General features: G+C 40.4%; 2 protein-coding genes and 1 long non-coding RNA gene across 3 annotated transcripts; 1 reads left to right on the forward strand and 2 right to left on the reverse strand.

The window, feature by feature from the left end:
- Positions 1-34,020: 34,020 nt before the first annotated feature.
- Twist1 (twist family bHLH transcription factor 1) lies at positions 34,021-36,001 on the reverse strand. The gene is given in 4 exon segments (XM_027419774.2): positions 34,021-34,687; positions 35,195-35,618; positions 35,621-35,713; positions 35,716-36,001. Coding segments are annotated over 3 exon segments (612 nt in total). The 5' UTR covers positions 35,852-36,001; the 3' UTR covers positions 34,021-34,687; positions 35,195-35,235.
- A 5,892-nt stretch (positions 36,002-41,893) lies between these two features.
- Positions 41,894-46,505, forward strand: LOC118238885. Its single transcript, XR_004770277.1, has 3 exons — positions 41,894-42,833; positions 42,912-44,660; positions 45,635-46,505. It is a non-coding gene; the product is annotated as an uncharacterized LOC118238885 (long non-coding RNA).
- A 22,042-nt stretch (positions 46,506-68,547) lies between these two features.
- On the reverse strand, positions 68,548-69,402 carry Ferd3l (Fer3 like bHLH transcription factor). The gene has a single exon (XM_027419717.2). The coding sequence runs from the start codon at positions 69,305-69,307 to the stop codon at positions 68,801-68,803; it is 507 nt and encodes a 168-aa protein (XP_027275518.1). The 5' UTR covers positions 69,308-69,402; the 3' UTR covers positions 68,548-68,800.
- Positions 69,403-72,089: the final 2,687 nt, after the last annotated feature.

The raw sequence follows: 72,089 nt of genomic DNA on the forward strand, positions 1-72,089 counted from the left end.
GTAGACAAACCTCTATCCAAACTACCAAAAGGCAGAGAGAGAACATGTTAATTAACAAAATCAGAAACAAAAAAAAGGGATATAACAACAGACACTGAAGAAATCCAGAGAATCATCAGGTCATACTTTGAAAACCTTTATCTACAAAAATTTGAAAATCTAAAGGAAATGGACATTTTCCTGAATAAATATCACTTACCAAAATTAAACCAAGAACAGATAAGCAGTTTAAATTGACCTATAACCCCTAATGAAATAGAAGAGTTCATCAAAAGCCTTCCCACCAAAAAAAGTCCAGGGCCACATGGCTTCACTGCAGAATTCTACCAGAAATTCAAACAAGAGATAATACCAGTACTCCTGAAATTGTTCCACACAATAGAAGCAGAAGGGGCATTGCCAAACTCATTTTACAAAGGTACAATCACTTTGATACCCAAGCCACACAAAGATACAACTAAAAAAAAGAGAACTACAGACCAATATCTCTCATGAATATCAATGCAAAAATACTCAACAAAATATTGGTGAATCCAATCCAAGAACACATGAGAAAAATCATCCACTGTGATTAAGTAGGCTTTATCCTAGGGATGCAAAGATGGTTCAACATATGAAAATCCGTCAATGTAATTCACCATATAAACAAACTGAAAAAGAAAAACCACATGTTCATCTCACTAGATGCTGAAAATCCTTTGAAAAATTCCAACATCCCTTCATAATAAAGACCTTGGAGAGAACAGGAATAATAGGAACATATCTAAACATGATAAAAGCAATATCCACCAAACCAACAGCCACCATCAACCTAAATGGAGAGAAACTCAAAGTGTTTCCTCTAAAATCAGGAACAAGACAAGGCTGTCCACTCTCTCCATACCTCTTCAATATTATAATTGAATTTTTAGCTAGTGCAATAAGGCAAATAAAGGAGATCAAGGGAATACAAATCAGACTCTCACAAAATCAAACCAGCCAATTTTCCAGGTAGATGAAGAAGGATCCCACAAGACCCCATCCTTAGCTAAGGACTACTGCCAGATTATAGATATCTGGGGCAGGACAGTCTTCCTCGGGGATGTGGACACTGGTAGGCTGCCCATGCTACTTGGGATGATCCTACTACACACATGCACATGCAAGCAGCACTAATTGAACTTAGTGGTTCATTTAAAACGTTAATTTAAAAGTTGACTTGAAGTTGGGAGAGCAGTGTGGTCTGGTGGTCTGGGAAGAGTTGCAGAAAGAGAGTAGGGTAAATATGATCTAAGTGTATATATGCACGTATGACATTCTCAAAGAATAAAATAGAAAAAAAACTCAAATTCTGTGATTTTAATCAATAAGTGAAGCGTTTGTTTGGAGTTTTAATTTGTATTTTATTGGTAACTAATGAATTTCATTATCCTTTCATTTATTTCAAAATTTGTAAATCTTTTGTAAAATGTGCTCAATTTCTTCCCAACCTGCATTGGCTTTTAATTACCAAGTATACAAATTATTTACATGCTAAATACAAATGCTCTAGCTATATGTGCTTGGGATTTTTTCTTTCAGCCTGTGACCTATTTATTCAGTGATAATCTTTTATTCTAATTTATGTATCCTGCTTCATTCTCCTGTTTTTTTCTTCTTCCAGTTTTTAAGACATTGACTATAACATTGAATAGCATTGATGAATACAGAAAACCTTGCTTGCTTCCTGTGGTGATTTGAATGAGACATCTCCCAAAACCTGGACATTTGCATGCTTGGTTTCAAATTAGTGGTGCTGTTTATGGAGGCTTCTGAGGAGAGGTCTTGCTGTAGGAGATATGTCAATGAATGTGGGCTTTGAGAGACAAAAGATTCAAGCTACTCCCAATGTTTTCTTTCTGTTTTCTGCTTGTGGTTCAAGATACAAGCCCTGAGCATATGCTGCCACTGCCATGTATGCTGCTTGCTGCCCTTACAGATGGTTATCCCTCTGGACAGTAAGTCAAATATACCCTTCCTTCTGGAAGTGGCTTTGGTCATGGTTCTTACCACAACAATGGAAAAGTAACCAGTACATTAGCTACTATTTTTGAACACAAAACTATAAGATTGAATTGGAATGTAAAAAGTTAATTAATGAATTAAAAAAAGTTCCTGTAGCCAGTTTGTCAAAGATATTTTTTACATTGAACAACATTTAATTTTGTCAAACAGACTTTTGGGGGTATAGTCTGAGAAGATAGTATTGACCCTTGGAGTTGTCTCCTTATAACACAAAGTGTACTTATTAATTTTTCAAATATAAAATTAATTTTACATTTCTTAGTGATGGTGTACTTCCATACACCAATTTACTAATACTTTATAAAGGATTTTTGGATCTATCCACATGGATAATAGGAGTATAATTTTCCCATAATAACTTTTTGAACTTCTTTTCTTGTGGTTTTATTGAGATCGCAAGTAAGTTTGCAGGTTTTTTTAACTTTCCTTTTTTTATTCTTTGTGCTTTCCACATCATGCGTCTTGATCCCATTCATTTCCTCTCCCTGTGTCTCTGCCCTCTGGCTTGTAGCCCCTCCCCCAGAAAAAACATAAGAGAAAAAATAAAAGGAAAAAAATCTCATCATGGAAGCTGTAGTGAGAAACAGCGAGCCACACAGTAAACCCTTTTGTCTATATATCTTTACTTGGAAGTCTTCATTGAAGAGTCATTGGTCTGGTTTGAGGATTTTGATTTCTCTACGCTATAGATTCTGGGCCCTCACTAGAATATCATGCTGTTGCCCTGTGTTGTGAATATTTGGGTCTTTGGGTAAGATTCCTTCACATGTTGCAGCAGATCACAGATGGGGTATATGTTGGGATGGGTCAACCATAACCCTGGTTCTGGACATGGAGAGTTGCATAGTTGGTCAGCCTGCCAGCTCTCCCTTGTCCTCACTACCAGGGTGAACTCTCCTGTATTGCCCTAGTGAGTTCACCCCTTGCAGCAATGAGCAAGGGGAAGGGGCCAATTCTTCTGCTTTCATGTCCTCAGGGTCAGATCAAGTTAGCAACTCTTGTTTGGTGGCAAATTAAATAATTTAAAAGCCTGAGTACATATGAGAAAGGCAATCCAATTAGTGATATAAGGAGTCAAGCAATGCCAGGGTCATTATAGCTGAGATCTATTGAGGGCCTTCTATCTCTGTGGTTAATGTCAATAGAAAGCAAAGGAAATCCTGATTTCCATTTGCATTTGGTAGTGATGATGAGGTTCCTCCTTTTCCTAAAAGAGCTACAATAGAGGAGGCTCACTGTCCCGCAAGATATGGGCTGTAGAGATGGCTCAGTAGTTAAGATCACTGGCTGCTCTTCCAGAAGACCCAACTTTGAGTCACAGTGGTCTGTAACTCCACTTTTAGGGACTCTGACGCCCTCTTCCGGTCTCCATAGCTACTGCATGCACATGGGGTACAAATATACAAACAGGCAATTAAGGGATTGGTGCCGGGTATGGATGATGGGAGGGAGAGGGAACTGAAAATATGTGAAATAAGATTGTTTCTAAATTAAACAAAAATATAGAATAAAAACACACAAGATTAAATAGAATTCTGAATTTTGTAACATAATGGAACCAAAATATTTAGGTTTCAGTCACATCTCAAATGTCATGCAAAGAATCAGGAAATTCTCAAGAAAAATGAACCCAAAAGTTAGAGGAGTTGGAAGACAATGTTTTTAGCTACACAACACAAAAATAATTGCAAAGACCTTTGAAACAAATGGTAAGTAAGAAATATATGCAATGAAAGATGAAACAAATAGTAATTTTAGAACTAAAGATTATAATAACTGCAAAAAATAAGGAATCCAAGTGTTGGGTCACTAGTTTTATGTATAACATATAAAGAGACTGTAAATCATCATTCCTGCCTTTAAAACAAAGAAAAATAAAGTGAACACATTAAAAATCAGTGAATTTTCTTGGACTCACTACAGAACTATAGTCTAAGCACAAAGAATACTACTAAATCTGTTAACACCCAGAAACCAGAAGTCGAAGGGAAGATGAACATATCGGAAGCAGAAGCTATTGGAGCACAAACTTCTGGTTAGACTTCAGTGACCAGCTGGATGGATTCCTGGGGTAGGAAGGTTGTGGATCTGGAGGGTGGGAAACCATGGAGGCAGAATCTTAGGAGACTGTCTCCTTTCATGGGTTTACTCCCAAGAGCCTTACCATGTTCTCATGGTGGAAAGCTGAGAAAGATCTCCCATGTCTCCTGTGACACTGGCAGAGAAGGTGACAAGCTACCTTTGTGAAACATATTCTGACTATCTGAATACTGAAAAACCCTACTCTCCTGCTGCTGCAGGTAAAGACTGGGAACAGTGTTTCACTGCTTTATCCTCCGTGTTTGGCCTAAGGAGATGGAAGATGCCACTGACAGATTCCCGTGAAGTCATAGCTCAGTGAACATATAACCATAAGGCAATAGAACACTTTATTTCCTCCATTATACCCTACACCATACTAGATGGTGGTAACAGATACATTAGCTCCAAGACACAGACTCTCTGAGCAGGAGTCCCTAAGAAAGCCCAAGGTTGACCATGGAGATGAGAATAAAGAGACACTAGAGGAATTAAGCCCCTGACATCTATATGAACAGTTAACATAAAAGTCCACTATGAAGGCCCATTTACCACAACTCGTACTACGTTTCAACAAATTTCAAAACTGAAGTGCAAATGGCTAATAAACATATCAAGAAGAGTTGGACATCCTTAGCCATCATGGAATGTAAACTAAAACTCTATTAAGATTCCTTCTCACCTCAGCTAGAACAGCTATCATTAAGAAAACAAACAACAGTTCCTGGGAAGGATGTGAAATAAAGGTTACCCTTTCCACACAGGTGGGGATGGAAATTCCAGCCAATCTAGAAATTAGTATGGTGTTTCCTCAAAAAAGATCTAAAGTTGTAACTAATATATAACTCACATAAACCACGGCCAGATACATACAAGAAGAGTGGTAAAGTAACATACCCATGTGAATACCCGCATGTCCGTGTTTATTGCAGCTCTATTCACCAAAACCAAGGAATGGAATCACCCTAGATATCCACCAACAGGTAAATGGGTAAAGAGAACATGGCATGCACACAGAGTGGATGGAGACTTACTCTGCCGTAAGGAAGAAATACACTATGTTCTTTGCCAGGAAATAGACACATCACACTAAGCCAAGTAAATCAGATGCGGGAAGACAAATACTGTAGATTGTCTCTCAGTTGCGAGATCCATTGATACATAAAAGTGTGGTGTGTGTGTGTGTGTGTGTGTGTGTGTGTGTGTGTGTGTGTGTGTGTGTGTGTAAGAGAGAGGGGAAAGAGAATGAGAGAGAGGAAAAGGGAGATGAAGGTAAGTGAAGTGAATAAAAAGGGAAGAGGAAATTGGGAAGATTAAGAGGAGGTAATGGTTGGGGTGAATGTGCTATACTTCAAAGAAATTATATGACACCTAACACTATGCACAACAAATGCACACTAAATAAAGATTAGAAGGAGATGGCATTCTATTGATTTCCAAAAACTCATTTGAAAAATTTATTAATCAACTTAAATGGCATTTTAATACTAATTTATGCATATATTGTAAATAAAATTGTGTATTAGATAAGAAGATTAAAATGAAAGCTGAAAGACTAAATGTTAAAAGCGAAGACCCTCATCTATGTAAGCAAAACAATCATAGTAGCTTCATGCATTCCTGGAAATTTCTTAGAGTGTGCACACAGTTGGCTCTGTGTATTTAGTTGAAGCTCACAGTCTAGTTGTTTGTTGTGGGAATATTTCTAGTGAATACGACTGTCTATACAGTGAGACTGGCATCCATCAACTCCTGTTTTTATCTTTGATTCATTAATTTTTATTTCCTAATTTGTTTTAAATTATCTTTCAGCTTTAAAAAATAATTTGTATGTTTGGCTCATTAGCAATACTTATTTGTTTTTGTTTGTTTCGATTTTTAAACAGTTGCTCAAAAGTTTACAACAGATATTGTGAACACATTGTCATCTGTCTTCAAGGAGCATTGTAATGCAGCACATGGAGATTAAGCTATTTACAGCTGTACGCTTCTACTTTGCTTTCCTATTGCAAATGCTGTTTCATTGATGAACATATTCTTCCTTTATTTAGTGTCAAACTATAATTTTGTTGACAACTGGATGACCTTCACATCAGCTTTAAACATTAGTATTAAATTATATCAGTAAGATTCTGCTATAGTTTTATTTGACATCTAGTTTATCTTCCTTCTTCTTCTTCTTCTTCTTCTTCTTCTTCTTCTTCTTCTTCTTCTTCTTCTTCTTCTTCTTCTTCTTCTTCTTCTTCCTCTCTCTCTCTCTCTCTCTCTCTCTCTCTCTCTCTCTCTCTCAGTTTTTTTGAGACAGGGTTTCTCTGTGTAACAATCCTGGCTGTCCTGGAACTCACTTTGTAGACCAGGCTGTCCTCAAACTCACTGAGATCTGTTTGTCTCTGCCTCCCAAGTGCTGGGATTAAAAGGCATGAAACATTGCCTAGCTGTTTTCTTCCTTCCTTCCTTCCTTCCTTCCTTCCTTCCTTCCTTCCTTCCTTCCTTCCTTCCTTTCTTTCTCTTGTTGTTGTTCTCCTCCTCTTCCTCCTCCTCCTCCTCCTCCTCCTCCTTCTCCTCCTCCTCCTCCCCTCCTCCTCCTCCTCCTCCTCCTCCTCCTCCTCCTCCTCCTCCTCCTTTTCTTCTATTTATTACAGGATACACAGATGCTCAATAAGTCTTTCCTCCCTGGTTAGATGGAACTCAAATATTCTTTCTCCTCTGCTACCTCTAGGAATTATGGCTTAGACTAACTTCATGAACTGTCATGTCATATGCTTAGCTTCCTAATCACCTACAGAGGACAGACATCCCAGAGCTCTCATCTCTTCCCTGTATTCAGCAAGACTAATGTGGGTACCACTTCCCTGTCTTAATCTCCACGAAATCCTTAAGTCAGAATGCTGTGACTGCCATAAGGATCCTTTTGTTTATTTAGCTTCCTGAAGGCCATGGTCTTGCCCTGACTCTGGGAAGTAGCTGACAATGATTACTTCCTGTGCTTTCTAAGGTTCTCTGCCTGTTCCTAGCAGCAAGGCAGGAACCTGTCAGCTCTTTCCTGAGAGAAACTAAAACCTTTGAACTTCCCATTGTGTCATCTGCCACCAAAGAAAGTGGATTAAAATAACTAACCATATTTTGGAATACACCACTTTATTCAGATTTGTAAAATTTTGTTTTCATCATCTTGAACATGGGCTTAAAATATAGACAACAGAACTATTGTGCTGGTTACTGAGTTGTCACTAGGAGTAAGATACTCATTTCCTGCTCCCTCCAAGAATAGGTAGTTATATCAAAATATAAAAAAGAACAATTACATTAATTCTATAGTTTACATTGTTCCCTTAGGCTCCTGCTGCTGCTGTCAAACACATTAGGAATTTAAGAAAACTGAGTCCCAAGTTCATACTTACCTGGCCTTCTCATATACTATACAATGAATGTCCAAGTGGTCACTCCAGCCTAATTCATAAACTGACATTTTTCTGTTCTATTGTTCTTAGTTGTAGATTTCTCCAATTGCTACCTGCATACATCATGGTGGGATCACCTCACTGTTTGCAAAGCTTATTATTAACCAGTCTGTTTGACTGTCTTCCCTACTACAGAATACCCAATGCCTATTTTCCTATCTAGTAAGTCACTTATAATATTATTTCTACCTAAATTAAAGGCTGAGCAAATGATTTGTGTTTCTTGTGATATATGTACACCAAAAAGTAAGCACCATTCATTTCATGGGAATTTTTTTTTACTTCTTTGTGGAAATGAAAGATAACTAGAAGCTATAAAAGAAGAAGCATCATTTGAATAAAACTCAGGGATTCATAACACCTGTTAATTCAGAAGGATTTACATGGTTAATAATCAACATTGAATGTCTTTGTAATATTCCACACAATTTCTGCTCACGTGTAATTTATTATGGTTCTATAAAAATAAATCTTTCAAAGATACAATACTTCAAGATGAAATGGTATCAAAATAATTGTATTCCATAGATGCTAGAAATTATATAACTATTTAAGAGGTAGAATAGATAAAGTCAAAGAACACTAAATATTTTCTCTGCTACTCAATGAAGCCAAAAGGTAAATTTCATAATTTTTCTTATCTAATTCAAAACAAAAGCCTGAAAAGAAATAAACCCAAGATTTTCTAGAACATTTCAATTTAACTACAGTTTCTTCCACAAAAGATATCATGCTTGGCAACCAGAGTTTGTACATTATGTAACTCAGAGCTAGTATTAGCAGGATGCTGTCAATCACCTCAAATTCATATATATATATATATATATATATATATATATATATAATATATATGTGTGTGTGTGTGTGTGTGTGTGTGTGTGTGTGTGTGTGTGTGTATAATTAGAAGCCATAGAAGCCACATTATATCAAACAATAAAGTTTGTTTTGTTTATTGTGCTCCTGAAAATTTCCATAGATACTTTATTAAGCACACTTTAATTTCTTTCAGCAATGTTTGTCAAGAAGCATGAATAGACAAAACAATCTTGAAAATGAGATCAAAGGAGGAAGACTCAAAGCAGGATTAATCAAGACAATGTTGTGTTGGTTAAAGTGTAGACATATTGGTCAAATGAGTGTAACTGAGATGGAGAATGATGTTGATTGCAGTCAACTGGTTTTCAAGAGTTTCAAGGTCATTTGATAGGAAAATAATAATTATCAGACAATGTCCTAGCACAGCCTGATAGCTGCATGTGAACTGTAGGTCTACTCCATGTCATATGTAAAACTTCATTCAAAATGGAGGAAATATCTAAATTCAGTATCAGAATGGTATGCACTCACTCATATATGGATTTTACACATCAAGCAAAGGATTACCAGCTACAATCCACACCACTAGAGAAGTTAGGCAACAAGGAGGACTCTAAGAGAGATATACATGGTCCCCCGGTGAAGGGGAAAGGGACAAGATCTCCTGAGCTAATTGGGATAGGTAGGATGTCAGTGGAAGGCAGGGGAGGAGGGGAGGGAGAAGGAACTGGGATTGACATGTAAGACAATCTTGTTTCTAATTTAAATTAAAAATGGAGAAAAAGATTTAAAGAAAGTTTATAAGTAAATTTTCCTTGAATTTGTAATTATTGTAATATGTAATGTCAAAAGTGTGAACAACAAAAGAGAGACAGGTTAGATTTGCTCAAAACTTTGGTATTTTAAAAGACATTATAAAGAAATGAGAAAGAAACACAGAGAACTAGAAATGTGCAAACACCTGCTCCTGTTTTTGGACATATGTCCTAAGAGATTTACATCTAGAATATTTATGGAGACATGCAGCCCAATAATAGGTTAAATGACAAAAATGAAAAATTTCCTGGAGGATTTTAACACACATTCCCTCCAATGACACAAAGTCAGTAAATATTGGAAATCTTGCTTTATATCATAAGCCACCAATTGAAAATCCAACTACTTCATAACTACTAGAATTAATATTAAAAAGTCACATAAAAGTTAGTGAGGATATGAAGGGCAATATCCTCAATATACCACTTTGGGGAATGTAACATGGGGCAGCCACTTTGGGGAGCATTCTATCAGATTCCCACATTGTTAAACATAGGGAGATATATGGCTCAGTAATCTCACTCATAAGTATCCACCCACGAGAAATAAAAACACAGATCATAGAGCAGCACTGCTGAGATGGCTGAGTAGCACTGGATGAATGAATGCATCAGACAAACAGTGCAGTACCACTCTTCTGTGGCAATGATGGAACTTGAAACATGCATAAGGGAAAACTGTCAAAAGAACGCATAGTCTCTCTGTCTCTGTCTCTCTCCGATTCTATTTGTTTGCAATGGTCAAAACAGACAATTCAATAGAAACTGTTGTTGCTTATTGTTGGGCAGATCAGAGACATGAGTGTGTATTACGGTGCTATGTCAAATGGCAGCAAACAGCATGTAGATAAACAGGTGGTTAGGCAGACAGAAAGAGGTGATTTACTAGAGGGAGTTTCAAGATAGGCCTTGCACAAACTGAAAAGCATGAAGTCAGTAATGTGGCTCAGTCTGAGTGAAGAGGTCCGCAAACCAGGAGAGCCTATGGTGTAACTTGCCCAAGAGGCCGCAGGGGGAGCCTGGTGTAAGAGGAAAGGTCCAGAGGGCAGGGAATTTCATTTCTGACTTGTCAGGAATATCACAGGGTATTCAGACTGAGGTGGGGCATATTTTATATGTCTGCATGTTTGTTCTGGCAGGGTCCCCAGCCTTTGGGATGGTAACACTCTTGAGGAAGACTTTTTTCCTCACTTGGGTCACAAATGCATGTGTGGGTCTCCTCTGGAACCCTCATAGACATACCAGAAGTAATGCTTTCCTTACTATTGAGGTAATCCAGTAGGCTGTCACCTGTAGTTGACATTACAGAAATTAATAGTTAAATGGTATAAGATTTGCCTTTGAGGCAATGAAGCTCTTGAGACTGACTGAGATAAGACACTACAAATCATTGATTTGTACATTTTTAATGGAGTTTAGTTTAAGGCATGTAAACTCTTTCTCCTTAAAAGTGCAAAAGGAGAAAAACCCTATTTTTCAACGTATCACTATAGACTCTAACAATATCTACAAAACATGAATGACTAAACAGTCAAATGTGTTTCCCTTTAAAACTCAGGTTAGTTATCCCTGTTTCTGATTCACTGACATGTGATTCAACAATGTGGTTCCCAAGGAGGCATTTGGTTGACGAAGGGACTGATAAATCTTTTCTTTGCTGAATGTTGGTCAGATGTTTTTCTCTTTTCCCTCTGAATCATGATGCTGTGCTTGACAACATTAGTTTTAACTTAGTTATGGAAAGGTTCATTTCCAGTTCCAAACTCAGATCTCGGGAATAGCAGGGGAGTCCTGCATTTTGTAGAAATGCGGAACATATTGTTTCCTGTGATTTGAGTGATGAATCAGATTACATGTGACACTGATGAGTGAGATAGCAAGTTCAAATGCCTAGACTCTTGGCCATATGTAAAGCAATCATAGCACCCAAAGTATGCTCTGCACTAATCTGCAGTGGCTGGGGCACTTGCAGGGAGTAAAGAGGAGCCACATGAGCATTGCCTACACAGGACAGAAGGACAGTCACTTCAAGGGTTTCTGCTGACTGGGTCTACAGTGTGGATTCAATGCACAAAAGTACCAGGAATATTGCCAGCCAACAGAAGTGTCCCAGCTTGAAATTAGTGACACACCATGTATTCCAATGCCTTCTATTTTTCTCTTCTTCTATGTTTTTCCTTCATGTTTACAATTACAAAACATTTGTTAAAACTTGCCAAGATTCTTAAGTCAAATCAGAGATTGATTTGCCCCTAAGTATGAACATTTATATTTTATAAGTCTAAAAATCCAGGAGTATTCAGTAACTTAAAACACATACTCACCACCACCTGAAGCAGGGACAACAGCAGCAGACAGGTTCTTTCCAGTCCCTAAATATGAAGGAGGTGGCCCAGGCAAGCTCCCCTCTGACCTAATTCAAACGTTCTAACTATTATTACATCAGAATAGGCTCCATTCTTTCTCATTTGAGGAGTACCAACCCTTAGTCCCTGTGTGTTTGCAATGAATCATAGCAAAGGAAGTCAGAAGTAGCAAGTGAAAGGGTAGACCTAAAAAGGAAAATCATTCATCCCAGTGTACAAACATTATTTATGGTTCCAACCATGTAACACTTACCACATACACACACACACACACACACACACACACACACACACACACACACCCCTATCACACACATACACCTATCACACACATACACACACATCTATTACACACACAGCTATCACACACACACACACCTATCACCCTATCACACACACACACACACACACACACACACACACACACACACACAGACACACACACACACACACACTCAATTTGCACCTGTGAATGCACCTGGGAAAGAACTTGATGAAATAAATGCTTTCAGTGAAAGCAATGGGCGGTTTTCCGAGGAGACAATAAGGAACACAGTAAGACTGGTTAGTAAAACAACAGGATTCATCCCAGAGCCAGATTATCTCTTTATGTGAGCACCTTCTATTAAAAATGTCCTTAGTGTTTACTGAGCAAGTGTCAAAGTGCAGAAAGATTGATTCCTTCCATAATACCATGTGGCTTGGCTGTCACAAGGAACCCAAAATGTCAGTGACTGGGGTCTGGACAACGAAACAATGCCCACAGCCTGCACATGAAGTCAACTCCCCAACGTTTTACAGCCTTCTCTGTACAGTAAGAATCATAAACTCCAATATTAAATTCAATCACTAAAACTGACTATAAAGAGAAAAGAACAGTGATTAGTTTGTTTTTCAGATTTATTTTGTTGCAGCTAAAAAGAAAAGCTCTCGGTGATGTACAAATTGTTTAATTCACGAGGCATTTTAAGTCTCGTGTGAGACCAGGACTGTGAATTGATTAACATTATCTGAACATGACTAACATCCTACAGAAAGTACTATAAAGCTCAAAGAGAACAAGTCCTTCTGCTAATAAGTTACAACTGAGTTGCTCCCTAAAAATAGATCAATCAAATGATTTAAACAATTTCTCTAGAGAATAGAGAAGGAACATGAGGAAAAACGAATATTTAAAATATTAAAAACTCCTTCTAGAGACTTGAGAACAAACACAGTTTTAACAATGTCAGCACCGAGCCAAAAACTGCCCAGCGGCCTCTGGGAATAAAGATTTTAACTGTTCCTGAAGGCATAACAAAGCAGGCAGTCTTTCTTCCTTCTACCTCCCTGGAAATAAATAGTCAACGAACTATGCAACTATGTGTCTTGTGGACTAACTACTGTGACTGTGCTTCGAGCCTGTTTGCTGACACAGAGAATCTGGAAGGGTGGGCTGACTCATGCGCCTTGTGAAGCTTTCCCCATTGTCCTGATTATTAAGGTCAGTTGAATTCAGGTTATGAGAAAAACAGTTGAGCAAAAATGGTAACTTTTCTTTCCTTTTAGTAAATAACACCCAGTTTCTCATTACACACACTGTATTTAGAACAAATACTTACTGTTTTGTTCCACTTTAAGAAGAGTGGGATTTTGATAATTTTTCTAGAGGGATGTATACAAATGCCATCAGCATGTAGTTTACTCCGTTTACTTGGTTTCCCCAACTGTATTATAGGGGCCATTTTGACTATTGGCTTTGGATAGGAATGAGATCATATTGCTCTCAACTGGACAGACTTGGACAGAACATTTAGATTTTCCAACTAATGATGAGAAATTCTCAGTAAATGAGTTAAACCTCTCTAACCTTCATGATCTTATTTGTAAAATGGAGGTTACATATTTCACACTGTTTAAGAGATGGAGATACCAGCACAATATTCTATTCATAGTAAGAAGGCATAGATAAACACTATTTACCATTCATGAAAGAACTTCAGGCACCACTCTCAGCAAAAGACTAAAGATGTTCTTTCTGTGCCGAGGATCTTTGGTTCTTTGTCATTTTGACAGACTGTCAAGGATTTTGCCTAGAACTTGCTTTCCACATCTCCTCTCCATGCAAGAGCAGTGTTCTAAGTTGAACCTTTCTGGAGGAAATGGCATTTCCACAAACTGATGGAAGTAGAGAATGAAAAGAAATCTTCATTAGTTGCTTTCTCCACTGTTAAATTTTTCTTTCACTTTCTTGCACTATCAAAAATGGGTGGCAGGGCCTAGGCAGGGTAAGAGGTCATCAAGGTGTCTGCCAGCAGGAAATGATTCAGGATTCCATCAGTTAGCTGTCTCATTCATATTTCAGATTGGAACAGAAAGTCGGAATGCTGGACTGTATGGCAGGAAATTCTTCACTAGCCCCCTTTCCACATCTGTTGCTTCTCTCTGAACCCATCTGCTGGAGCTCAAGTGTCCCCACGCTTCCTCAGTTAATTTTCAGCAGGCAAGTCCCCACTAGCAACCCTGTATTTCTGATAAATGAAAAATACTGAAGCATTTTTTTCCAGCAAGACTTATACCACAAAAACCATTGCAAAGAGACAATGAGGCAGACTCCTGCTCATAATTCATATAGAATGTGTGCCACACGTGCCCACACAGTTGGCAAGAATGATTCATTATAAGGTGCTTTCAAAGTTTTGTTTTCAAGGGTCTTCTTAGCTATTGTCTCCAATGGTCCTCAAGAAAATTGTTTCAGTAAGTAGTGATGAGTATGGGAGACCAGTGGTGAAGATGGTAACTGCTATCAATCAGCAAAGAGGCAGAGCCAGAGCTTATGGCTCATGTACATTTAGAGCATTCCCTTCAAAAAGTACAATGATGTGTGTCTACGGATGTTTCTCTTTGTTTTCAACAAGAGTACCTGCATTTTAAAAATTGAATAGTTGTTATGAAATTACTGATCAATCAACTGAAAAGAATTTCTTTGGTGATATATGTAACCATTGCCTTAGGGGCTAGACTATATGGGACACAGGTGTGCTTTGTTATGTCAATAGGATTCAGGGCAATTAATGCCCTCTCTCCTGTCGCCTATTTAGCACACAGCAAGGCTGGCCTGTTAGAGAATCCTCATGTGATCCTTGATTGCATTACCAAATATGATCAAAAGACTCTACCTCAATGGGCATGATTGTACTGCTTGCTAAACTCAATGGCAATTTATTTAAATATGATACTCTGCAGGAGAACGCCTTCAAAGAAAAGGCACAACAGGCAGTTTATCATTTCCATGCGAGGTATTTGAAGTTATTGCCTCTTGAAAGCACTGGGAGAAATAAGGATAGTACAGGAGGAAGAGCTAATGTGATATGATCACGAGCTTCGTCCTCCACACATAATGCTAGTTATGTCCTAGAGTTAATGGCTTGGTGGTCCCTTCTTAACACAAATAACCCTTCCAAAGAGAGGGAAGGGATGGGTGTGGGTGGTAAGGAAATTTGGATCATGGATTGAGGCAATAATGTATCTGAGATAATCGGGTGATGCAAGCACATTACTATCCAGTGTGTGGCAGAGTGCCTCTAATTCACTGAAAAGCTAACTCAGGCAAATGTAAATTAAAGCATGTGCAGGATTGGACTGTGCAAAATAAGAGCAATTAGCTCTGCAGTGTGTGCACATCTGCAGTGATCCTGCATGATGCATCTTCTATTAATTTACTTTATTTGAAGAAAAGAATCAGGTCAACAGAAGGAAATGCACAGCTTTTGGCCACTACAAAGCATTTCCAAACATTGACTAAGTTTGCTATGTAAATGTGTCAAATGTTCTTTCAGCTCAGAATTGAAAAGCAGAGACCTCATTGGAAAGGAGGCCTTTTTAAGTATCTATAGTTAAAGTACTAGAAGTGTGTTAATGACGTCTTTGTGTCCTCTACTCTTCTGTCCTTGGTAATGTGATTTCCATGTTGTGGGGCAAAGGGGAGGGCATTATAGGCTTAATAACTATATCACACATATAACTTCAATCCTATCAATCTGGGATTTGGAAAATGTGATGTGGGAAATTATAAATTAGCTCCAGAATCTGGAAATACTTCATTGTATAATATTTATGCACCAACATTTTAAACATTTCTATATTAAAGCATAGAAAACTAGATTTAAGTTGCTAAGACATAAAGATTCAGATGAAAAATATTTCTATGATACAAAACCTAATCCTTTCCTAGCTATAACAATCTCGACTGCTAGCAAATAGATTATTAAATGTTTCTTATCTTATTAGTGATTTCTGAAATAATTAGTGTATACAAGGAAATTTTCAGTTTTCAATAAGTATAACTTTATGTTTAAAATGAATATTTCTTAAGTACAACAGTCTAACATGCTTCATTTTTATGATCAGTTTGCTTTTGAAACAGAAACAAATATACTTCATGTATATGTGAAGGAAAGTGATCCAAAACAAAAGTTATTTTTGTGCGTTTATTTATTTTTATTTGCAAACAATCATTTTACATATCAATCCCACCCCTGCATTTTTCTTTTACCTAAATTAAAAGCAGTCTATTTGTGACTCCCTAAATTTATCTTTAGTCTTCTTGTTACATGTGTAACTGGTACATAAGAAAATTACACCTTTCTGTTTCTTCACACAAAAGAAACAATGGCCTCTAAATAACGTGATATAGTATCCATCAACTAAAATTCGCTTCATAAAACTCCAGTTGAAAGCAATTATTTGAATGTTGCATTTTACCTTGCTGTGGTGACACAGTTCAGTATGCTCAAAGATATGTGTATGATTCAAAACTTTCAATACTTTTAGTTTTATAAATTAAGGAAATATAAAGAATTAAATTCAAACCATGAAGATATTCTGATATGATTTTAGATCAATTATAATAATAGCATATATACTGAATATTTTTAAAGTGACTTTAATATAAATATTCTTATTAAAATTCAATATATATTTTCTATACTATATATTAACAATTAGACCAGAAACAACTATGTAAAGGTCTTAAAACATACATGATTTTACATGTGTGGGGTTTTGCATATGTAAACTTAGATTCAATTTGATTAAAGATGTCAAACTAGACATTTCAGATTTCTAGAATGGAATAGCACCATCTGAGAACTGACAGGGTGCTATAAGCAAACACTGACATATCCCAAATCTTCACAAACCACATTTTCATTACATAACAAGGTGAAATAGCTCCCTCTTTACTTTGGCAGCAGCTTTTAAAAGAAGACATATTTTTAAGTAAATTCAATACAAGATAATAGTAATTCTGACTAAATGATTTTATTAGCAGATATTTCTTTTTTGACGACTTTCTGAATTGTGGTTTCTATAAGATAATGTTTGAAAAGCAGCATTTAAAACATGCACCCTCTCCTGGCAATAAAAGTTTGTCTCTGTGTTAGGAACACATGTGGGTTTTAGTTTTTGAGCGCTCTTCTGGCTTTTTGAGTATGACTAGTTACGTAAATGAAGGAAAAGCATTGTTTCTTCCATATGCCAGGAGCATAAATTTTGCAAATGACTATCACTAAAACTTCATTTGAGAATCTTATTTTTGTCAAATCTGACCATTAACTACATCTATGCCACAAAGAAAATGAGACTTTGTTGTGTTAATCAACTTCAAACTTGCAGATGTTATCTATGTGATGAAGCTGGGCAAGACGAGATGCTAATATGTCATTTTATATAAGGAAATAAAACGTGAATGCAAGTGGCTCAGATGAACTGTAAGCACAGGTGCCTCTACCACATCATTCTGCAACACAACGCTGACTTTTAAGTTTCCATACCTGTGGGGCTAGGCACAAGCTGCTGTTCTTCAGGGGCTGTTAACTCCCTGAGACACAGTTAGATCAGAGCCTCTGTGTTAATTTTCAATTTCCTGGCTTTCTGAGGTCTTCGGCAGACCCGCAATGTTTCTCAAACCTTTTTTATTTCCTTGCGGTTTAATATTTCTAAAACCAGTAAATTATTTCCAGTGTTCATAAAAAGGACAAATTTCTTCGTGGTTAGTGACCACAAAACAAAACAAGAAGTAGAAACACTGCAGAACATGAGTCCTAAGAAAAGTTTAACTTTAGACCCTTACTTTGATAGCAGGTGTGAAAATAAGTAATTATGATGAGGATCTGGACTAACATAGTCAAGATGCATTCTGGTACCTACCATTTGATTATCAAGGATGAGGATGCTAATTGTTATGTAAATTAACATGCCTATATGCTCTCAGAGCTTATAAAGTGAAGCTCATTGAAGGAGATTAAAACCCCCTGGCTCAGGGTCCTGACAAGGAGGCAAGAAACATTCTTACTTTACTGGTTCAAGTTATTAATAACTTTCTCTTCAAGAAAAACAGAAGAGTGAAACTGTCAGTGAAGTGACTTTTAATATCAAGGAGACAGTGCTGATTTATACTTATTTTTATATTTACTCTTATCTCAAGTTTTCAACCCCTAATTTTAACTACAGTGACCATAGGTTCAGAGTTTGGGAGTTTTTAATAATCCTTCAATTTACAACTTCTAAGCTATCATTTGAGAAAAATGAACATTTTAATTGAGCTTATAAATTTAAAGTTTGTTAAGTCATAGAGAAAAATATCTCCAAAATAATATTTTACAGTACATTTTATTGAAAGATCCCCAAAGATATTAGATCATGGAATGACACATTCTATTCCTCAATTACTGATAACCTGATACCTGATAAATTCAGTCACATGGCTAAATAACACAGTAACATGGGTTAGAGCTCAGAGACTTCTCTTTTCAATACCCTAAACCAACTCAGCTACACAGCAAAAAGGGAATTTTTGTTTATGGGAAAATGAATAACGTAAGAATATCTTATAAGTTCACAACAGGAACTTCTAAGTTCCTTCCAATCCAACAGGCAGCAGGAATGGTCTGACTGCTGCCTAGAAGAAATACGAAAGCAAACCCCAGGCTTAGATGACCCAATAAAAAGACATTCTTGAGCATCTTTCCTTGGTTCATGTCGCTAACTGAACTGTTTATTCTTTTCTCATAAGCAGAGGAAGCACAAAGCAAGGAAAGCTTTGAGCATGAGAAGGACTAGTGGCAGCAAAAGCAGGGCAGACTGTAGACTTTCAAGTTCAGACAGAGTGAGATGATCAAGATCTTAAGTTGTTTTCATCATTACTCTTGCCTGTTTATGCACACTTCTTCTGGAGCTGATCAAAATCGAGCTTGGGACTCAGATGGTATGCACAGATAAAGAACATGGCATATCATGCTGAGATTTCTATTTCAGACATGGTGAAATTAATGTGCTACGTGGAGGGCTTTCTCTAACCTAAATCACATCTCTTAGCCCCAAGAAGTGCTGATCTTAGAAAACTAGAAGACGCACATCTAGGGTGACTCCTTTTGAAAAACATCTGTAAGAATGATGGAATGCAGTGTCGGTATGTATGATATTAATATTGTTCAAGAGTTTTGTTTCTGGCTGCATGTAACAATTATTTACTATGAAAGATGAATTAAAATATAAAACTAAACAAATACAAAATGAAGGAAAGTGAAAGAAAAACAAATATTTTGTTTAATGTACTTTCTTTCAAATATATAATTATTCTCAGATGAAATCTAGTCTTCTGAATGAAGCCCTCTTAATGAAAAGTTTACATATTCCTTCTATTAGTTATCCTCACTGGAATAAAGTACTGGAACCATCTTACATTTAAAAGGAGAGATCCTTGACCCAAACTTCACCATGAATTTTAAAATTAAATGTAGATCATGATGTGTTGTCCCAAGAGCATATTATGCCATAAATGTTAAGTGAAATAATCCAGAATTATGAAACACTAGTTACCAGTTAATCGCATAATGATAATGATCCCAAGAAGAAACAGTCCAGACTTCAGAATTCTTCATCCTGACAACCATGATCCTGAATCAAATGAGTAAGTTTGAATATATGAGGCAAAACAAAATGCAGCAAAGAGTAAGATAATTATTGTGCATAAATTAAAATTATTAACATAAACATATAAATTAAATTTAAATTCAGCTGTATATGTATGGCATACAATAGAACACCATGCCTTTGCTTCCGGCTTTATGGCACTAAATATTTTCACTTGGGTGCTGTTGGAGCATACCTATAATCCCAGCATTCAGAAGGCAGAATCAGAGACTCACCCCCAAATTTGAGTTCAGCCAGATTTACATGAGATCCACACCTGCCAGGGCTGTAGAGCAAGACTGTCTCCAAAAACCAAAGCAATCAAAAGAGAACAACAAAACCCTAACATCCTCAAAGAAATACTCCCTTACTGGGCAGGAATGGAACCACACTACCTCTTTTAGATTCACACTATATCCTTTTAATTTTAATGTGTGCTCATTTAAATATGTATATTAATCTTTCACATTTCCTAAAATTTTGCCTTTTTCTCCCTTGCACTGAAACCTTTAACTCATATGCCCACTCCACCTCTTCTCTGAGTGATGGGCCAGAAAGAAGACACAGGTAGGTAGGTGTCAAGATAATGCAGCCGGGCTGAGGCTAAGGGTCTTCTTCATGGATTCCTGTTTGCAGCAGAAACATGTGCCCTCAGGTGAGTCACTTAACCCTGCTGGATCACAACTGTTCCACCTGCAAATTCAATATTCACCTCTGCCTCCCATCTTCCTCTAAGCATTGTTTTGAAAATGTCATAACTGGTCATTTGTTTGATCAATTCAAGAAACACTCAATGCCCTTGGACCTCTGGATATTCAGGGTCCTGTGCAGCTCTGCTGAGAAACTGCATTCAATAGCAAGGTGGTCTTACTGAAAAGTCTGGGGCAGCCAGCTGAAGAATGCCAGACCCAAACGACACCTCGAAGGCCTTCAAGAGTCTCAGATGAAAGGCTTTATACAAAAATAAAGTGTTGTTATTACCTAGGCAAAGAAAAATGCATGCATTTTCTGTCAGCATTCAAGATCCAAAAATAGAGGTGCCTTCTGCTCCCCTTTGATATTTCGTTTGCATTTAGTTTGATGACAATACAGATAAATCTTCTGTTTGGTCTTACTGGAACAGGGTTACATTTCGGTGTGTGGAAAATGACGAAATGAAAGAGAAAAGCCTTTGAAAGAAAGTGAAAATAAATGTTATAGCCAAAAGCCAAATAATAGTCAGAGTCTATTTAAAGTCTATTAAAGAGCAGCCGTCAGGGTATCAAATGCACACTCTCTCATCCTCTGTGGTCAGCCCACTATGTGGACCACCTGCCTTAAATTATGCACGTTCACCGCATCTCAGAGTCAAGAGGGAGAGTAGAAGTCGGGGTGGAGAAGCAGCATTCCCCATTCATACCAGTCAAACCAAACTGAAACTCCTCAGAAAGCTTCTTTTCAATTCACAATCAATCCTATTGCATTCTCTAAACCACTACTCTCGGCTTTGCAACAACATGTGCATATATTCAATAAATAACTGAAGTTTGGTTTGTTCACAGCTATTGCTTGACATGGACTGTTTAGTTACGGGTAATTAAGCTACTCTGGGAGGTGACAAAGCCATGCTAGATGTTTACAGCACAGGAATAGAAAACACGAATCTCTAAATGGTTGGTCCAGAGGAGGGAGGGCTCCGCTAGGCAGGTTGCTCAGGGTTGGTGTCAAAGCACATGTGTGGAGTTTATTTAGAGCTAAAAATAAAACAAAACAAAAACCAATCAAATGGAATCATTTTGACAGACATTATAATAAACTAAACATTTTTAAAAAATACTTAACTGTAACTGCTTTTAGGGTACGAAGACTCCAACTATGATTGCAAGAGATGCTTACTGGACTGAGGACAGTTTTTTCCAAGGGCTGGAAATTAATGCTGTACTTCAGGTTAAGCCACGAGTTCTTCATGCCTATCCCTTCACTTATTTGAACTAAGATAACTTGTAGGCAAATGACATCTATAGGTTTCATAGCTATTTTAAACATAAAATGTTTAAGGGAAAATGCATGTTGGAGTCATGGTGTTTTAATAAATATCTTTTGAAAGGTCACTTGTGCTTACTTAGGTATTCATTATAAACATAAATTTTGGACTGACACAAGAATGTAGCATGTTGGACACAGAGGTATGGGAATTTCAAGATGTGATTTTCCGTTCCTTTAGATGTGGATTATGACCTCTCTGCCTTGAGATCTTCTACTAGAATAAAGATAATTCTTGTTCAAATGTCCAAAAGCACCAGGTACTGGCACTGAGATTGTCTCAGAGAGCTGGGCGTGCATCTATCAGAAGGGCCTATGGCTTATTGGTGGGTGTCAATCTATGGGATGCTGGCACAGACTGAAGACCAGAAACAACTTAGGCAATGCAGAAGAGCTTTGGGCTTCCATTCACAGACTGAGTACATATGTTCAGCATGCTGAGGTGAGACTGTCTTTATTTCCCCTCTGTGGTTCTAGGGATAACAGGTCCCCCAGTTTTCTGCATGATTCCTAAATATCACAAAAAAGCATGCAAAGTGGCCATGACAGGAAGCTTCTGTTCACATGCTTAGGTGGCATGGGGTTTGCAGCGAGAGGCTTCTCCTTTTGCTGTCCCACAGTCACTTCTGCACAGCCCCCAGGCCTCTAGTATCTCAATGGCCACCGGTGCAGCCTGATGCTTGGAGAACCCTGCTTAGGAATGAGCAAACATTTTGAAAATGCTTCTGTTGATCTAAAAAATTGAAAATTCTATCTGGACCATGAAGGAAGTGAGGTCATTGTGCAGGAGTAAAGGAGAGTCATCTATGACCGCATATTTAAGCCACTGCATCCCCTTCTCACCCAGGGTGCTAATTTTCGGTGCTATTTACTCAAAAGCTACCAGAGGAGCTTTTGTTGAGTTAAGAATTGTACTTCAGGACACAGACAGAAAAGGTCTCTGGGCTCATTTGCATGGGGTGGGAAAACCCACTTCAGATCATTCTTCTTGGGTTCTGGCCCAGTCTTTAAACGCTCCATAGGACAAACTGAATGCCCAGACGTTCTGTCCAATACTCTGTGCACATATTAGTTAAGTCATCCTTTTTCCATCACTCTTGATATGTCAGAACATTCTTAGTGGCAACCATATCTATTAATGCAAAAGTAATGGTCTCATGGCACCTTTATACAAGTAAAGCTTGGGTGTCAAAAATTGTCAAAAGTCAAAATAAGCTTTATTATATTGTCATGTGTTCATGGTGTTCAAGACAAATTTTTTCTTTTCTTTTTCCTTTTTTATTTAAATTAGAAAGCTTGTTTTACATGTCAATCCCAGTTCCCTCTCCATCCCCTCCTCTCCTGCCCCCAGACCAACCCCCTATCCCATCCCCTTTCTGCTCCCCAGGGAGGGTGAGGCCTTCTATGGGAGATCTTCACAAGACAAATTTTAAGCTCAGTAAAGACACTTGTTTTTATTCTGTATGAATGAAAAGATGTCATTTCTATATTCTGTTTACCATTTACCAGTTGTTGAGTAGATTTGAGGAATATTTTCCAGTTTCATTTGTTAGAAGACAGTTACGGTCCTGTTATCTGCTCTTTTTACCTAAAACTTAATAGTAAAAGAGAAAGCATGAGCCTTGGGGAATAGCTTCTCTGGTTTTCCTAGTACATAGGTGATATCTAGAATTTATTGTCTCTCTTAAAATCTGAAGACTGCACATCCAAGCAGAGGAAAGAGCAGCATTCTAGAGAAAACTGCCTCTAACATGTGTGTTTCGAGTCCTCCCTGTAAATTAAATGGTTGAATTAAATGGATCTAAACACTGGGGAAACAGGAACTTTATTCTGATGGTGGAGAGTCTATTTATAACAAGCGAAAAAGGTGTGCAAACTCCACCACCACAGCAATATTGCTTCCAGGACCTGCCTGCTCTGGGTGAAAATAACCAGGACTCAAGCAATTTTGGAGAACTCCAGGGACAGCTGGAAACAGCAACAAGGAAGTCAAAGCAACTCAGGATGGTCCCAGAGCAGTGGCCAACTGGAAGAAACCCTGCACTCTAGGAGCTGAGGTTCTGATATTCTGCTTTGAGTCTCAAAGGTCTCCGGAAGCAATACATGGAGAAGAAACTGCAGCCTTTCATGGGAGTAGCTTATCAAAGGACTACTTATATTATAAAGTCACACATCAGTCTTGTTCATTACAACCAGATAAAGACCACCTGTTAATGTCCTTTCATCTTGCAGCCTGACAAAATTATAGATTAGGGAGAATATTTAGATGCACCATATTGGATGGCAATTTGTGTTAGCTGGTCACAAAAATGACTACAGCAATGAACAGTGTACCTTCTTGTACACTGAAATGTTCTTTGCTGTTATGGACACTGTAGAGAGGTTTCTATAGAAAACAGATAGCAAATACATAAGAATGGCACTGTGGTTTCTTTTTACAGAGAACAGAGATGACCCTGTTAGTCCCCAACCTGCCTTTCATGTGTTTTAGGAGACCTTGTCAGGAAGAATAAATATGTCTGTGGCTTGTAGAACCTTTCAGGGATATAAGGTCTTGACCAGACAATATGAAAGTATATCGCACGGCTTCCTCTTAATATCAATACTTGGTATCACATTTTTGGGTCTTGTAAGTACTCCCATATGTTTCAGAAATAATTAAATTTTTATTGAAATTTTGGCAAGCCTCTGAAAGACGAATATCCTTCAGCTGTTAAACATTTGATAGGTTTGAAGTATGAAAGTTGTTTTTTTTTGCGTCTGTGCTCTTGAATATACATATATATATGTATATTCACACACATATATATCTGACAAGATGTGAGCTAGAAATTTTGAAGTACAAATAAAAATCTAAGAATAGAGGCAATGGTTTTCTACAATTCTCCCGTTGCCCTTGGAGGGATAGAATGATATAGTCAACATGAGACTTTGGCCTATAATTAAGCTTCTCCAATCAGCACAGATTCTGTATAAGCCAGGATCTAGTTCTTCATTTTGTAATGTTAGGGAGAATGAGGAAAATTTACACACTGTGTGTTCAGATAATGAATGTATTCTGTCACTCAGAATACCATTTTTTTTCACTTTAGATTACAACCCACAAACCTTCAAATCACTAATATTGAAGGGAGAAATGAAGACCACACCCAAAGTGACCAAATAGGTATTGTTCCCCAAACAATGCAGACTGCTTCAAATAGTACAGATTCCCACAAATCGTGCAGTTTGCCCCAAATAGTGAGGTTCTCCCCAAAGGGTGCAGACTCTCCCCCCAGGACAGAGTCTCCCAAAGAGTGCAGACTCGCATTTGAAAGACTCAGGCACATAGCACCTCTCCTGGAAAACCTCTCCATCAGCAGATATTCCTGGAATGAAGGAATAAGACCCTCTCCTCACCTCGAATAGAATAAATCAGTGGGAAACATCTCCGTAGAGAAAGGCGTCCACTGGAGGCTACTAAGGCCCACCTTTGGCTTCGAGTTGACAAATGCCTTCAGCACATACTCAGCTCGGCTGGCCCTAGGGGTCCCCTAAAATCACGGAACAGTCTGCTCTGTCTGACCTGCCCCCCCTGCCGCGGTGCGCATTCCTGCTTTCCATCCTCACGGTGCAGTTTGCAGTAAATGAGTCGCTAGGGTTATTTTTCCTGGCCCTGCTTCGCTGTCCTGAGCCTGCAGGGAGCTTTCCGAAAGACATCGCCTCCCCCCTCACCCCAAGCTGAGCAGCTTCTGAACGCTGCCGGTTCCCCCGCCCCGCGGGAACCAGGACCTCGAACCACTCTGCCTCGGCCCTGGGCCGAGGCTGGAGGCTGAAACTTCCAGGGGTCCCAGCGGAGGGCTTATTTTTGCCCTACTTCATTCGCATGGGGGGGGGTCAAATCGCATTAACGCCAAGCCACCAACTGGGCGGGGAGCTAGTGGCTAATTGCACAAAACAGACTTACTGCAGAAGCCTAACAGGCGGGTGCTTCGTTTTTCAGGCCACAGTTTAGCCATCTCAGATCACGCCCCACTCCTAGAAGGCAGAAAAGGCTATCGCCCTCTCTAGGTGACCAGAGAGCACATTCAGTTTGGGGTGACAGGCAAGAAGGAGTCTTAAGTGTCTAGGTACCTCTGAGAGTGGCATTGGAAGCGGGTTTCCTAGCTCTTTCTGGCATCTGGAAGTGTCAGAAATGAGCCTTTTGCCATAAATCATCCTGAAAAGCATTCAAATCAGACAAGCGTCTAGAGACCCTTCAGACACTCCACCCCTCAAATCCCAGATCAAAGAGCAGTTTCCAGAACCATAAACACCTATTATATGCAAAATCTCGCTTATCTACAGAACACCGAAGCTAGGAAAAAAGCAAGGGGCTGGGGGCATATGTTGCTGTAAACCCTGCGAACAGACTCACGAAGTCCGTTAGCTGGCACGGCCAACTATCCTGAGCACTGTGACAGTGGCTGCTCAGCCCTCCCCTCACGCGTTCCCGGGGTCCTCCTCGGGCGCTCAGCGCAGGAACTGGACCTTCGCCTTCTGCTTTGTGTCAACTAGAGGAAGCAGGTGCTGGACAGACAGTCCCGGGCTTGGGAAGTGGCAAGGAAAGAGAATCGACTTGTCTTTAGTGTCGAAGACGGCGAGTACTCCTAGTGCACCAGGGCGGCGGAGCTGCGAGCTAAACACTGAAGCTCCAAACCCAAATATTCCGGAAGGCGGCACAAGCCCGGCCCGTTTCAGCTCCCACTGAACTCTCCCCTCCGCGCATCCTTTGCCCAGAATACTTTTCAGATTTGCGTTCTCTGGGAACAAAGATCAGTGGGGTTGGGGTAGAGGTGGGGTAACCATGGAAAGGGTAGAAAGAAGAAGAATCTAAGGACAGGATCAGGAAACGAGATATCTTCGATTTTGAGAGACCAACTTTGGTTTCTTCAGAGTTAAAGAAAGACTCCATCCATCGGCTTTGCCCGGATGTTTGCGTGGTCAGTCCAGAGTCAAGATCATATGGAAATCTCAAAGCCTGAACCTGGCTCTTCCAGGAGAATTTGTGAGGCGGAGGCAGGGGGCGGCGGGGTTGGGGGTGGGGAGATCCAGGAGGGAGAGCGCCCCTCTTCCCAGCTGGGAGGCAAGGCACCGGGAAACCACGGGAAGGCCGCAGGAACCGCGTGGCGGGGAGCTTATTCCGGGGTCGAGTTTATTCGACACGTGTCATTTACTCCTCACAATCCATTTCTTATGACTGATTTACGAACGGACCTCTTTGATCAGCGATGGTTTTATCTGTCCACTGCTACAAATGACAGATGCAAGTGCCAAAATGCCTAGTCCTTGCTGCCTAGTAGGTTATCTTCCCCCGCCACCCCCAATGGTGTTGCATTTTTCTTTAGTGAGGTCCACCCTGGATTTCCTTCCCTACCCCCAACTCCGTTTGCTGTCTTAGTAGCAATTCCTCCCGAAGGTTTAAATCAACAAAAACCGTTGGGCCAGGTCAGTGGGGAGCCATGGCAGGCGGATTTGGGGAACACCATCTGCCTGGTGGTACATTTGTTGTATTCTTTAGAATTGCCCCTGCTAGATCCCAGGAAAGTTGGCTTCCAGGTGAAGGTGTCTGAAACCCTGGAGGCTCAGCCCTACTAGGCCTGGCTTTGCAGAGATGGCAAGCACCACAGTAAGCTTTGGGAGGTGGAAAGCAGCCTCAGTGTGCCCGCTGGCCAGGGCTCCTTAGAAGGACCTTTTTTTTTTTTTATTTCTTAATTGGGGAAAGAAGGGGGCGGCAGGAAGAGAGACAGGATCACATTACGGACCCTCCTAGTCCCTAATAGGTAAAGGAAAAGTGGCGTCTCTGAAGCTCTCTCTCTCTCTCTCTCTCTCTCTCTCTCTCTCTCTCTCTCTCTCTCTCTCTCTGTGTGTGTGTGTGTGTGTGTGTGTGTGTGTGTGTGTGTGTGTGTGTGTGTGTGTGTGTTGTAGTAGTTCATTAAAACCATATCCTGGAACAAAGAGTTTTTCTTTCATGTTTCTTAGATTTGTTATTATTCTGACAGGAGTTCTAAAAACGGGATTTTTCAAGTCAAAGATATTCCTGGGGTTGTCTGCCCCTAATTTGCCCCTCCCCACCCTCCCCCTCCCCCAACTGGTTTTGGTATCATTATCCTGGTAAGGATTCTTTCTTGTGTTCCTGATTTAGCCTGAGGACATTTAATAGCTGGCTGGATTAAATATTGCAGACTCCTGCCTGGCTATTTGAAAATCCGGGTCGTGGACTGTGCCTAACATCAGAGGAGGAAAACTGATCTGTGAGATGTGTTTTAAATTTCACTCAGTCTGCAAAGAAAGAAGGAAGAGGAAGGATTCTTCTCGTCCCGGGTCTCTTTTCTGTGCTACAAAACTCAGAAGTTTTAAAAGGTGTGTGTTGATGGGGAGTGGCAAGAGAAGTCAAGGGTGGAATGAAGCAGGAAGGCTAACAGAAATGTCCTTCAAAGTGCAGATAGAATTTACAAGAACATTTAAAAGAATACTGCTCGGGAAGGCAGGACTTCTCCCAAGAGTGGAACGGAGCACAGCCTCCGGCTGCACCCACAGAACTCCAAAGAAGAGTGGAGCACCGCAGGGGTGCTCCCACAGAACTCCTAAGGATCTCATCTCACTGCTAAATCTGCAGTGGAGAAATGGTCTCTGCTCTCAACAGTAGCCCCCGACCTTTTGTGTTAAGGTGAAGAGGGAAAAAAAAAGAAAGAAGAAAGAAAGAAAGAAAGAAAGAAAGAAAGAAAGAAAGGGTGAAGGGAGAGAGGAAATGCAGACAGAGATGTACGGTATTTTAGAAAATGGAGACCTAGAAGCCCTCCCCGAAAGGAATCTTTACACCTGAGGTAGAGGGTCCAATCTAAGGACTCCTTGAAGGCCAGGCAAATCTGAAAGGGCAGGATCCGGCTACAGGGTTAGCATCCAGTTATGTTTGGGGCCTATAGCTAGATATTATGATATGCACCTAAAAGCAATAAATCAGCTTAGATAAGGCTGGAACTGTATAGAGACTAAATGCTACAGAGGGAAGGACCTGCCAGTTTATCTGGTTCTGGGTATTTAAATTTTTGGTTACTTTTTAATGTTAAAGGCATCACTTTGAAGGTGTTCTCTCTCTCTCTCTCTCTCTCTCTCTCTCTCTCTCTCTCTCTCTCTCTCTCTCTCCCTCCCTCCCTCCCCCTCTCCTTCTCTCCCTTTCTGACTCCCAGGAAACTCTAAGAATAAGATAAACCCTGGAAGTAAAATTGAATATTGTAGAAGAAAATACTCTAACTCCTTGCGTTTCTTTTAAAGCACAGAGCCTGGTGGAAGGCTATATAATATGTAAGCCAGATGAAGTATGGATACAACAGAGATTTAGGAACAGTGTTGCATTTACAACAAGAGCCATATTACAGTCACTTTACTACACACTCTTACTGTATAGGCAGCAAACTTTTAAACTCTTATTGTATGTGGAGATCCTGGCCTGCCTGCATGCTAGCATTAACAAGGACCTCCATGAACCTTCCTTTTAAACACAGAAAAGGGAATCATGTTCATTTCCCAAACTGGGTAACTTATTTCATTTTAGTTTTGTTTATAGGCCAAGCTTCCCTCTCACATGGGGAAAAAAAAGTGTCTTATGTGCACAAATTTTGTGGGGGAAAAAATCCCCTTTCAATCAAAGCAGGCTCTTATCTTGGTGAAAGCTCTTCCCCATGGACTCAAGGCTCCTCAGAGCAGTGGTTCTCAGCCCCAGGAGGGAGGTACCCCACCCCCCCACCCCCTGCTCATCTTTCAGCCAGTGCAAGCATCTTGGAGGTTTAGGGTCTGTCAAGCCTGGCATTCCTGCTCTCTTCTTATCGCTCTCTACCCCTTCAAATAGGCAATTGATTAGTTTCAGCTTTTCAAACCGAGACCTGATCCTTTCCTCAGGATCAAATGCAAAGGAGCAGGGAGAGAAACATGGGAGGCGGGATGTTAGGAAGGAAAACGGGACAGTTGAGGAGAGACAAAGGCCTTGCTGGGCAGGGATGAAACGGGGACTCAGAATGATGCAGTTAGGATGGGCCTTGGGTCTCTGTGAGTACTTAAGAGAGAAAAAGGAGGCTGTTGATTTATGCCTGGGTTTCTCTGCAAGTCTTCCTTGTGTTTAAGGGCGTGGCTCCTCTTGCAACTTGGACATCTGTTCCTTTCACGTGACATTTCATAAAAGCCTTAACATCTGGGCAAGATAAACTTCCTCAGGTACCTGCTCAACTTTTCACTTGTCACACTCACTTCCCCAGCAAGTCCCCTTGCCCTCTGCCTTAGAATAGCCACTTTCTAGCCACTCTTTGTTCTAGCCCCAGCCCCACCTCCTGCTCCAGCCCCAGTGAAAATCTCCCCCCAAGTGCACCCTCCTCCCAGTGCCAGCCTTTGCCAAAGCCCATTTCTTCAGCACATCCAGAAGTTTCTTGCCTGGGGCTCCACTCCGCAGGTAGATGAGGGCAACGCCTTGAACCCAGGGGAAAATGTCTTATTTCGATTCGGGATACAGACCAAAAACAAAACAACAAAACAAAACCTGCCTTGTAAGCACTATTCACACTCAGCTTCCTCAGCCCGATCCTAGTCCTCTTCACATTCCTCCGGACAACCAGAAAGAGGGTGGCTGATGGTAGTGTGCTTTCCTGGAGCGCTTCCCTCTATCTGGTAGACCTTTAGGCCGCATATTTTACAGAAATGTTATTTTTCTGGTTCCGCTCCCAATCTCCCCTCCCCCAGGAAGGCTGCCTTCTGGGAGGAATGCTTTAAGCACTGTTTTTGCCTTTTCTAATCTGAAGTTTTGTTCCTTGCCTTCAGTCTAAATCACATGTAGCAAAACGACGACATAGTCGCCAGTTTGGGTTTGAGGGAAAAGAAGGAACAGAAAATAGTCCACGTAAACAATAAAGAAGCCACTGAAGGCCCTCGATGCAGCAAACCCCAAATGATGTCTTTGCAGGGCGCCCCCAAAATCCCTACTATAATTGACTGGTTTGTTTGAGGTTTTGTGACCATGTGCTTTTTGCCATGTTGTATGGCTTTGACACAAGAAGATGCGGACATACGATGATCACATCCCGACCTTTCCCGATGCTTAGCTCACTGGACTTTTTCAAGGCAGAGAAAATAAAGCAACTACTCTCCTCTTGTCTCAGTGATTGTAATTCGCCCCACCTTCCAGCGACCTGCCACAGAGTCCTTCTTACGCTATAGACATCTGGGAATTCCAAACGTGCCTCAAACTCCAATTACACACCTTCTTCAAAGGATGCGTGCTTTGATTGCAAAGAACATTAAGTGGGCCTTGAAACAAAAGAGAATGTAGAAATGCATACGTTACCCGGTTTTTACAAGGTCTGTCTTGCTGCCCACTAAACACAGAAAATGAATCCTTCTGTTTGTATTTTCCATGTTCAGTTTCCAAAGATGAGTCGGAGAAATAGTGCAGTTGTCACTACTAAGAATAAGGAAGAAGTTCTTCCATTGTGCAGGAGCGCTTTCCTTCCACTTTCACTGGAGCTGGGGGTGGGGCACTCCTTATGACACATTAGCAGAGATTTCTGGAAAAGTGGCCCCTGGGGATTCCCTTCCCGACCCCCAGTTTGTCACTAATGCGGGCCTGTCTTTGGAAATTTGAGGTTGGGCCGTTGCCTGTGTCTGTAGCTGCTTCGCGGTGCTACCGCTGACACTTGGCTCAGCAGACCCCTAGCAGCGGCCAGAGGCCCAGATCAGTGGGTCTGTGCCATCCACAGAGAGCAGCGAGGTTGACACTCTCTCCACAGTACGGGTCCGGACTGCCACCCACGCAGGGAAACCTCGGTCGGTGCTCCTCTGGTGCACCCTACGAAGGTGAGACCCTGCTCCCTACGGAGTTCTGTTTGGGTTTCCGTGGCGTTTGTTCCCCCAGCAGGTTTGTTTGTTTTTCTTCAAATTACAGATGCAGGGAAAACCGCCTGACATCATGAGAGCGGGACAAACGCTCACTTTGAAGGATTCCTGGGCAGGACTTCAAGTGAAATCATATGCCTGAGAAGAACTTGATACTGGTCTAGAGAAAATAACTAGTTCTGACTTTGCCAAACCGTGGAATGTGCAAAATGCTCTACTTTTTTGTGAGAGGCCAAGTGTCCCTTAAAAAGCTCCCTTATGAATATAAGCTCAAAGACCCCAGGGGCAGGAAGTTTGCTCCAATCTTGACTGTGGGAAGAAAGGACACAGGTTGTGTGAGTTTCTATTTGAGGTTATTTTATTAATGTGTCGCACATTGGGTAAGGGCTCTGCAATGGTGCCTGGATTATCTGTGCGCTGCTGAAGGAGCACATAGATGCACGGAACCCAGAAATGTGTGCATGAGCACACTTACTGCTATTATCAAAGGCTTATCAATTAGAGGAAGTTAAAAACAAGACAAATCAACTATCTTCACAGTAAAAACAAATCCAATTCTTCAGATGGAAGACCATTTAACACAATTCTTCCTAGCCAAAGCATTGTGGTTGGGGGACAAAGACAGGAGTCCAGAGACATTGCATGATAAGATTTAGCGCCTCCTCAATAAAGGGTAATCTATTCAAATTGTACTTTCAACAAAGGTAACTAAAATAAAATGCTAGAATAAGATGAGAATAGTGAACAAACAGGTCCTTTCTACCATGAAGAGTGGAGCATTTTATATTGCATTGGTGGACGTGTGATTGTAGACATAACCTGCAAGCTGGACATTACATTCTAGGTAACAATTCCCAGCACAAAGTCGCCTCACTTAAATAAAACTATGAGCTCTTTAAAAAGTTTTTCTATGAAAATCTAGGGGAAAATATTATTTCATTTTCCTATTACTGGGTGTCAATATGGTGACTGCCTTCCCCCAGTTTCCTTTCATAAAAAAACAAAACAAAACAAAAAACAAAAACAAAACAAAAGTGGAGAGAAAGAAGCAAATGCAAAGCCACTCTTTTCGGAAGCGTCTCCCCTATATACCCAGAGTTAGGATAGCATTTACCTTCTCTGCCATGATGTGACTTCCATCCTGGTGTACTTCAAACATCTGAAACATCAACCGTCAGACCAGGCTAGTGAACATGGAAGTTCCCCCCAAAACATCTGGAAAATGGACATGATGGGATGACCTATGCAAGAGAGTCGCCATCTTGGTCTTCTCCCTCCTGCTTTTGGGGCACTGTCTTTACATTCTATCTTATACACTTGCAGTCCATAATCACCACATAGATACACCACACAGAATCACCTTTTCTTTTCACTATAAGGTAAATGATAACCAAAATTTAAAAAACAGAAGAGAAAAAAATAAAAACCAGTTACTCCCCATGCTTTCACTAATATTTTAATCTAAATCAACACTACAGGCTCCTTATTATAAAATGTGTCTAAAATATTCACAATACTTAATTCATAATGTTGTCATGTCCGCTTTTGGTACTGTTTTGTGAAGAGGGAAGTAAATGCAATTTATTTGGAGATATTAGCTTATTTGAATTATTGTGTGAATGAGGAACCACAATAATTTCCAGCTTGAAAACACCATTATTTAAATATGACTATTAAACTGATGAAAATTTAAAGACTAAACTTTGAAAATCACTATTTTAGTCATAAAAAATGCTTTTGTCCCAGAAATATCCCGAATGAAATAAAAATCAAGTGCCATCTGCCCAGGTTTTACAGAGCTTCAGGAGTGTGTGTGTGTGTGTGTGTGTGTGTGTGTGTGTGTGTGTGTGTGTGCGTGCGCACATAGTACTGACTGAAGACTGAAACTCTGTGGCATTTAACAATTGTAATTGTTCCAGCACTTACCAAGGGCACCTACAATTTAGGTATTTATTTTTATTGCACAGCTGTGTATTAGGTGTGTATCAAGAGCATGTTTCCCTTTCCCTTGGGGATAACATTAATATAGCAAACCCTTTTCCTTTTTAATCAGCAAAGCACTGGGCATCATTCATTCACTAAAGAGGTAAACAAATCACACAGCAATCTTCCTCTCAATTAGGTTTTTTCTACACATTTCAAGTACAATGCATATAATGTATGTATTGTTTGCATTAACACACTAGCCTTTCAGTGAAATACAACTTTTTAGGAATCTTCATGGAAATAAAGGGAAGGGCAAAAATGCATAGTAACTGTTTCATATTGCTCATTTGAATAATTTAGTTCCCACTCTAAGTAAGAGGTAAGCAACAGTAAATCTGCTCAATCCAGCCTAAGAGGTGGAGAGGCAGCAAGCCCCGCTGAACACCAAGCTGTAATAATAATAGAGCTGTCCTTTAAATAGCATGGCTGTCTCTGTCAGTAGCTGGTTTATTTGAGGTTTCCCTTCTTTGTTTATATTAGTGCCCCCACTCCCTCCCTGATATCCCTAGAGTTAAACAAACAAGTATTTACCACCAGAAACCTAATTCTGAGTTTTAAAGTATAGACCAAACTTTAAAGTTCTTAAAATTTTTCAATCATATTTATTTATTGCAGAAAAATAATATACAAAAGATATTTACAAAACAGTCATAAAAATATGAATGCATTTAGACACCGGATCTATTTGCATTTTACCATGGGTCATCAATAAATAAATAGAATGTTGTCTTTTGTATTTTATGTTTTCTTTTCCTTCAGAGGAAGTTCTGTGTGTTTTTTTTTTTTTAAAGGAATTCACTGACTATGGTTTTGTAGGCCAGTTTGATCCCACTGTTTTTATTTCTACAGGTGTTGTTAAAATTCCTCTGATTGTTACCATTTTAAAATGGAGAAAGTCCACAATGATGCCTTTCCCCTCAGTGGCTGATTGGCACGACCTCTTGAGAATGCATACATGTATGAAAAAAAATAAAACATTCTTCGTCGGGGGGGGGGCACAAACAATGGTTCGGACTTCTATCAGAATGCAGAGGTATGAGGGTAGTGCCGCTGCCTCTCTGGGAATCTCGGTCCACCGGCCTGTCTGGCTTTCTCTTTTAAAAGTGTGCCCCACGCCCCGATTCTTTTGAATTTGGGCTCTGCTCTTCTAATTTCCAAGAAAATCTTTGTCATATAGATTTATTTTTAGTTATCCAGCTCCAGAGTTCTCTAGACTGTCCATTTTCTCCTTCTCTGGAAACAATGACATCTGCAAAAACCCAGAAGGGGAAAGTTGGTTATTGTGTACGTCTGTGGCTGTTTCCTCAGACCACTAAGCCCTGTTATCACTACCAGCGAGAATTTTCGCTGAACAACCTGGAAGGATTTCAGCCCAAGGGCAAGAGGAAGTGGGTGGGCGGAAAGGAGGGGGTGGAATTTGGAAACATTTGTTTTAAGAAGAAGGGAATTTTAAAGACGAAAGAAAGGGGGAGGGCTAGCTCTGGGCACAAGGCCCTTACTCTTGACTTTCTCGGTCTTGTGTCACGCACACTCCCGCACACGCTCACCCCTCTCAAGGGCACGCTCGGTCTCCCGACGCGGACCTGTTCCCGGGGTGGGGACCGAACCCTGCCAGAGACACGCGCGGGACCAGGTGGCGATCGATGCCTGGCTAGGTGGAGGGCAGCGAGGAGAGTGGGGACAACCCAGCGCGGCGGCGGGCGAGGTGGCCAGGGAGCTCAGGCCTGGCCCGAGCGACCCTGGAGTCGGTCCTTACCTAGGTCTCCGGCCTGCCGAGGGGGTGGGGAGCTCCGCCTGCTAGTGGGACGCAGACATGGACCAGGCCCCCTCCATCCTCCAGACCGAGAAGGCATAGCTGAGTCGCTCGTGGGCTACATAGCTGCAGCTTGCCATCTTGGAGTCCAGCTCGTCGCTCTGCAGGACCTGGTACAGGAAGTCGATGTACCTGGCCGCCAGTTTGAGGGTCTGAATCTTGCTCAGCTTGTCCGAGGGCAGCGTGGGGATGATCTTGCGCAGCGCGGCGAACGCCTCGTTCAGCGACTGCGTGCGCTGGCGCTCCCGCACGTTGGCCATGACCCGCTGCGTCTGCAGCTCCTCGTACGACTGCGGGCTCCCGCCCCCGCTGCTGCTGCCGCCGCCGCCCGCACCGCCGCCTCCTCCTCCTCCTCCGCCGCCGCCGCAGACTTCTTGCCGCGCTTGCCCTGGGCCGGGCTGCCCGGCTCGTCGCCGCCTCCGACGCCACCGCCAGGAGCCCCCGCCGGGCCCCGCGCCGCCGCGCGCTGCGTCGACTGCTGCGCCGCTTGCGAGCCCCGCGTTTGCCGCTCGCCGGCTGCTGCCGGTCCGGCTCCTCCTCGCTGTTGCTCAGGCTGTCGTCGGCCGGCGAGACTGGCGAGCTGGACACGTCCTGCATCATCGCGCGGGCGGCGCCGTGCGGCCTCGCGGAGCCGGGAGCGGGGAAGAGCAGAGGAGAGGGGCGCCTTAGCCCGCCAGCTTCCCCGCGCTCGGCGCCGGCCCGGGCGGTGCGGCCCGGAGGACGCAGGGAGGAGGGATGGGGGGGACCTCCGCGGGGAGGGCGCTGGAGGCGGGGAGGGAGGCGGACGGGGGAGGGGACGGTGTGGAGGGCCCCGAGGTCCAAAAAGAAGGCGCCCGACGGCCGCACGCGCGCCCTGCTCGGCCTGGCGCAGCCGGTGCCGGCGCTGGCGAGCCCGCGAGGTGTCTGGGAGTTGGGCGCGGGCTGCGGGCTTGGCGGCTCTTATACCTCCGTGCGGGCGGAAAGTTTGGGGGCAGCGGTGTCATTGGCCTGACGTGGGGAGGAGGGACTTTTCCAAGTTTTATAGGAATGTTTCCGCTTTCCAGCCCCCCTCCCCCGGCCCGCCTCCCCTTCCTCGGGGTCTAACAATTCGTCCTCCTAACCATTCAAAACCGACCTGGCCCGGGCGGCCGGCCCCTGTGCCCGCCCCCCCCCTCATGCTTTCCCCCCACGCTCTCCCCCCTCCGCTCTGAGGCGGACGCGGGGCAATTTCCTTCCGCGCCCTAGCGCGGGCCTAGCGCCCCCACCCCCGCACCCGAGCGCAGCACTGAGAACCGAGTGCTGCCCCCACCCCACCCCACCCCACCCCACCCCTGCCCTAAGCGGGGAAGTGGCTGTGACAGCAGCAGCGGCAGGCGGCTTCGAGGCTGTGAGTGATGTCTCATCCCTCCCGGGAGTCCTCGGGACCCTTTGGGGATGTCTGGGGCCCAGGCTGAGTGACAAGAAAAGTGTCAACCACCGAGCCCATCCAATGGTCAGGTAGAGGAAAGCCCTACTCCCAAGGGATTCACCGCGGCTGCCAGGCCCTGAGGTCGAGGGAGGTTCTGAAGACGTGGCCACACCGCGGGGGCTGTGGATCTGTGCCCTGGCCTGCCTTCTCACCCCTCCCGGAGAAACAGCTGGGCTCCCCTTTCCTGCTAAGGCGGCGACCCAATCTAAAGTTTCCCTGCTCTCAAAAGACTGCGCCTCCGAAGGTGCTGGAAGGAGGCTGAAGTTCATTCTTCCACAGAGGCAAGCCTCATTCTTAGGAAGGGAATAAGGCAAGGGAAGGGCGTAGCAGCCTTCTTGTTGGCCCCAACCCCCTACATTGGAGCCCAAGGTGGAAGACCCCGTGACCCTTGCATCGCCTTTATTCCCTAATTAGGCCCTGAGTTGTAACCTGGGGTAGTCGGTGTAGATAATTTTAAGGTGTGTGTGTGGGGGGGTGCAGATGGGCGAGGTAACTCAGTATGATTTCCAGGGCCGCCTGGTCCGAGTGCCCCATCTCAGGTTGTCTTCCTAGCAGGTTGCATGAATGGTTATGCTCTCAGTGCCTCAGATGCATTCTTATCATTCAGCCAGGTTTGGTGATGCAAGTATTTCTACCTAATGCCGATAAAACCTAAGAGCTCCGAAGAGGATTCTCGCAAACTGGAAGCTGAGAGGTTGATGAGCAAGAAGGGGAGCTCTATTGGAGAGAAGCCTGTAGGGCTTTAAGGACTAGGGCTTAGGAGGTCGGTTCAATGTGACCTCTTACTCAAAAATGCCATTCTGGGTCCTAAGGCGGTAAGTAGCTAGAGTTCAGAGGCAGAGTTTACAAGCACAGAGATGAGAGCCTCGAGCTGCTGCTGCTGACTATCTGAGGTCCTAGCCCAGGCTCCCAGTCCCCACTCCCCGGGTCAATCCCCTGGGGGAAATGCTAGCTCAGCAAGTGCCCCTTTTGGCTTAGGACCAAAGGTCGCGGCCACCAACTTCCTGAGAAGCTGGAGGCTGAAGCCCCTTCGCTTCAGGGCAGGCCACGTGGCTGCGTCCTGCTGAAGCTGAGCTTCACTCTCAGCTGGGTCGCGGAAACAGTGCAGTGTGGAATGCCTGGGGCTGGTCCTGGGGCTCAGCCTTTGTGGGGAGATCATCCCCCATCGGAGACCAGTAAACATGGCAATGCTTTCGTCATTGTAGAGAGCTCCTGGGTTTGCCTTTCCCCGCTTTTACAGATGTCCGGAGACAATGACCACATCGTGCCAACTGGACTGCCCCGCCCGCTGCTGCCGTATTTTAAAATGACAGCCTGGCTGAAAACCAGATTCTACTTGACCTCCACTTAATTTTAATAGCTCGTAGCCAATTCTTCTCAAAATAAAGCCACTCCTGCACTCTTGTATTTGCATCTTCCACCGTCAAGAATTTATCTCTTGGAAACCAAACATGGGAGAAACTTTACCAAGCGTCCTGTTTTCTAAATATTCGAATTGCAGAGTATCCCGCAATTATCTTTTAGAAGGTGACTGTGGAAATCTCTAGACATATCCATTTTTAGCTGACTTGAGTTCCCCCTTTCAACCTCAAAAAATTATTTTTCCTTTAGCTGAGAATTAAATATAATAAAAAAGAACGAATGATAGGAACCTTTTATTCCTTTGGAGGCAAGGCTAAGGAAGATAGGGAGGAGGGAGACGAAGTGGGAGGCTTATTTCGGAACGGAAATGTTGAGAGAAAGGAAAGAGTCAGGTGTGGAGAAACAGTTCACCTCTCTGCCTAGCCAGGATCATTAGCAAGTGCACCTTTCTCAACCCTTCCAATCCGCAAGTCAGCCCTGGGCTGCTCTGTGTTGGACCTCCCACCCCCACCCCTGGGGGCTTAGGCAAAGCTCTTGAGCCAGAGTGTTTAGAAGGACGTTTGAAATGAATGACCTAGTCAGAGCCATCTCTGACTTGGGATCTTGTGAGCAGGGTCACAAGGAATCATTCTAGTTGTGAGTAGAAATTTCTCTTGAACTCATTCGGAGGTGCCCAGCATGGAAGTACTTGTTAAATTGGGCTGGGATTTACTAACTGAGCCAAAGGTGGTATCTTTCAAGGAGAATCAACTCAGATAATCTGTGTGTGCAAAGGGTGACAACCTTTTGTATCTGTTGGGTACAGTTTCTTTCACGTTTTACTTACTGACTGTCCTGTAGTTGCTGAATAAAGCTGAGTCCTCTATTTGCACACAAGTCTGAAACAATGCTGAATATCTCATCGATGTGACAGTGATTGTGATTTACACAGTGTTTTAGCTTGACATATTTTCAAACCGTGGTTTTGGTCTTTTATGTAAAAACAGTTTTACATATCCCCTTTAAGGTGATGTCAATGTGACATCAGCTGGGGCCTTGGAAATGATGGGTTAATTAGGATCTAACTCACTTTGTCTACCTCAGAAACAGGCAAGATCCCCCAAAACGTTCATTGAAAACAACAAATGCCTTTTGCACTTGGAGATTTCACAAGAGCTTTGCTCTCAGCCTGCAAACTTGGCATGTTAACAGTTATTCCTGAGAAGTGCTTATTAAAAGGAAGAGAAAAAAAACTAGAAAAGGACAGAAAACTCATACTGGGCACACACTGCATCTCTGTAATTATCCTTACACTTTCATTGTGCACTGGCATTTTTTTTTAAGTCAGTTACAAATACTTAGGGATCTTAGATGAGGTTGAGCATCTTAGATTTCATCTTGTTTTGGATATTGTACAGGAATTTCCCAGTTTGGTATTTCAAAGAGATAATTTTATTACAATGTAATAAAACTCTACATCAGCACCAGTGACTTGAATCACTCTTGGTTTGCAGACAGCCTTGGTGATTTTTGAGCATCTTTGTCCAACTGGTGACATTCTAATTCACGAATCTAATTGATTCTACTTTTATCTTTCTAAATTTCTCTATAACATGGAACTAAAGTTATACAATTTGGAAATTTCAATCCGGAAGTACAGAGGAAAAATATAAAAAGCATAAGAAACCGAAGGACTCCTCAAATGAGCAAATAAAAATGGAAATCGGTGTTAATCATTAGAATATCTGAGATTTCATTTGATATGAGGATGGGATTAAGACTTGTATAACCTGGCAAGACATAGAGTCCTACATTTTCCCTTTGATTTGATTTTATTCTTCTGAGGCTTATAGTAAGTGCAGCTTGGAAAGTTGGTATGGAATGTCACTGCTGGTTGACCTGATTAAATCCATACTCCCTAACTCCTTAGTTATTTTCAAGTTGCTCTGATAAGTGAAGAAAACCCCCTATGAAATGCAAAACTCCTGGGGACGTCTTACCACGATGCCAGTCCTGCTGTATACTATTTACGTGTCTTAAGCCATCTGAAGCACAGCTATTTAAGCAGCAATCAGACAATTTATGCTTTTTTTTTTCAACTTAGTTTTCCTTTTTGGTTACCCACAACTTTTACCTATCTTCTCCTTGGACTTCCCCCACCAACACATGGCTTTTCCTGAACGCTTAAATCCCATTCACATTATTGGATTTGGTTCTTCCTGAAGAAAACATGTTGTTTTTGCCAGTGACCACAAGAGGACACAATTTCCCAGCAACTTTGCCTAAAGTTTACAGAAGGAAGAATAACACCATAGCAAAATAAGCAATCAATGAATGCCATTTTAGAGATGTCTAGTTATTCGGTGTCACTTTTCTTTATTTTTACAAGCATAAAAAAAAGTTAATCTTCAACCTTTAGGTGTTTTATCTATTCTCCCCTTATTGTGAAACTTGAAGGAAATCAAACATTTATGGCAAATATGAAAACTTTAGTGTTATTGTTAAGGAAAAATGTTTATATTCGACAGAATTTGTGCAAAAGCCTTGATGACCTCTATTTTTAGAGTAATGTTTAATAACCAAAAAGTTTTAAGACTCACATGAGCATTTCAAAATTCTAAGCTGGGTGTGTTGGTTGGTGTATGCTTAAAATCCGAATACTTTCAAGGTGAAGATGGAAGGATTGGTTAGAGGTGAAGGCCAGTCTGGGCTATGTGGTGCATACCAGGCCAGCCACTGAACTGTAGTGAGACACTGTCTCAACAAGATTTTCCCTTGAGTGAATTTGCAATGTCTTCACATAGGAAGGTACATTAAAACTGTTTTTATAACTTGTTAAATATGTTTGAATGCAGGTGTTAAATACAATTATTTTACAGTCTTTGGTAAACTTGTTCCTTTTCTTATTTCCTTCCTTCTCTGGAAATGACCTGAGACCAGATATCTATATAGATATAGACACATATCTATAATAATTCCTATACTCCCGAAATGGAGACAAGAGGGTTGTAAGTTTAAAGATACCTTGGGAGAACAAAGGGAACCCAAGGTATTTTTTAATTTTTTAAATTTAAACTCTTTAATTCCTACTCATATTTACATATCCATCATCTCCCATTCCCTCGCCTTCCCATCCTTTCAAGTTCCCCACCACCTCCCCAACCCATCCCCAACTCATCCACAGGGATATTGAGGCCCTCCACCAGGGATCTTCAAGTCTGTCATATCATTTGGGAGAAGGTCTAGGCCCTTCTTGCTGCATGTTGGCTGCAATAGTATCCCTCTACAGGGAATGGCTCCCAATGTCCATTTGTGCTCTAGGGTTAAAGACTGGCTCCTCTGTTAGAGGTCCTATAGACTGTCTTGGCCTCCTAGCTGGCACCCACATTCAGAGCACTTGGTTTGGTCCAATGCTGTTTCCCCAGCTTTATGACTAGGGTCTCCATACTTTCACTAGGTCAGGTCAACTGTTTGCAGATTTCTCCTTTGTTCATCCCTCCTCCCTCTCCACAACTGGATTCCAGGAGTATGGTTCAGTGCTTAGCTGTGGGTGTCTGTTTCTGCTTCAAACACTGCTTGGATTCTTAGTTGGGGACATCCATGTGGATCCCCTAACATTTCCTCTGTGTCAGACCTCTCTCCATACCTGTACTGTCTCCCTCTATCAAGGCATCTCCATTCTTGTCCTCCTGTATTCCTCCCCTGTTTCAGTCTTCTTATTTTCCTTCCTCCCCCTTCCCCTTCTTCCCTTTCCACTTCCTGTGTGTTGGTGTGTTTCCATGACATCAGGGCTGGAGAATCCTGAGTCACTCACTGTTAAACTCTTACTTTGTGTTTGTGTTTTCCTACAGATACATACCTCATAATATTACTGATTCTCTGCTCTAAGTACTGAGCAATGGAACAAAGACCTAGAAAAAGAAAAAAAAAGAGAAGAGGAAAGCCAATCAGAAAAACAAAGAAATTCAGACAGATGGTGCAGAATCTGGAAAGAGAAGCTAGAATGACAGGTAAGGCAAAGGAAGAAGAAAGAAAAAGACTGAAGCTTCCATGTGGAAGGCGAGTGCAAAATTCCCAAGTAACAAGGAAGGAATCGATGCACTGATACAGTGAAACACCAGCAGTATTTAAGTAGATTTGTATTTGTTCAAATGTATAATTTCAAGTATTTTCCCAGCCTTTGGTAGAGACATTTACTTAAGTAAAAATCCAATCATTGTTGAAGACATAATAAGAAAGTAAAAGCTGGGCATTGGTGGCATACACCTTTAATCCCAGCTCTTGGGAGGCAGAGGCAGGTGGATCTCTGTGAGTTTGAGGCCTGCTTGGTCTCCAGAGTGAGTGCCAGGGTAGGCTCCAAAGCTACACAGAGAAACCCTGTCTCAACGCCCCCCCCCAGAAGAAAGTAAAGACAGGTTGAAAGGCTATGGAACTTATTGATATTCTTCATTTACTGGGTATGGTTTCTCCTATATTAGAATGAACATGGTAATATGTTGTCATTACTGGATCTCAAGCCACATTTATTTTGAGGGAATGCTGATGTCATTACTTCATTGAAAATTCTGTTAACTGTGATATAATTTCAGAATGAGCATAGCAGTTGCTTAGACCCCTAGGCCCTTGGTTATTTTCTGTTGGACCTGCACTACAGGAGCAAAGCTGGATGTTTCTTCTGTAGTGAATGCAGTTCAATATCTTCACCTTCCCAGACAGAGCCTCAGTAGATGAGGCTTGCTCTCATTCAGTCTGCTGGAGAACATCAGACACTGTCAGGTCCTGGCTCTCTTAAAGGTATATCCTAGACTCGAATTCTGTTTCTAGCTGCAGTGTTGGTTCCTCTGCAGCTGTTGATGACTCTAATTATATTAGGTGCTCTTAGAAGATTTAATCCGTAATGTCAAGCAAATCACAGAAGGATGGAAAACAAAATGTGATTCATGTAAATGAGGAAGTAAAGAAGTTCTGATAGATCTTTGCAAAGAGTGCTGAGAAAGATCCCGGAGCCCAGACTGAGAGGGTAAGGATGATTCGTGCATTTGGGGATTTCCTTAATGCACTGGCAGCCGCCTTAGGAAGGCTTTCCCAGAAAGGTGAAGAAAATCTCAGAGGTCAAAGTGACATACAAAAGTTGTGACACGGGACCTATTGAGTCAATTTGAAATGTTCTGCATGAAGGGGGGATCTCCAGCACTGTTGCTGGGTATTCTAGGGTAGGCTGTGGGCAGGAAGGACTACATGAGTATGTGGGTGGCTTTCCCCCTTTCTTTTCTTTATCAGCCTTTCCTACTGAGTGTGTGCTTGAGAGGTCCAAAGTGAAGGATAAGCAAGGATGAGGTGTGACTAGAGCTGACATGCAGCTGCTCTACAGAGACAAGGCAGGTGCACTTTTGTCTACAGCTGGGCCTTGGCACAGCTGGACAAGGCTCTGCTTTTACATTTCTTACTTAGGCCTGGAGTCAAGTTAGACAGACTGGGTGCCACTATCAGAGGGCCTATTTGTGACCCTGTGCTTAAGCAATTTCCTCATCAATAACGATTTGTCATTGAGCTTATGGTTATTTGATGCCCCTTGGTCTTCCTCTCGCTTCTTACTTTGTGTACCCACAGCTGTTGCAAAATTGTATAAAAGACCCAGGGACTGATACTGGGGTACAAGCTTCAAGATGAAGACCAGAAAAGCAAAGAGGCTGGTCACTAGATCTTACTCTACCTCAGTCTGGAAGTCAATCCTGGCTCCACCAAACCTTAGACTGCTGCCTCTCCTTGTGGCTGGAGAAAGCTGAGATTTCAATGTCTTCCTATCCTCAATGTGTCTGGATAATGTATAACTGATACTATCACCACGCCAAGCATTTTTCACATTTCAATGTGAATGCTAGAGTGGCAAATACCAGTACCATGTTAATAAGTTGCCAATGATCTATTTAAAATGGGCCATAGGGAGGAACCACCATCTGCCTCAATTCAAATTGCTTCATTGCCTATATTACTCATGTCTGGCACAAAATTTTAAGCCCAACTGGCTTCAAGCAGTGTCCACAACTAGAAGAAAGCTCATTGTCATTAGTTTGGAAAATGCTCTCAGGTTCCAGACGTGAAAAAGTCATAGAGTTAGAAACAGGCAGAGAGTTTTTCTAAAAAAAAATCATTACAATACTTTCTATTCAGACAAGGTATTTAGGAAATCTTTCGACTGAAATCAGCATTTCTCAAATCATTCAATTGCTTTCTTTCTATGAGATGATATGTTGAATGGTATCTCATTACTCCCAAACTCAGTTCATATCCATCAGAAGCCTATATGCACGTGACCCTGCTTTGTATCTATTCATCCTTCAAAACTAAAGAGTGGCTGAATGTCTTTCAGGAAGACTACAATGTTTGTTTATTATCCTATTTATAAGTATCAATTTCTGCTGAAGAAGACACACAGGATGAGACATAAGATTGGATACAGAAACAAGTAGCTTCAAGAGCATCTTAAACAGTGGGAGCTGTGTATGGTGACATATTATTTATGATTTATTAAAGCTTGCCTGAGGATTCAGAAAGCAAAGTCATCCTCAAGCTATAGAGATCAAGCAGTGATGATACACACCAGCAGCCAGAAGCTAGAAGGTACAAACATTTGATCCTAGGACTCAGATTAGAGGTAGCCAGATCTCTGTGAGTCTTAGGCCACCCAGATCTACACAAGATTGATCCAGCCCTAAAGAGAAACAACTCACACAAAGATGATCTCAGCACCTGAGATATCACATACCTTTAATCCCAGCACTAGATGGGTATAAAACATAAGAGCTGGCAGATCTCTGTGAGTTTGAGACCAGCCTGGTCTACAAGAGCCAGTTCTAGGAAACCCTCCAAAGCCACAGAGAAACCCTGTCTTGAAACCCCCCAAAAAGAAAGCTTGCAGTTCTAGGCATCAGTGTTTCTGCTATTTCTCCAAGTGTCTCCACATCATTGGTCTGTCCAGGCCTTGCAACATTTTTTACTCAATATGACTGAAGTGGCTTGGTTCTGCTACGAAATTCATTCTAAACAGAGGGCAGTGAGATAGTGAGCAAATAGGAACTCAGTGGTCTTGTCTCAGTGTTTATTGGAAGATATTAGAGTTCTCAGATGTCCCTATCGAATACAGATTATGCTTTGATTTCACTATCAGATATGAACTCAGAGCAAAGCACTAGTTAGCAGTCTCCTTCCCTATAATGAGCCTGTTTAAATGTGGTTATGCTTAGAGTATTCATCTCCCCATGGACTAGGAATCATATACAGTGTAGAATGGGAAAACAAGATATCCACGATGATGAAAAGTAGTCTCCATGGAAATTTAACTTCTATTCATGGAAGCATTTGCTTCCCAATTCTATGACTTTAGATTCGAAAGCATCCCTTATTCGAAGTCTGAAGTGACTCAGTAAATACATCTGACCATGCTCACTCACTTTGTTTAAGTCATTAATAAGTCAGTACCATATTTTGTGTTATAGCACTAGAAAGATACCACAGAGGCAACTATTGTGGAGGAGAAAAAGAACTACAACAAAGTTTGAACAGTCTATCAATCTACCACTTTATGTTCTTTTCAGAGAAGAAGATAACGTCATTGATTGTGGGCTAGGAAAGGAAGGACATCTTTCAACTGTGAAGTTGAAACAAAACAAAACAAACAAACAACCTTATACTATGCACAATAAAAAGTAGTAAAAGTTGGAATTAAATCCCAAGTGAAGTGTCCTCTTCTAAATGGCTTTGGTGGTTAGAATAAGAGAGTAGTCCTTTAAGCCCTTAAACACCAATTTTGCAATGACACTGATACTGACAAAGGAAGCAGACCATGTCTGTGACACCCATGAGCATCTTCTTGTGAGAACAAAGATCCAGGTTAAGAGGCCATTGTTACAATCTAGGTGAGAAATGGTTCTGACTTGAACTTGAGTGGCAGTTGGTGGAATTGGAGTTTTTCCAAATGTGGTTAGATTCTCTGTGTATTTTGAAGTCAGAGCCAACAGTATCCACCAAAGATAAACCGTGTCAGGGAGAAGAATCAAAGGCAACTCAAAAGTTTTGATCTGAGCAATAGAAATGGGGAGCTGGCAATCACTGAGATGGAGAACGTTGTGGATGGAACACATTTCAGGGAGACGTTTCAATTTCAGATATGTTAAATTTGAGTTGTCAGCTAGAAATCCAAGTGGGATTGTTGGGCAGGCAGTTGGATATGTGAGTCTGAAGTTTGTGAGAGAGGTCTGGACTAGAGAGAAAATTTGGAATTCATTAGCATAGAAATAGCATTTTAAGCTATGCAACTGGAAGAGTATCATGGGAGTGACTGTTCTGAAGAAAAGATGAGGTTTAAAAATACTAGAATACTCTGATACTACCATGGAAAATATAAAGCAGAAGAGAGTCATAGGAATTCATAAAGAGATTAGAATTTTTAGCTGGATAGTGCTCAAGAATTAGAGAAAATTCACTTTTCTAAGAACAAGTGAGAACAAATTTAGAAATAATAATAATAAAAGATTTAATATGAAAAGTTATTCACAGTTAGAGAACTACAATAGCATTCATGAATTAGAACACTATACCATATCCTGGGTCAAAATGGTGAAAACATATCCATAGCCATAAATGTTCCCAGAATACCATTAAAGATTAATTAATCTAAAGGTATCTAGATAAATAAAATTATCTACAAAAATGAAAATCAAGCAGCTTAGGTGTTCTCTGAGCAAATGCTAAATGTGTGTTGTATTCCAGTGTTGTACCCCAGCCAAGATTACACAATACTGCATCAGTAACAAGTGTGAAAGAAAAAACTTTTAAAAAATCAATATTTTTCGATCATTGGGAAAAATGCTTCCAAGGACCGTGGCAAGCAGTCAAACAAACAAAGATAGAAATTAAATTCTAACCAAGTGTTAAAACAGACATTAAATGCAAACGAAACACAACATTTTTGGAAAGAAGATCTTATAAAATATTTACCTATAATTGTGTACTTAACTCCTTCAGGCTGAGGAAGGAACAGGAAGATATGTATTTAAAGTAAGGTTAATAAAGAAAGAAAACATGCAGAAAGACTTAGAAGATTTAGCAGCAAAATATGCACAAATTGTCACATTATCATATATATTTTGTGGTGGTAAATCAGATATTGACCCTAAGAAGTCTTATAGAAAATATGAGAAAATATATAGTGATATTTATATTCCTAATCATTGGTGAGATTTATTTCCATATGATTAGATTCTGTTCTTAAAATATCCTAAGAGGTCAGTAACAAAACTTTTAGACGTGATAAGGAGCTTTAGTGATCAAAATAACAAACTCCAATAACTTTTCTCTATACCAATAAGGGTCATATATAGTTAAAATTTAGATTGTGTGTGGTTGTACCTTTAATCCCAGCACTTGGGAGGTAAATGTAGGCAGACCACTGTGATTTGGGGGCTAGCTTCATCAGCATAGCATGTTGCCAGTCAGTTCCAGCTATACAGAAAGACTCTGTGTCAAGAAACCAAAAAAAAAAAAATCCACCTTTTGGGATGGAGAGAGAGAGAGTTCCTAAGTTAAAAGTACTTTCTGCTTCTGCAGAAGGCCTAGGTTTGAGTCCCAGGACCTGCACTGTGGCTCACAATACCAGTTCCATGAGATCTGATACACTCTTAAGACGTCGTAGGGCCCCTGATCACATGTGATATACATATATACACACAGTGCACATACATACACATCAAATAACTAAATATTTGGAACTGGAGAGATGGTTAAACAGTGAAGAGCCCTTGTTCCTCTTCTACAGGACATGGGATGGATTTCTTGCACCCAAGTAATTACAGTAACAACACATCCGATGGCTTTTTCTGAATTTCATGTGGACCAGATATGTATATGATAACTAGACATATATGCAGGCAAAACATAGAAACACTTAAAATAGAAATGATTTTTTTAAATGGAAAAAAATCATGAAAACAATCCTATTCTCATATTGTCAAAAGAGAAGGACAGACAAACCCAACCGAGCGGGTGAGAGACCCACATGAAGAACACTAAGGAAAGAAAGAGAAAGCTCTAGAAGATGGATTTTCTAGAAGTAAAACTGTGAAAATAACTGTACTGCCAAAAGCAGTTTCAGATCAATTCCTACTAAGTTCCCAATGGCATAGATAATAGAAATAGAAAACAAACCCTAAAGTCCTTACAGAAATATAACAGATGCTGAATAGCTAGAGCATTCCCAAAGAAAAAGAGCAATGTTTCAAGCACCCTAATACCTCATATCAAATATACTACTGAGGTAGACACTGGCTGCAACACAAAAATACATGGATTGTCCAGGTGTTGGTGGCTCATGCCTTTAATCCCAGCACTTGGGAGGCAGAGGCAGGCGGATCTCTGTGAGTTCGAGGTCAGCATGGTCTCCAGAGCGAGTGCCATGATAGGCTCCAAAGCCACACAGAGAAACCCTGTCTCAAAAAACAACAAAAAAAATTACACGGATTAAGGGAATATAGCAGATCCATGCAGCTACTGCCATCTGATTCTCAACAAAGAGGCTAAGAGCATACTCTGGAAAAAGGACAGCCTCGTTAACAGATGTGCAAGTAAGACTGGAAATCCACACATGGAGGAATGAAACCAAATCCCCATCTCTTCCATCGTGTGAAAATGAATTCCAAACAAGTCAAAGACTTTCGTGTAAGACCTGAAACTTTCCAACCACTGGAGGGAAACAGGGAAAATACTTGAAGGTCTAGACGTAGGCAATGACATTGTGAACAGGACTCCAGTAGCTAAGCAAATAGTAGCAGGAATGAACAAGTGAGATTGTATGAAATTACAAAGATTTTGCACAGCAAAGGAACCAAGCGGAGCAGTGATTCAGTCTGCAGAATGGGAGTGAATTGTTGATAGCTATACACTGACAGGGAACTCATATCCAGATGGTGTGCAATCTAAGCAACAAAAACCAAAATAACAATATACAATTCATAAATAGAGAAACAAACTAGAAACAATTCAAAAGAATATGTGAAAAGGGATCTTTTAAATAGGAATGTGATTTAGGGCCATTATGGAAAACAACTTAGTCATCAGGGAAGCAATAATCAAAACTATGCTGAGATTCTGTGTTACACAGATCAACATTTCTGTCATAGGGAAAACAAAAACAAAACAAAAGGCACTAGCAAGGACACGGGAAGGCAGACACCATGCCTACACACACACTTTCTGATTATCTAAGGGGATTACACACCAAGAATGTGAGAAACTATTGGGCAAAACATGACATATAAGTTTGGGTGGATTTCACTAAACACAGTTCCACTGCAGAAAGTAAAGTTAAGACAGACAACAGCACAGATACTCTGTCATGCTTTATATTTCAAATTAATTTGATTTCACCTTCAAAATTACTCTTGAAAGTGCTATTGAGGCCATTGGGAGAAAACATCTTCTGTACTTCTTTAATGAAAATGTAAATATGGTTCTTCTATGGAAATCAGAATGTCGGTGCCCCCAACACTACTCCAATGCAACTGGCATATGATTCAGTGATATCATGTCTGGATATATTATATAAAAGTTTATCACACCACGAAGACAACGTACATATCCAGGTTTCTTACAAACACCATTTATTGTAGTGAGGATATAGGGTTTACCTAGGTGCCAACAGTGAGTACAGAAAACAAAATGCAGCATAGGGACAATGGAGTATTATTCACATGAAAATAATCCAAGTATATTATTGTCAGGGACAATTAATAGAAATTATTGGGTAAAGTGAAATTAGCTAGATCCATAAAGATAAATACTCCATGTCTTCTGTCATAGGGAGAATCTAGATTTTTTTTAAGGCATGAAGTTTGAAGAAGGATTATTTGAGAAGAGGAAAGCGACCAGTGAGAGTGGGGCAAGGGGAAAAGAGAGAAAAATAGGGTGAAAAAATTATGTACCCTAAATACATGTAGGAAAATATGGTCAAGAAAGCCATGCTTTCCCCAATATATGCTAATACTTTGTGCTAGAAACAAAAGGGAAAGAGGAATCATGGTATTTATAAGGAAACACACAAACATGGGTACACACATTCACATAGTCACAAGCACACATGCTGTCCAGAGGAAGACCAGCTATTACTGGTGTGTGAATTGAAAGGGTTTTTCTCCTTAGGCTCATGAGGAAAGAAACACCAAATATCTGAGCAACAGCTATAACTTGACAAAATATATATTACATTATTTTACAGTTGGTCTTTTTGAAAACATACTTTCATTTACATAGGTTTAAGATATGATTTCCTGAAAATCATTTCATGAAAGAAAATTTTCACTCTGCTGGTATGGATAAACATCTAAAACAATATATATTCTAATGATCTTCAGAAAATACATTTTTAAGCTAAGAAATCTAAAGTTGTTGAGAAGGGTATTGAGATTCTTATAATCTGAAACTTGATCATAAAATATGATCAGTTAGGATGTAAGTGAAGTGATATTCTCTCAAGAGAATCACTAAGTCCTTGAAAACCTTAAATGGAAAATATACTCAGCTAGAATGCTTTCCTGCCCCAATTGGAGACAAGGAGTAATGTTAGTCACCATCAGTGACAGTTCAACAGTAGTAACCTGAATCCCTGTTGCCAAGGAGAGAAGAGTCACTACATACATGATTTAAGTGTGTTAAACTTATCACTATTTTATATCATTAGATAGTTGTCCCCCTCTGAATAATCAGAATAGTGCTTTGTGAGGTAAACCTTGGGTACAGAAATGAACTGAGGTGTGCAGCAAACTGGAGAGGGGAAAGGCCATTGCAAGTAACACTTTCCTTGTGCCAATTTCTTTTTATTATTATTATTATTATTATTATTATTATTATTATTATTATTAGTTCAAATTAGGAACAAACTTGTTTCACATATTAATCCCTTCTGCCTCTTCCTCCCTTAGTCCCACCACTCCTCCCCACCCCCAACCTCCACCCCCCCACCCCCCCCTCCCGATCAATTTCCCCCAGCTGGATGCATAAATTAATCATCTGTGGGATTTGCTATAGTAATGGAGAGGTGACATCAGTCACCATTTCTTCAGGTTCAGTTCACTCAAAAGAGTGAACTGGTACTGGTATGGGTTGATAACTAGCAGTCTTAACTACTAAACCTGGCAACAGGCCCTTTGTTTAATGAGCTCTGAAGCTAGGATTTAGTCCTTTGCCTCTGCTCACAATCTGCATGTTAAATAGCTATGGGACCATTTTATTGAATCTATTATTGTTGGTTTTTCTGCCTGTCTAAGTTGATAAGCATTTAAGGTAATGCAGAATTTATATTTTAACTGTATTTCTTCTATCCTCATAACTCAAATGAATAATTATCCAACATCTCCTATTCAGCATTTACAGAAATCATTTAAATGTATAGCCCTTACTCTACTTAGAGCTCCTCATAAGCCAAGATTCTTAACCAAACTAGAATACTGTTGAGAGCAGAGCCAAGTCTACAGTAACCATCCAATAAATATTTGATAGATGTTTATTAAATTGGTAATGAAAGTTAGCACAAGAATTGGATGCTGAACAGAGCAAGAAAACTCAATGTGATCCAGCCCAATTTAAATGTAAACTGAGCTTGCCTTATTGCTCCTTTTCATTCTCTCTCACCATGACATTTATGTGTTTGTTTAGTTTGGGGCTGGCTACCCATAAGAATGACCATGAACATTTGACTTGAGAAAGGGGAGTCAGGAAATTGTTCACCTTCTTGATCATTTTGTCAACCCCTAGTCCCCAAAGGAGACATTTATGTAGCCCAATAAGTTCCCTATGCTGAGCTACAGTAGATCTTCATGTTTTCTTTCTGTATAATTTCTGCAGAAAGCATTCAATTTGCATGCCTTTTATAGGAGGAAATAATCCTGGAAAAAAACTTCTAATTTTATGCATTCACATGTGAAATGCAGTGGACTCAAATGGCAATGTCTCCATTAAATACAAGAGAAAAAGAACATATTTTTAGGAAAAAGAAGATGGAATGGGAGCAGGGATAAAAATCATAAATTTATATGAATTTTTATATTGTTACATGTAACCACCTATACTATGAATAATAAAAATGAATAGACCTACAATATTCCAATTACTAATGATACAGGGGTATTAATAGAAGAAATTACAACTAAATTGTAGCAGTTTGATCAGGATAATAAGGGAATGTTAATTTATGAAAGACTGAAGTGCTTTAAAGAATATTCACAGAGCCAGTGGTATAACAATGCCATACTTTAGGGTGATAAAGAAAATGCTATAAATCACATGTTTCTTGGAATTATTCCAATGGTTGTATGTTTGTTAAGAGAACTTCTATTTCCAAGTTAAATGCCATAAATCTGAGAATTATATTCATTTTTGTCACTTGATTCATTTGCTCAAAAATTAATTATGACCCCTGTGAAAGGTTTCCCTTCTTTGGACTCAGCATTCTTGTCAGTCTCGGGGATTTCCATTGTCCATCCATATCATTCTCCTTCCCAGGGATCTTAGCACCTCTGGATTTGGTATACTGGGTGGTGACATATAATTTAGCAAGAATTTATAGTAAAAGCATTGTACATGGCCATAAACCAGTGCTTTAGCTCACAAATTGTGTTCTGTTTTTGTTGAGATGACAAAGCAAACATCTTTATAAGAATTTTCCTTGTTTCCACCTCTAACAGTGGAGCCAGTCTTCAACCCTAGAGCACAAGTGGACTCTGGGAGCCCATTCCCTATAGAGGGATACTATTGCAGCCCAGATACACGAAGCAGGGCCTGGCCCTCCCCCAAACGATATGACAGACATTGAAGGTCCCTGGTGGAGGGCCTCACTATCCCTGGGGAGGAGTTGGAGATGGGTTGTGGGGGGTTGGTGGGGACATGGGAGGATGGGAGGTTGAGGGAAAGGGGGGAATGGATATGTAAATATGAGTAGTAATTAAAGAATTTAAATTAAAAACAAAGAAGAAAAAAAGAATTTTCCTTGATTTCATATTAAGTTTCACCTAGAGAATTCATCCCAACCTGAATTTAATTATGTTCAAGAACAGGATAATAAAGCGAAGGTGAGAAAATCCTCAAGTCTGCTGTACATGTGGTTTCTTCACATGACAGAAGCATGTCCTCAAGTCTGCTGTGCCTGTGGTTTCTTCACATGACGGAAGCATGTCCTCAAGTCTGCTATACGTGTGGTTTCTTCACATGACAGAAGCATGTCCTCAAGTCTGTTGTGTGTGTGGTTTCTTCACATGACAGAAGCATGCCCTCAAGTCTGTTGTGTGTGTGGTTTCTTCACATGACGGAAGCATGTCCTCAAGTCTGCTGTGCCTGTGGTTTCTTCACATGACGGAAGCATGCCCTCAAGTCTGTTGTGTGTGTGGTTTCTTCACATGACGGAAGCATGTCCTCAAGTCTGCTGTGCCTGTGGTTTCTTCACATGACGGAAGCATGTCCTCAAGTCTGCTATACGTGTGGTTTCTTCACATGACGGAAGCATGTCCTCAAGTCTGTTGTGCGTGTGGTTTCTTCACATGACGGAAGCATGTCCTCAAGTCTGCTGTGCCTGTGGTTTCTTCACATGACGGAAGCATGTCCTCAAGTCTGCTGTGCCTGTGGTTTCTTCACATGACGGAAGCATGTCCTCAAGTCTGCTGTGCCTGTGGTTTCTTCACATGACAGAAGCATGTCCTCAAGTCTGTTGTGCCTGTGGTTTCTTCACATGATGGAAGTATGCATTTGAAAACAGAATCTGGGATCACTGCTCAAATCCATGTCTTGTTACCTATCATGGACATTCTTTTAGGGAAAGGGTATAATTGTGACTCATTGTCAGTATTAATAATGTGCTCAACATTATATATATATTCATTTTTTATAAAGGAATCTACTTTCCTTCAAAAAAAGAAAGAAAAGGAAAGAAAAGTACCAAGAGCAGCAGGACAGAGGTTTTGAGACCCAATATAATGGTAGCAGGGTAGGCCTGGGTTTAAGCACAGGGTGAGAACTGAACAAAGGGTGATTTACTCCCCTCTGCCTCCCATGCTTCAAGCACCATGACTGTGGTAAGTATCTGAAATTGTGTCTTCAGCTGAATAAAGGCTCCATTATGCTTAATTATGAAAGCAGGGACTTTATTGAGATGCAACACTGAAAGTCCAAAGCATGCATCTCTCTCTCTCTCTCTCTCTCTCTCTCTCTCTCTCTCTCTCTCTCTCTCTCTCTCTCAGCTTTTAAGGCAATATCACAATTTACATTCAAAAGTTATTTTTCTCACTGTGTGAACATGAAGCAATACTAGTGTAGCAAGGGAAACATGATATACATTATATATTTTATAAAATAGAATCAAACATTCTCTTTGAAAGATGATATAAAGGAACTGATAGCAGCTTTACAAAGGAGCCTTTGCCTTGGACTCATGATTGTACTTCAGCCAGGCCTTCTGAACAATGACTCCAACATCATCTTTGTAAGGATTAGGTGCAATCCTCTCTGTCCACTGCATGAACATGGAGCCTTTGTCAAGGCTGCTTCTAGAGAAAGAGACAATCCTCTAAAAGTCTGACTTCACAACTTCTTAAACTCTTTTTAACTGGATAGAGGTTGTTTGCTTATTTGTGATGTAAAAATGTTAATATCCTTCTCAGTACATCTGGGAGATTTCAATGCCATAACTCTGACTTTAGAACCTAGAGTTGTTCAGTGACATGATTGCTATCCCCTGCCTTGGGGGATCTGTCTATGCACTGTGCATCAGGGGAAGCTGCTGTAAGTACACAGCAATGCCGTGTGTGGAAATAGAGGCATACAATCACCCAATGAAGCAACCTTGGCTGTACTGCTGTCTTTTTCTAAGTTCTTCCTTATTTATTTACTTATTTATTTATTATAATATTGGGATTAGAATCACGGTCTCATGTATGGTAGATAAGTACTCTACCACTGAGTTATATTCATAGTCCTACATTATTTTTCAGTTTGCCCTTTGTGATTCTGTTAATCAATAATGGAAAACAATGGAGTCTCATGGAGAACAATGAGGAAATAGCATTTTTCCTGTGATCTTTTCAAAGTTCTTCTAAATGCTTACAATCTCTATAAGTGTTTAGCTTTATAATTGATGGAAAACCAACAAAGAATTATAAATACTATGTGACTTTCATTTATCAATGGACAGGTTTTGTTTTGTTGAAATTAGCTCTCTTGGGGTTAATATAACTATATTTTAGGCATTAATTTCACTCAAGTGGTTCACGATTAGACTTTTGGTTTCTATGGAGACTTTTGCCCTAACTGGTGTATATAACTGCTTCCTCACCTTTTCATTTCCTGAAGTAGCACCAAGTACAGTATCTAAATTTTGACTAATATAAATCAAAGCACATGCCTTTCCTTTCAGTAAAGTCCACCATTTCAACACATGTGCAGGATTTTTCTTTTTAATGCATTAGACATCTGTTACTGCTAATGGGGATAAAATGTCACGTGTTAAAAACAATAAAACTTATTAAAAGCAGTGCACATTTTAAATATTTATAAATTACATTAGAAATGTGTGGGGCTTTGGTATATGGCAAAGTTCAAAAGATGAATATGCAAACTACATGAAAGTAAATATGCTTGTAAAAATGATTATGAATATATACAGCAATGGGGGCTTATATTTTCAGATACTAGCATATCTTTTCTAAAAAAATATTGAGTGTTACCCACTTTTCAATAGCTGTTTCTGATTCCCACTCACTGTAGTTTCTTTGGGTCTAATAGGAACCAAACCTGGAGGACTGTTTAAAAATACAGTTTCAATTGAAATGGTAAGTACATTCTTGACTAATAAATGACTCAACTTAAGCATGAACTATTTAGAGCTCTCTCTCTCTCTCTCTCTCTCTCTCTCTCTCTCTCTCTCTCTATCTCTGTGTGTGTGTGTGTGTCTATAATAGTGGGTAAACTCAGCTATATTTTAAAAGGAACTCCCCTCACATTGTAGCTAAAATTTTTATTTCAATATCATTGGTACTAAAGGACATATTGATAAGAGCTTATTCTTTAAAAAATGAAAATGCTTGTTTAATACTGAATTTAATCCTTATCTTTCTAATTTCAACCATCTTTCTGGGGGAGAATCATTAGGATATATATTTTATTAAAGGAAAATTTGAAAATGAAAATTATTGTTTCCCCCAAAATACAGTTTTCTTTAACATAAAATAATTTTGAAAAATTAGTTAAGCGAAACTAGGCTGTTGGAAGCAAGATAGTGGATGTCCTTGTAAGGACAAATGGGCAGAGTATCTCTAGAATGCAGGAGGATTGCCTTTTTTCTAGTGGCCACAGAAAAATGTTGCAAAATTCATCACCTCAGAATTTTAAATCTTGCATTAAAAGGTTTGAAAATTAAGATGCAGGAATTCTTCTCAGTTCTGCTCTTCAAACTGAGAGTGCTGCTTACAAATTGTGTTAGGGTTTTCTAGTTACAAAAGCATTACAAGAAGTATGGAAATGTAAGTAAGCACAAAATAATACCCCTATAGTGTATTTATAAATAAAAATATAAATATATGTATAGTGTCCCTGTTGAAACTGAAATAAAATCATGTTTTACATCTTGATATTTTCTTATTACTCACTGATACTATCTATAGAACAAAGTGTTGTTATGAATTTATACTTTGAAGGAATGCATCAGTTTTAAATAAGGTCTCATAATTTAGGGATCTAGGTAATTTTTACTTTTACATTGTAAACAATACTGAGTTACATATTTTGTAATCCAGCCTCAAGTCATTTATAGTCTGAGTTCTGTAGGCTAAATTTTTGCAAATGTAATTTTACCAGAAGCTATAAGAATCCACAAAAATTTATACTTTCAAAAGTGTTCGAGAATCCTTTCAAACCTTTTTCTTGACATGGAAATTGCCTAAATTGAAGCAACTCTTGAATCTCTTCAAGAGGAAGGAGCTGTGCTCCCAGGGAAAATTCTGTTTTTCTCATTGAGTCAATGACCCTCATCTAATCAATGAGTGTTTTCTGTAGGTTTCCCGAATTGCAATTCCAGACGCCTTCTTTTCTACCACTGTCTGAGCTGCTGGTCTTAGTAATTGTATTCAGGCTGATAGACTTGTGTGGGGCCAAAGTGGGGCCAAAGTTGGGGAAGAACTACAGCATTCCTATGCTTGTTTTTAATATATTCAAAGACATGGGCACTAACTTAAAAATACACTCCATGACAAAAGATGGAAACCTTCAATAATGATCATTTACACAACTTAAGTTCCAAGGAAAATATACCAGCAATAAAATAGACAGGAGCTACCAAAATGCTGTGGAAAAGGAAAGAAAATCAATTTTTAAGGGGTTTTATTTAGGACTAAAAATATTTGCATACACAACACAATACATTCTGAAATATATATGAAGGCATTGTGGTGGAAAATTTTGGGGGGCATACGCAAATTAACATGTGTAAATCACACAATAGATCATGGGTTTGAATTAATATGCAGAAAGCTGAGACTGTTCAGGGTAAAGTCCCTGAGGTTTGGACTGAGATATGGTGTATATTTTCATGTGGATGCAATTTAGAGAGACTTTTTTTTTTGTTTTGTTGTATAATGTTTTTGCGTCTGGGGCATTTTTCAGCCTGTTTCATGTTAACTTTAGTAGCAGTTCATTATATTTGATAAAATGTAGTATAATAATAGTGTGATATTTAATTTGTGGTTCTGTTATTCTGAAGCAAACAGTATCATATATATACATATGTATCATACATATATGTACATATATATGTATATACATATATATATATATATGTATATTAACAGCTCACATGCTCCCATTTTGATAGGCTTAGTGAGATCAGGTGCATAAATTGAATGGTGATGAAAGAGATGATGAGGTATGTTCAATAAGGTCCCCAGTGAACAAAACCACTACTTGTCACATGCTTGTTAAGTAGAGCCACAACAAGTCTGTGGCCAAAACTATGAATCCATCATTAGGATATCTGAAATTGGGTATTTTTTTCTGTCCAGAAAGTATTAACATATTTCAGAAGGCCATTCATCATCAGCCCTCAAATGAGACACATGGGGGTGAATTAAATATTTTAAGGGAGCAGGATACTTAAAGGATCTTCTTTCTAGGCATACTGTCATATAAATAGTTTCCCATTTTTAAATATTGAGAGATTATTTGTAAGTTAAGGTCAACCTTATTTAAAAGAAAAATAAAGGCTGTTACTCAGTTTGCAAAAGAAATTCAAGCCAAAGGGTACAAGCAACTGCTGTTTTTCAGAAATATGTAAATGTAGTCACCTCAGCATGCAGAAGGCCTATGTGAAGGAACACAGAATCAGGCATCAGAATTAAAAATACTATAAATGATAAATGTGGCACAGGATGACCAAGGATGCGACGTGGGACCCATGTTTACTTTCTGATGCTGCAAAAAGAGGTCTCTGACCTGTGAATCCTGTCCTTTCTTCCTTTCTTTTTTTAATAGAAAGAAAATTATTTTACATGTCAATCCCAGGTCCTTCTCCCTCCCCTCTTCCCCTCCTCCCCCCAACTTACACCATGCTCTTTCTGCTCCCCAGGAAGTTCGAGGCCTTCAATAGGGGGTCTTCAAAGTCTGTCACATTCTTTGGGATAGGGCCTAGGCCAACCCCCTTGTGTCTAGGCTCAGGGAGTATCCCTCCATGTGGGATGGGCTCTTAAAGTCCATTCCTATGGTAGCGATAAATAACGATCCGGTACAAGAGGCCCCATAGATTTCCAAGGTCTCCTCACTGACTCCCACACTCAGGGGTTCTGGATCAGTCCCATGCTGGTTTCCCAGCTATCAGTCTGGGGACCAAGAGATTTCCTTTGTTCAGATCAGCTGTTTCTGTGGGTTTCACCAGCCTGGTCTGGACCCCTTTGCTCATCAGTCCTCCTTCTCTGCATCTGGATTTCAGTTCAGTTCAAGATTTAGCTGTGGGTGTCGGTTCTACTTCCAACAGCTGCTGACTAATATGAATTAGTCATCAATCTCATTATCATGAGAGGGCATTTAGGGTGCCTCTCATCTGTTGCTTAGATTGTTAGTTGGTGTCATCTTTGTAGCTCTCCAGACATTTCCCTAGTGCTTGATTTAGGCATAAACCTAAAAGTAACACATTCCTACAACAAGGACATCTGTTCAACTATGTTCATAGCACCATTATTTGTAATAGCCAGAACCTGGAAACAACCTAGATGCCCCTCAACTAAAGAATGGATAGAAAAAAATGTGGTACTTTTACACAATGGAGTACTACTCAGTGGGGAAAAAAAGGCAATGGAATCTTGAAATTTGCAGGCAAATGGATGGAACTAGAAGAAACCATTCTGAGCAAGGTAACCCAGTCACAAAAAGATAGGCATTGTATGTACTCACTCATATGTGGACTTTAGACATACAGTAAAGGATTGCCAGCCTGCAGCCCAGGCTGCAGGAGAGCCCGGTAAACAAGGAGGACCCTAAGAGAGACATGCATGGTCCCTTGGAGAAGGGGAAAGGACAAGATCTCCTGAGCAAATTGGGAGCATGGGGGTAGGGGGGAGGGAAATAGGAGAATGAGAAGGGGAGAAGAGGAGCGGTGAGGAAGACATGATGGAACAGGGAGGTTGAGTTGGGGGAAGAACAGAAGAGAGCAAGTTAAGAGATAATATAATAGAAGGAGACATTTTAAGAATCCTGTCCTTTCTAAGCAAGGTGGAGGGTCCCACTTCAACATCTCAGTAAGCTAAAGCAATGCACGGACATACTGCACCCGTTTCCAGTGGACTGAATGGAGTGGGCTGCACTTTTGAGATTTCATTGTCAGTCTAGAACAGGAACATGTAAGTGGATGGCACTGGAAAGGCCCATCTTTCTCAACGGTCATTAGCAGCACCACTTCCAGATGATGTTTCTAAAAGATACCCCAAATTGTCACCAATTGAACTGTCACTTTCTTGTGATGTATGACTGTTTCATTTTTTTTTTTACATAAAAGCTCCTGCATACAAATCTTAGAGATAATCTCAGGAGTGTAAGGTTTACAATAGCTTTCCTAGGGACTGCAGATTAGTATTTTATCTGTCAAGCTCAGCATCAAAGTTTCTATGCTTAAAATATCATCATGTTAACAACTTAATTGGACACGAATTTCTATGCTATTTAGATGAGTCTCACTTCATCTCAGAAAAACAGGGCACACACACACACACACACACACACACACACACACACACACATTTTTTGAGACAGGTTTTCTCTGTGCAATAGCCCTAGCTGTCCTGGAACTAGCAATCTAGACCAGGCTGGCCTCGAACTCTCAGAGATCTACCTGCCTCTGCCTTGCCAGTGCTAGGATTAAAGGTGTGTGCCACCACCAACTTGCCTCTAATAATTTTTTAATATTATTTAAAAGCCAGGCTTTTCTATAAGGCTGCATCATCACACATACACATTCAACACTGGAGCAGAATGATTTATAAATGGCACTATTGACTAAATACCTATTTTATATGAACAAAGCAGTAAGGTCTTTGTACTATCTCTGTCCTTTCTTTAAATAATGCTTGTTTATGCTTTTCTTTATAGAACAAGAGGGTATATCTAAGGACCAGGATGTGCCAATGCTACAATTCCATACTTCAGAATGTGTCTGCAGCAAGCAAATCATCTCAGACCAAAGAATGAGGAAACAGACACTGAGCACTTTGCCTTACAAACAAGGTCAGGGTGGAAGGATATCCCAATGGTTATTTCAGGGTTCATGGTAACTGTGACAAAGTAGCATCTCACAGTCATGAAACACTTGAAGAAGAGTTTTAGAAAAAAAGCATGTTCCAGGTATTTGTGGATGATTTCTTAGAATTGGATATTTACATTTTTATTGCTGTTACAAGGTCAAAGGATCATAGAATAATAATTACAGTTTTGAAATTTTAATTTTGAAGTAATGTAGGTTTCCAGGACAATGCATATACATAAAAGAAGAATATTATTTTTTGCTCTGGCAGCTCTACTTAAGTAGAATGATAATCTAATCCTTTCTCCTTAAACTCGGTACCTCTGATTTTATCACTGAAATCTTTGAAACCTTGGCTTTGCTTTTTTTTTTCTGTAGATGATTGAACTGGGAAATTTTTTATACTCCTTTATTCTATATTTCTCTTTGTATTCAGTAAAAAATGTTATCTACATTCTAAGATTATTCTGTAACCTTCAAATAGTTATATAAAGAACTCAACACAGTGTTTAGAACATACATTATCCAAACACCATGAGACTCATCATGACCACCTAATTCAAAATCTGACTCACAAATATGGATTAAGATTTTAGTACAATTGGAAGAAGTCCCAATGTTACCTGTAATAAAAACACAGGGTGATTCATTGATTCACATAGACATGTTTACCTGATAGTCTTGACTTCCATTCTTCTCCAGTTGTTTGATCCATTTCCATATCCTCATAGGATTTTTCCCCTTTTGAAGGCTGGAAATCATAAAAAGAAAACCCTGTCCATAACAGCTGCATTGAGGTCATTTACATTTGTTGGTTGCAGGTGGAAATCTCCTTCACAGAGCCCTAAATAGAAGGTTGTAAAATGTGGCCTTTGAGGGAGCCAGACCATACCAACCTTTTGTATAATTTATCATCCACAGAACATGTTAAGTTGCTTTTGATCTTTGATGGCAATATCTTTCAAAGTGATGTGGTGCCTATATGTAGCCATCAGTGTTTTTGTTTTTTTTTTTCTTAAAGGAATTCTAATATCCTGCTGTTTTCAATGATGGGCAGAAGGAATATTCATAATGGCACAATGATGGTTCAATTTAATAGAGAGACTTTAGGTCTTGTGGAAATCCAACTGTGAAGACTAAATAAGAGAAGGTATGTGGATGGGGCTTTGAAAAAACGTAACACTAATCAGACATGAGATGTTTTATCAGGTTCATTTCCAACATGGCATATGTGTCAATTTTGGCTTCACCAACTATTAAATATTAATTGCCTTTTGCTAAATATAGGATAGAGTCTTACTAAATATCAACCCCCAAGTGTTGTTTAGATGCACAGCCACACCCTCTTTGAGTGTTTTTATGCTCTATTAAGGAATGTACCACAGGCACAGAATGAAAAGCTTGGTGTCATTTAGCAAGTTGTGGTAATTTGTAGGCTTTCATCTGTACAGACTTGAAGTCTTTCCATCCCTCTGCTACGTTATCCCTGCCACTTTGCACGGCTCTGTTCCTTTCTATCTCCTCCTCCCTCACATTTGGTTTTGTGCTTCAGATTCAGAGAAACCAAAAGTCAAAACAAAATGTTCAGAATTGCTGACTCCTCTTCTGTAACCATTTTTTAAATCCAGTATTCACAGGAAGACATGGTGCTCTCCAGACTTTGGTCTGAATTCCCTTAAAATACTGGCAAAGTTCATGAAACTCTGAATGAATGTGAGCCAAGCTATAGATATCTAGAAAAAAATCTCACTTTTGTAGAAGCATCAGAACAAATATTATTTAACAAAATAGTTTCAACTTTAAACCATCTGTGGAGTACTTAACATTTAATAAGGTTCTGCTATCTCTATTTTATAGCAATAAAATAGTGATGTAATTTATATTTTGTTTTGAGTGGATCCTGTGAATTTTAAAATGTAGGTGCATTTTCTAGTAACATGTGAAATGTATCTTTGGCTTTGCTGCCTTTGAAGTTTCTCTTGAAGCTCTGCCAATAAGAAGAAAAGGTGTTGTAAGATTTTGTTCATTTTGAAGAGGCCTCCGTACTCTAGGGGTCCCCTAGAGTATGTTTCCCTGGTGTAAGAAGGGACTTTGAGAGCCCATGTCACATAAAGGGATGCACTCTTGCCCTGGACACATAGGGAAGGGCCTAGGCCCAGCCCAGGATGATGTGATGGACTTTGCGGAGCCTGGAGCCCTCATTGAGGGCCCTACCCTGCCTGGTTAGTGGAGGGTGGATGGGGTGGGGGGGTAGGTCAGGGGTGGGGGAGGAGGGATGGGGATGAGGGCAGGGAGAGGGAGAAGAGATTGACATGTGAAACAAGCTTGTTCCTAATTTGAACTAATAAAAAATGTTTTAAAAGATTTTGCTCATTGAATGGAGGGAGTGGGGAGGGAGGGAGGAGAAAGAGGAGGGAGGAAAGGAGGGGGGAGGAGAACATGAGGGATCAGGAAGATTGAGTGGGAGATGAATAGAGGCGAGCAAGAAAAGAGACACATCAATAGAGGGAGTCATTATAGTTTTAAAGAGAAATCTGGCACTAGGGAAATGTCTGGAGAGCTACAAGGATGACCCCAACTAGGAATCTAAGCAATAGTGCAGAGGCTACCTTAAATGCCCTTCCTTATAATGAGAATGATGACTGCCATCCTGGCACCTTCATCCAGTAGCTGATAGAAGCAGAAGCATAGATCCATAGCTAAGCAATGAGCCATACTCCTAGAATCCAGTTTCAGAGAGGGTGGAGGGATGAGCAAAGGGGTCAAGACCATGCTTGGAAAACCCACAGAAACAGCTGACCTGAGCAAGTTGGAAGTCATGGACCCCAGTCTGACATTTGAGGAACCAGCCTAACATAGAACAAGGCCCCCTGAAGGTGAGTGGCAGCTAGAAGCACTGGGTAGTCTATGAGGCCTCTGGCAGTGGAACCAGGATGCATCTCTAGTGCATGAATGGGCCCATTTCCCATGGAGGTATACTCTCTTAGCCTAGATATACAGGGGAGGGCCTAGGTCCTGCCCCAAATGACTTGACAGATTTTTATGATTCCCTAATGGAAGGACTCACCCTCCCTGGGGAGTGGTTAGGGGATGGGGGAGACAGTGGGGGGCATGGGAGAATGGGAGGGAGAGGGAACTGGATTTTATATGTAAAATAAGATTGTTTCTAATTTAAATGAAATTTATATAAGAAGATTGTGCTCATTAAATTGAATCTCAGTATTTTTAGAACTTTCATGATACACTTTCTATGAAGTGTTTTTCGTAATGGAAATGCTGACACATATGACAATAGACACCAATGTAAGGGTCTTAACTGTGTCTTCATGCACTGGCTGTGTATACTGCTTGAATATTTGGTTTGATTTTTAGCACTAATTTTATTAGAATCTGCCTTTGAGTTGGGCAGTGAACAGCAAGGCTGCTCAGTCTGAACATTTCTCTGTTGATGGAAAAGCCTCTTGATTGTTTTTACTTTTCTTGGAAAGCTTAATTATGTCTTTCAAATATGATTTCATTTAAATCTTTTTATGGTTTGCATGTCTGAATACTAATAGTAATATGATATTCATGGAGAACTGAGCTCGAGACCAAAAGTCAATTTTTAGTCTGTAGAGGGCATATGAATAAATTGCCTTCAAGCAACATCTAAAATGATATTTAGACTCAAAATTATCAAATAACTTTAAGATTTCAAAAGCTAATTATTGCAGTATTTTAGAACTGATGCCATTAATCCCTTTTAAGCTAGTAGAAGTTATTAAAACTCAGTGCTCTATGATATTTCATTACTGTTAATGTAGATAATAAAAAAATAAAGCAATTTTGGAGTACTGTGTGCCCATACATACTAAAGAAGTTTTAGTTGGAAGTACAAATTATGCACAGAAAAAAACAAAATAATAGCACATTTGCTTAGACATTTAGAGTATCTAAACATGGTAGTACATTGGTTTTAATGTTAGGCTATGGGGTATTTTGTCTTATTGCTAAGGACGATTTGGTATTAGGATTAAGACATTCCATTTTTCAGAGTCTGTGATCATTGCAAGGGTTTGAACTATATCATTAGTATAGTGATTATGAAAATGCTTTAAAGGACATTTCCTTTGGGGACATGAAGAAATCTTCAAAGAGCAAAATACTCATAAAATGTAACAGCGTAAGTCATGGTAGATGCAATCCTTTTAGTTGTAATGAGAAATGGCTTCCATTTAGAAGGTCCTTGGAACCGTTTACTTCTGACGAGAAATCCCATGTTGGAATAGCATGTGTTTGTTGTGATCATAGCAGAGAGTGTTAGAATAACAGAAATGATTAAGCTTGATGGGTGAATACACTCACTAAGAGCAAATGGTGTTGATGGCCCTTATACTAATAGGGTTTTTTTGTTGTTCAGAATTTAAAAGTTTTTCAACAACACATAGATTTTGAACTCTGTGTTTCTTTTTACTTATTCAACACTTGTAGATTTTATTTCTATTTATTTATTGTATTACTTTATGTGTATTCATGTGTCTTTGCATCATGTCTTTGGAGACCTGAAGAGGGTGTCAGGTCCCCTGGAACTGGACCTAAAGTTATGAACCACTATTTGGGCCTGGGAATACGACTGAGCTTTCTGAAAAGCAGACAGTTTTCTCAACCACTGAAACATCTTTCCAGCCTCATACTTTATATTTTAAAAAATGGTATTTATTTGCCAGAAGGAATTGAATGAATAGATATTCTATATGCCCTTAATTTTGAAGCCATCCACATGATCTGTAAAAAGTCAACATTTGATTAAACAAATAAATAATTGGATAGTTAAGCATGGAAATTTATTGACCCAGTGGATACTGTGATCAATACCATTCGATGAGTTGAGAAATAACTACCTATTTTCCTTTCACATATTAAAATAAGTAATTACAAAGGTAACTTAAAACACAACATATACTAGCCTTTGGTAATGGAAACATTACAAAGAGGAACTAAGAACATTTCATTTTACAAGTGCTGGGGATTGAACCCAGGACTTTGAATGTTCTATGTAAGCACACTACCACTGAACTACAACCTCCGCTTTTTGACTCAGTTCGTTTTAATAAAGGTTGCAGACTGTTAGAAAAGCCACCCTCCCTGTGTTTGTTATAATTTTTCTCTTTTCAGTTTATTCTGACATTCTTATAGCAGAGGTAGAAAATATCCTGTTGGAAAGTCATAGCTAAAAGGATATTGAAAAAAGAGGATAATTTTAGATCTTGCCTAGTCACAGAGAAACTGTGAAGAGAAACGTTTAAAAAGATTTAAGCACAAATAACACTTATCTGACTTAACTGCATTTAAATACACAAAGTATGCAATACTGTGTTAAATATATCCAAAGAGATTTACTACTATTTAGTAGATTATATTTTATAACATAGTATCAATGTTATTAGCCACATATTAATGTTAAATTTGTGTAATCTATTTTAAAGGTCTTTTTTTTTGTTTTTGTTTTTTGGAGACAGGGTTTCTTTGTGTAGCTTTGGAGCCTATCCTGGCACTCGCTCTGGAGACCAGGCTGGCCTTGAACTCACAGAGATCTGCCTGCCTCTACCTCCTGAGTGCTGGGATTAAAGGCTTGTGCCATCAACGCCCGGCTATGTTCTTTAAAGGTCTTTTAAAGAACTTCTAATTCTCTCTTTGGAGGCAGATTGGGTACTTAAAAGTCATGGCACCTCTCCATTATCCATGTAAAGATGCAGCGAGACATAATTCTAAATGTGAACCAATACCTATTTCTGGATTTCTTGCCTTTCAGGGTTTATTCAATCATTCATAAATACCCATAAGACAACATTTCAAATACATTCAACTGAGAAATATGGAGTGCAGTGAAATAAAATGAAAAAGCTAACAATAAAGCCATTATTATTTCACTAAGGTAGAATAATATTGAAATTACTGATCTATATGATCAGTCAGACATCCTAGTCATATAGCATCAAGAACATATTTAAGATTGGTTTCTGTCATATAGCTCCCAATGGCACCAGTACCTATCTCAAATGTAAAATGAGTGCAGTTAGCACATTACATTTTGTAGCTTTGTGCTTTAGTTGATGTTAAGCGCGCAAAAATACTTGAGCCTTAATAGCAACCTGAGAAATGTGCAGTAGGCTTTCTTTAGATGTGTATGTAACGACGATGAAAATCAAAGAGAATTAAATGTACTATTTAATTTCCCTGGGGGGGGTGGCCTGGGTGCTGACAGGAGGGACTCCTGCAGTGTAGCTGCAATTGAATGTGAACTGACAGAGCTCAGGGAGGAATTCTGCCCCCTTGTGTATGTACTGTAACGAATGTATGTGTCTATCTTCAGGTGAATATAACAGAAAAAAATTTAAGAACACTGTTTGCAATGTAATCTTTTTTGAAAAAAAGGAAGTGCTGAGCTAGCCATCGGTAAAGGAATTAGATTACGTTGTGGATACATTGGTAAGGCAGTAATATATAGTAATGGAATTCCCCTCCAGTAATTAAAGTGAATGGAGTGCTTATTCCATAATTCTAACTGAGAAACATCAATGTCCAAAAGTTTTACAATTTTTTTCACATATATTGAATTTCTCACTGCACGGGAAATAAAAGAACAGAAGGAAATGGATGATGAAGATTCTAATAGTAGTAGCAGTGGGGGCCTAATTAATTGTTCACTTCATTTTAAAGTTTTTAAGTTTACATTTTGCAGTCTTTCTAGTATGAGTATATATAATACTCCCATGTTATTAGTATTCGAGTATGGCAAAGCATTGCACAGGGTAAGCTTGCTAGAACTTCGTTTTGCTAGCGCATAACTGTGAGGCAGAAGCAGCCATTTCTTCTTTGGGATTTATCATTGGAGTGAATGGATTGAAGGTTATGTCCTCTAGCTCCGTTCTTTTCTTCACTTACCTACGTCTGTCATATTGACCCAACTTCAGGTGCTACTAGGTCATTCTGATGGAAGAACTTCGGGAATAACAGAGGGAAGGTAGCTTCCCAGAACTAACCTCTTTCAGTTTCACTTCCACCTGAAGGCTTTTTCAAAGCCTTAAATCACACCTCTCCCAATAGTCTCTACATGCCTTAAGACGGAAGGAGCTTTCCTACCCACGATTTAAGACTTTTTCAGGCGCGCAGGGTTACTTTAGGAGGGAGACCATTGGAAGCGCTAATCCTAAACCCTCCTAGAGTGTGGAAAGTACACCCGGAGGGGCCTCCCCCACCTTTCCCACCCCAAGCAGGAGCGACAACAACAGGGTTTAATTCTGAGCAAAATGCAAAAGCATGATTTGCGCTGAATGGGATGCTTTTAACTCCGGAAACATTCTGCTTGTGACCAGGTAGGGTTCTCCTGACAGCAAGATTGGGCGGGGGGCGGGGGAGGGAGGAGGGCGTCACAGCACCCAGGGTTGGGGGAGGGGGCAACGAGGGAGGGGGAGCGACCCTTCTCAGAGGCTGCATTTTGTGAGTTGGTCCCTACTCCCTACTTCACTCCCGTCCTCTTTGCCCCTCCCCCTCAACCCACCGCCATCCCCTGGCTTTAGGTGAGTTCACCAGCACCAGCACCGGCCACAGTGAAGCCCCTGCTGGAGGTCCTGATGGGGCAGCAACAAATCGTGCGTGAGAAAATGTTTTGTTTTATTATTTTTACTTTTGAAAGGAGCAAGGAGCAAGCTCAGAAAAGGTACTTGGAGAAGCGCAGCAGTTTCCCGCCCCTTCCACTGGAGCCTTGACCCCGGGAGTCCCAAGAGGCCCAGCTGAACACTTAGGAAACCCTTTTGTACGCGATCCCCAAGGCATTGGCTGCAGAGCTGCCCAAGTGGGGATTTTACCATCTCAAACCCAGTCTCAGAAGGCCGGGGGTCCTTCTGCCTTTCCAACGCTCCCCCTTCAACGGTGTGGGGGTGGGTGGCTTCGGCCCTCCCCTCCACACTTAGCCGGTCTCCTTTTTCTCGCTGCTCTGCAGCAGCTCCGTCATGAAGGAAATGTAGATGATGGCCAAGCGGAGGGTCTCGATCCTAGACAGCCTCTTCTCGTAAGCAAAGGTGGGCACCTTCCTGCGCAGCCGATCGAAGGCCTCGTTTAGGTTGAACATCCTCTTCCTCTCGCGAATGTTGGCGGCCTGGCGCTGGGCGTAGGTGATGACCCTTTTCCTTTTGGGGCGGCCCAGCAAGGATGCTACTCTCTCGCGTCCCATTCCCTCCTCTTCCTCCTCCTCCCGGTCCTCATAGATCACTTCGCTCCCCTCATCCTCCTGGTCTGTTTCCTCAAATTGCGACAACCCCCTGGGTCTTCTCTCTCTGAAGCCCAGTGTTTGGTCCCCCAAAGGGACCCCAGGTGGGAAGTCACAGAGAAGAGGGTGTCTCGGAGAGGCCAAAGAGAGATCTGCGACGAAGTTCAGCATGGTACTGTCCAAGTAGCTCTCAGGATAGGTGGCCATCTCTCAGTGTCTATGTCATCGATTTTCTTGCAGGAAGGGCATAGCTGTGGATGGGGCTTCTTAATGGCCTCGACTCTTTTGGCGCATCATCACCAGAAGCGAGCCAAGGGACATTAGTATTTATAATCAAGCCAAATGTATTATTCGCAGGGAGAGGCAAGGCTAGGGCAATGTCCTTTATCTGGAAGCTGATAGAAGATGACAAGCTTGAGCACTCAGGGAAGGCTCAGGCCAACAAGCTTTTAGGTCTAAGCATTTTCCCCTGCAGCACCACGCAGGGCAGTTCCTTCTTGGCAGCAACCCCCAGTTCTTACCTGCTGTGCTTTTTGTGTCTGGTCTCACCCGTGTATCCAACCAGTGTTCTCCTGGTCACTTATCCCATGTAGATCTTTAATTTCGGTTTGAAACTTTAAAGCCCAAATCTTTCCACTGCAATGGCTTCTCCTTGACTTCAGGAGAGAAGTCCCGAGTCTCGTCGCCATTTGCCAATGGTTGTGAAACAAGGGCATGCGCTTTTAATGATGTCCAGAAGAGGGGCCCTTCCTGCTAGGGGTCGAGGAGAGTTGTTTGTCTGGTATCCCAGTGCAGCGGCTGCTGAAAGGCAAAACCTTCCATTAGCTTAAGTAAGCATGGCCAGGGGGGGCCCGAGCACATTCCCCACTGTCTCTGTTGGAACCGGTGCTTTTTCTCCTTCCAGGACATCGCAAACAACTCACTGCCTGGTTACGGACCTGACTTCTGAAGTCGGCTTGGATACAATCAGCCTGAAAATTGAGATACTTGACTTTATTCTTTCTCGCCTTATCCTCTATAGAGGGGGATTGGATTTGAGGGAAAAATATTATGGTGATAATGAAATAAAAAATGGAGACTCGGAACATATACTGCACATGCCCTTTACTGTATTATTACTCCTTAGGGGGCAAAGCAACACCGTCCTTTTGTGTTGTCCCCTCTTCCTCCTGAATCCACAAACCTCCTTTGAAAGATACGATTTAGCTTCAGTAATCCAGAGAACAGCTCACCCTCTGCTGAGGAGTCAGTCTTTGGACTTTTAAATTGCCAATCAAGTATTTGTTCTTGAACAAAGGAGCATCCAATACTTTGATCTGTGCTACTCCTCATTCATTTAAATCCCACAGTAAGGTTTAAGATGGAAAACAATACCTTACTGAATTCTTCTTGGAGGCTATTCACAGAAATCGAAGATATTGTAAATTTGATATACTAAGAATGAAGTTTTACTGACTTTTGTACATCCCGAATTGTCACACAGAAAGTCTATTTTTCAGTGTTTGGTTTATTGATGGCTGTAGTTAATGATGCACTATAGAGATCTGAAAAACAAAAACAAAAATGGACAAACAAACAAACAAGCCCCCCCAAAAAAACCCAGAGCTAAACAATATGTTGAAAACATTTTCAAAGGCATGAGAAGAAAGAGCGGAAAATATGTAAGTGGAGACTTGCTGACTTCAGGGGGAGTCAGGAAAGATGTAGGTTCTTTTTAAAGGAAATCCTTAGTACATTGGACAGCTCCCCAAACCCCCTATTTTCAACCAGTCTGCTTCCTCTTCCCTTACATCACCTCCCAGTAAGTAGCCAAAACAAGGGCTTTTAGTGTCCATAACAGGGTGATTATAGATGACAGCAATATTAAAAGAAAAGAATTTTGAATTTCCACCACAAAGAAGTAAACACATTCTTAAAGAGGTAACATGTTTAGTGTGCTTTAAATGTTAGTATTCATCAGTATTCCCAAGTTTCATTCCCTTATGTATCAGTTAAAATACTTTTTAAAAATGCAGCATAATCTTGAATTCTCTTTGTTTGTTTTGATCCTCAGATGCAGGGTTTAGTTCAAAGTGTCTTTCTTTAATAGATTTCCCTCTTCTCTTGTTTGAATTTACTCTTCATTCTCTTATTGATATTACTGGTGATAGTGTAAGTTTCCTGTGATGTGTGATAATGGGAAAATGATTTTTGTCATGATTGCCTACTTGGTTAATTCCTATTATACTAAAGAATGATCAAAAAAGGAAAAAAACCAGGACAAAGTGTGTTGCTCAGTTGCTAGAGAGCTTCTCTAACATGAGGAAATTCCCGGGTTTGATTCCCAGAACCACATCAACTGGGTGTGACAGTGCAGAGCTTTAATACTAGCAGATGAGAGGTAGAAGCAGCAGGGAGAGCAGGAATTAGAAGGTCTAGATCATTCTCAGGTACACAATTAGAAGCCAGTTAGGGATACATGAGACCCAGAAGGAGGATAGAAGCCAGTTAGGGATACACGAGGCCCAGAAGGAGTAGGAGAAGGCATAGACATACCAACAATGGTTGTGGAATCAGTAAAGTTGAGAAATGAGTTTGTTACTGACAATTATATTCTGCTGATTCCTATTTTACTTAACATGTTATTAACTAGTTGTGTAAATCTGTGTAATTTACCACCTATGGATTTTCTTAAAGTAATCATATAGAATCCAAGAACAAGTCATCCTAAGGCAAAAACAGACTACTCAGTGAGAGGAAATATAATAAAAAATTCAACTTAAATTCAGTGAAACAGTGATCCAAAGTTGAGATTCAACTCAAGGAGAGACTTTTTTCCCACTAAAATTTTCAGCCAAGTAAATGAGGATTTTAAAAAATCATATAACATCCAGCACTGTGCTGAAACACTAGTACTAAAATGATATAAATTTAGAAAGCCAAATGTATATTTATCAACAGTTTAAAATATAATTTTCATTTTATGAATATAATCTCACGTGAAAACCTT

This window comes from Cricetulus griseus, chromosome 5, assembly GCF_003668045.3.
Source record: "Cricetulus griseus strain 17A/GY chromosome 5, alternate assembly CriGri-PICRH-1.0, whole genome shotgun sequence".
Taxonomy (NCBI): Eukaryota; Metazoa; Chordata; class Mammalia; order Rodentia; family Cricetidae; genus Cricetulus; species Cricetulus griseus.

Bases quoted from the DNA above. Each gene is read 5' to 3' on its own strand.
- Ferd3l (XM_027419717.2), bottom strand. From the start codon at position 69,307: ATGGCCACCTATCCTGAGAGCTACTTGGACAGTACCATGCTGAACTTC.